General features: G+C 42.8%; 1 protein-coding gene across 1 annotated transcript; it reads right to left on the reverse strand.

Annotated features, from left to right (window-relative positions):
* Positions 1-13,702: 13,702 nt before the first annotated feature.
* Positions 13,703-42,148, reverse strand: SRSF10 (serine and arginine rich splicing factor 10). The gene is made up of 6 exons (XM_078681251.1): positions 41,981-42,148; positions 39,790-39,894; positions 30,124-30,227; positions 28,132-28,300; positions 15,934-15,984; positions 13,703-15,507 (listed from the first exon to the last, which is right to left on the reverse strand). The coding sequence occupies exons 1-6, from the start codon at positions 42,043-42,045 to the stop codon at positions 15,282-15,284; spliced, it is 720 nt and encodes a 239-aa protein (XP_078537377.1). The 5' UTR covers positions 42,046-42,148; the 3' UTR covers positions 13,703-15,281.
* Positions 42,149-72,089: the final 29,941 nt, after the last annotated feature.

The raw sequence follows: 72,089 nt of genomic DNA on the forward strand, positions 1-72,089 counted from the left end.
ACCCCTGATTGTACAGAACTTTACCCTGTATTACATATTTTTCAGAGGAAAAGGAACATTGCTAATGGGCACGAATGCCAACTGCAGCATGATATTGCACATTCTGGATATGCAATGGGGTACCGCATTGCTTCTGGATTTCTACTGGCAGTGCAGTGAACACACCTACACCAAACTGGTTCCAGGTTAGAGGGGACTGTACTCCCTGGTCACCATGCATAGCCCGACCCTGGTCACTCCCAGAGAATGAATAACAGAGTACCAGCTTTAAAAGAAAAGACCACCTTGCTGCACCAAGCACAAGAAAAGAGAGCTGCGGACCATTTTGGCTGGGCAGGTTGAAGACATCCCAGAAGAGTTAAGATTGTTCACAGAGGCACAGCTGGGGGGAGGGGAGTCGATTCACTTCTTCACCCAACAGACAAAAGCCAATGCCCACTGGTTGCAGATAACCAGGTGGGAATTGCTCAGGATGATGAACAGCACTGAGCTTGGCCTCAATTCAATCAAGGAAAAAATGTGAGGCATCCGCCTCATGGTAATGCAGCATCAGTGTGTGCTGGACTTATTGGCTACGATGGAGGGAGGTGTCTGTGCCAAGATCGGCGCTGCCTGCTGTTCTTTCACCCAAGGAATGACATGAACAATTGAACTTTGACACTGGCCATCCAAGCACTTTACTCTTGTTGAGAACATTAGCTATGAGAGGGAGGGGGAGAGGGAAGCATATACGTAGATCCCGGACCATCCGATTAACAAGCATTTACAATGCAATGGTTTTGCCTTTGTTAAAGTTAGAGCTATTGGCATTGCTCTTGACATTTTTATTTATGTTTTTTTTAACATAAATAAATGGCATTGTCATTTACAATGCCACTAGCTTTATCTCTCGCAAATGACACACACAAACACACACAGAGCCCCCCCACACACACACACACAGAGCCCCCCACACACACAGCCACACAAAGCCCCCCACACACACAGCCACACAAAGCTTCCTACACACACAGCCACACACACACACCCACACAGCACAAGCGGGCAACAGGGGCACACGGAGGCACAAGCAAACCACTTCATAAAGATATACTGAACTCTAGCTACAAACTTTAATAGAGCCACCCGCGACCAACTGCATCAAAGAGATTAAATACAACCCAGCGTCCAAGGCAACCAATTTCTACGTACTGCAGATTTAATCCACAGCATCAAATAAAGCAGGTTCTCTCCCATGTCCAAGTTGAAAACCTTATTACAAGCCAGCAATGAGACAGTACAATTTAAGAGAACACTGAAATTTACCTGCAACCAAATTTCAGGAAACCATAGCTAAATAGTTTAATTCGGTAGCAGCAGATACAAAATAGCATGGCCAGTCTAGCGCTGTACCTCAGGATACATGTAGGTCTCACACTATAAATTTGAGGGATTCTGTCCCCCTTGGACACGGCCGGCATGGTGCTGGTGGGGAACGACGGATACGGCAGTGGGGCTAGGGCTGTGGAACGGGGCCGGGAAGCAGCGGAGGAAGATGAGGGAGGCAGGGGGCGGGGTTACAGCAGAACGCGCAGAGCTTCTGAGAACTGTGACAGGAACTACACAAACCAGATTGCACATATGGACGTGGATACGCGCCACCGCTATAACCATGTTAGAGTCAGGCAAATGCTTTCTAGTTTGTCATTTTCTCCGTTAGTATAAGGGCGTGACCAATTAAACTGACAACCCGGCACACAAGTTGGAGGAAGTTCACAGACAACATATAACCAAGAGGCAGATACAGACAACATTCAAATTAGTCAACTGTGGCAGAGAAAGCCCTTCTTGCGAAAGGGGTAGCGGAGTGGGGTTATAAAGCAGAGGGACCTGGAGCATAGTAATCGCCAGGGGTGCTTGCGCTCCTTAATGAAACCACTGCCACCAATACATGTACAGCATGGGCTTCTTCGCACAGGTACTGGCTCAGTCCCTGTCTATGGTGACGCATTAGGGTAGCCCCCTCCTATCTACAGCGGAGCTGCTCATATAAAGGTGGAAACTGAGATGTGCAAGTTCAATGATGCTGTCTCGATCACTTTCATTTAGTCACAAAAAAATATCACAGTTGCATCACAATTCATCTAGTTTGGTTATTCTGTAAACAGCATAGTTAGGTAGTATTTTATTTACAAAACGCAAAATTGCTTACATTTCCCAGGAAATTTAAACCAAAGAGGTTATTTACGAGATTAAACAGGACAAACATTTTATTATAATTAGAAAGGGATTCGGCTGCTCGAGCAACATTTAATAAAGGAGGGACAGGGTAGGCTAAGATAGAGTCATTATATTGGTTTAAGGGCCATGCTTGAAAACAACAAAGGCACACCGGTGCCAATGGCCAGCAGAGGGGCCCTCGACAGCACCACGTCGGGGGGCACCGACAGAACAACCCAAGGAGGTGGAGTGGTGTGGTGCAGCGGCCAGGGAAGCTGACTTCGGAGCACAGTGTTCATGGTTCGATCCCCGGCTCCAGCGGCAGCTCAGCTCAGCACCATGTGATTCTGGGCACTAGCTCACTTGATTTCCACGACGCCCGCCCCCCCCCCCCCCTCCCCAGCGCCTAGAGACCCTTAAAGGTGTGTAGTTCGCGCTTTACAAATACAGATTTACAAGGAGTTGTGAGCCCAGACCAGTGGCAGCGACGTGAGCCAGTTACTATCACACAGCTCGGGAATCCTGTGAGCTGCTCCAGTTGTGACGCATTTTTGTTAAACATAGGAATAATGGGGCAGCCACATAAGGGACGAAAAAAGAGAAGGGGAGAGGAATAAAGTCCGCCAAGGAAAGAATGTGGTAATGTTTTGTCTGTCACTACTGAGAAAGATGGTTCCAGCAGTATAATTACGAGCCACTCGCCTTTCACCAGCATTGGAAAACAAACAAAACACCGAGTACGCAAGCAGAGGAAACAACTTGCGAACAGACAGAAGAGCACATAATGGGGGAAATGCGTGATCTAACCTGCAGGAACTAAAGATTTGAGGTGGATGGAAAAATAAACTGGAATAAAGAGCAGTCGACACATTTTGTTAAAATCCTAGTAGCCTTCAGGCTCTGAAAAGGTGCCTTTGGGAATGGCCTGCCTGTGGGAGTCTTGTCCAGGCCTGCCGCCCAGACTGACATCACTGCACGTCAGAGATTCCACAAGGATGAAGGCTGAGAGACTCTGAGGCGAAGGTAAATAAAGACATTTCTGAACACTGTCTCTGTGTGCCCAATAGATTTTAAGGACAGATAGGGATGTTCTGTAATGGGTAGATGACTGATGGGCCGGAATATTCGCAATGCCCGCACAACATTTAATATAATCAGCAGAAGGCTGAAGAGTTTCCTTTGTCTGAAAATGATACCAGAAGGAGGGGCAGGCTGTGCCAGCGGAAGTAGGTGCTGCACAGTAATGTGCCTTACGACACTAGCTGCTCATGCTCCCTTCCCATCTACCGGTTTCTTTCAACCTCTCTCTGACCTGTGTCACGAGGAAGCACCACAAAAGCCTGGATCATGTGCCCACAAGTCCTCTAACGGTACCCAGTGCTCAAATGTGGGAGTTTTCGTGGCAGCAGTACACCCCGTGGAAGCCATGGATGCTAAAACACGCTGTGGCAGTGTGGCAAGAGGAAGTAACCAGGGGTGGCTGGCACCCTCAAAGCCCTACTTACTGTGCGCAGCGGATCAGGCGGCTTCTCGCGGTCCAGCGCTCCTGCCGATCTCCGTTGCAACTGATCCCGAGCCACTCGGTGCCGCGGCCTGGAGGAGCATAGCAGGCCGCTTCTCCTCCCTTCTCGGCTCCCAGAGTACTCTGGCGTCCAGCGGTTTGAAAATGCCGCGGCAGGAAGGCGGGAAACAGAGCCGGGGCAGCGGCACAGCTTCCAGCGGGAAAGGGGGCGGGAAAGGCACGCCATTGCGAGGCCAGCATCAGGAAACAAGCGGGAGGGGGCAGGAAAGGGGGGTGGAGAGACGCAGAAGTGCCGGCAATGCCGGACCAGATTCGGGGGCGTTCCCGGCTTTCGGCTGACGTCGCGTGATGTCGGCAAAAGCCAAAGAATCTCGGGAACGCACCCGAATCTGGTCCGGCATTGACGGACAGGCCCCTCGTCCAATGGCTAGGCTCCATTTATGGAGCCAGCCAATGAATGACGAGGGCCGACCCAAAGCCACACTACAGTTCTCATCAGGTTTTCGCCTGCGCGAAAAAGATGCGCAGAGCGCATCTTTTCGCCAGGCAAAACCTAAAAAGGCACCCACCCAGGACGACCAGGGGAGCGGGCACCGACTGGCATAGAACTAGCATTTGCTGGTCTAGTTTGTCGCGAAGACATCCAATGCTGGTTTGCCCCAACCTAAGAATATTCTTTTCACCATCCAGTACCAGCTCTTGGCTCTGCTGAGTGTCTCTGCCAAGATGTTGTTTATTCCGGATATGTGCTCGGCCCTCAGAGAGATCCTGTGAAGGGTAAGCCAGCTCCAAAGCACTTGGGCTTCTTTGGAGAGCGTTAGCATTCGTACATCCCCTTGCTTGTTGACATAGTGCATGCTGGTTGTATTGTCTGTGTGCACCAGCCCCAAAGATCCCAGTATCTTTGGTAGGAAAGCTAATAGGGTGAGAAAAATGGCTTTTAGTTCCAGGTGTTTGATATGTATGGTTTCCTGGAGCGTAGACCACTTCCTTTGAGTTAGCAGACCCAGCGGGTGGCCTCCCCGAGCCACCAATGAGGCATCTGTCGTTATGACGAAGTCTGTTATTAGAGATAAAAACATGAAGCCCTTCAAGAGATCTGAGACCACTATGCTAATGTTTCCACCATCCTTGGGTGATGCTCATCAGGCCAGCAACCACCTTAGAAACATTATCCTCCGATATGGAATAGTTGGGGACTTCTGATGATTCACAGCTAGACCCAGTTTGTGAAACAGTGAGGCAAGCTTTTGTAGCTCTGGACACTGCAATAGTGTTGGCGCTTCAGCAGCCAGTCCGCAGTTTAGGTGGAGAAGGATACCAGAGAGTGACCATACAAGATCTGCAAAAATGTGTTTAACTTCCTGTGGTCTAGGAAAGGTCTCTTTTCCGGTTTTCTTTTGGATAAGGAAAAAAACAGGAGTATAAACCTATGCCTTACTAGGAAAACTGAACTTTTCCGACAGCACCCATGGCAAGCATGAGGGCTTCTTTTTATGAGCAAGTGAAGACGGGGTGGGGGGTGCACTCCCCTTGGTGGATTGTTTAGTAGTCTCTTGATAAAATTCAGGGTATGGCCACAGGCAACAAGATACAATACCCATCTGCCTGAAGTTATATGTCATCATTGATTGAGGTAGTTGGTAATGTTCACACCCACTGGGTCAGAAGTGGAGGTAGCCAGCATCTGATTGAGGTCACCATTTACAACCGGGTTACTTCCGTCAAGGCCTTGCTTTGTATATGCCGCCATGGGCAGTTGACTGTAGGGGTGTTTATTGGTAAGCAGTTTTGTACTAAGTGGAAGGGCTGATACTGTTGGGAGCACTGGTATCCTCAACTGTAGGTCGAAAAACCTCTTCCATGTAGCCCTCAAAAGAGCATCTTTCTGAATTGCAGAGTGCCAAGGGATCTGGCCATGTATGTCTGTATTGATTGCCAACAGAAATTCATCTTTGTGTTTGCCAAATAGGGTTTCCCCATTGTAGGCCACATCCAGGATTTTGGACTGCACTTCCAAGGCTGCTGCCCCTTCCAGTTGGCAAGCCAAAAGAGGGAATGTCCATTGCACAGGTTACTATTTCGGATGACATTTGTGCACCTTCCTGTAAGATCTTTCTTGACTCAGATTACTTGTCTTCAGGCACTAGGTCAATGAGGGTGCCAATGTCAGACCATATCTGCCTTTCATAGCAACATAGAATTGTCCACATGAGCCATGATGGCAGACATGGTTTTGCCTGTGTTGTCCAGGCACCTGCCCTCTTTGGAGGTGTAGAGATGGAGTGGAAAGATTTTTAAAGCAACACTGTGCCACTTGCAAAATAAACAAATCTGGTTTGGGCTGTCCTTCGGGAGAATCTTCTGGGGTCGTGTATTTGTTGCCAATGCGAGGCAAAACAGCCACCACCGTTGTTGGGTTCCTCATGATGTTAATTATCTCCTACTATACATATTCTAGGACTGATTTCATTGTCTGCTCCTTAGAAAATATAGGGAGCAGTCGGGCTGATTGGCCAAAATTGGTAGGCAAAACCTTCTCACAGCTCAGTCCATTAAATTATGAAGTCCTCCTGAGGAAAGTCTACGAGTTGTGGTGTTGGATGTGACTGAGTGGGGGATGAGGCATTTAATATTGTACTGGGGGACTCCCACTTTGGTGACTGGGAATGATTCAAGCATGTGAATCTATGAAAGATCCAATACTAGAGAATCTATAGTTAGAAGTATCGACCACAAATGTCTCCAGACACCTCACCCTTTGCTCCCCCTCTCCTTCCAGCCTTAGCTCATATGAATGTGTCCTGCTACCTTATCCTTTGACCCCCAGCCTTAGCTCATAGGAATGTTTCCAGCACTTTGTCCTTTGACCCTTCTCAGCATTAGCTCATATGAATATATTTGGCCACCTTTCACTTTGCCCCAAGCCTCTTAGATAGATTTCTTAAGGAGAATGTCAAAAATGATAAAAACATTAAATAAACAAGCAAAACAAAAAAAATTATATGTTGTGACACCATATGCCAGAAAACTAATTTATTCTAAGACAAAGAACTGAATAGGATTCTGAAAGGATTAGCCAGCTGAATGCGCGGCGCAGCCTGCATCTATTGACTATTGACCAGTGATCTCTGCGGGCCTTAGATTGCGGTTGACTTGGGCCAGATTTACAGTCTTTGGAACTGGGGAATCGGGTTAGAGTCTGAGCATCGGCTCAACATCCTGGGATCCTGTGTAGTTCAGTGTGTAAAATAAACTAAAATGAGCTTGTGTAATGTAGCTGGGGCTCATGTAAAGCAATACAACGCCTGTGTAGAGTTTTTGCTATATAAAACTGCAAAAATAATGATTTGACAGTGAGGGCTGATTTGGCCCGTGGACTATATGGGAAACTGGAATAATCTTGGTTGGCAAGATGAAAAAACAATTACATTCTATAGGGAAGTCTAGTTTGGGACCTACTTTTTAGGTTTGAAGATTCGTTTTGCTGTAAAATGATTCATCAGGGGAGAACAATGTGTATTATTTTTTTTGGGGGGGGGAGGGGGCGGACAAGCTGGGAAGGACTACTTGGGTTCGTGAAAATACATTGATGACATTTTTCGAAGCACGACTTTGCTAAGACCTGCACCGTGTGGAGGACCGAAGGGGATTTGGGAGGGAAGATGAAAGCCCTGCTTGTGGGAATTTGCAGCAGTGGCTAGCACTTTAGACAGGATTGTTTAGGTTAAGGGTTGGGCTTGCATTGTTTACATTTATGAAGGGGGCTATACTGAGGACTTCTGCACTGCAGTCGCTGGCTCACAGCAGTTGGATGTTGGCTAAAAGAGGTGTCGATATTTTGTGAAACATACGTGATTTATGATTAAAGCAGAAAGCTAATAATGAGCTTTGCTTACGCTGCATGCCAAATAGGGAATTCATAGTAGTTCCATATACAGGATCTGTAAGAAAGAAATCCAGTTTGTCTCGGTGGCATGGAATGCGCACTCGTCGACTTGCAGGATGTTCTCCATGCATGAGTAAGCCTCGGGTGAAGTGTTCCCACTGGTGAATCCCTCATGCGTCATAATGACGTGCAGATAAATTCATGAGGTAGTAACCATGCTTTTGGTAAATGTCCAAACGAAAATGCTCAAGACTCTACAAGGAGCATCATTTTGTGACACTTTTTTAAAAGCGCTTCAAGTCATCACTTTATTCAGTTTGAAAACAAGCCCTTGGGAGACCAGATAAAAGCCATTATGGACCTGCGGGAAACCTCCCCCAACATCCCTGACAAAATGGTCAATTAAGCTAAGCAAGTAAGCACGTGTTAAAGGAGAATATAAATGCAACAACCTACGCGTTCCAGAAAATTAAATATCTCTTACTTTTTTCCTTCGAAATTCATTTGTTATAAAATATTTGAAAGAATGCAGTGCTGCGATGTTGTGTTCTGCTAAGGGGGTGCCACTAAACAAATTACAGCGCACTGCTACGCGCTGTCGACCGACATACAAAAGATCCCGTCTGCAGTTACAGTACCTGTGGGGGGTTGTGGGCACAGATCATACTCGCCGACTACGAACTGTCGGAGACCCAGAGCAGTGGGGGACATGGAGGAGCAGGGGCGCTATCCCAGGATCTAATAAGCTGCTGGGAGAGGAAAAGGGAGTGGGAGGGAGGAGGGTGCAACAAGCAGATTGTCTGGAAGCTGCAGGCAGAAAGCTGTGACTGAAGCAAGCTCTTCACAAAATCAATGGCCACCTTCAGAGGACTTATAGAAACAAAGCTGAACAAAACATTGCACATAAGCTTTATGAAAACCGGGGCGAGCTTCCCAAAACATATTAAAACAACGCCGTACAAAACATCATGTACAAGGGTCACGCAATAAACAAGCATTTTAATTGGCATGAAAGGGCTTTTCTTAAATTGTTATTTGTACCAGGTGTTTGAAAAGGCCTTTCCGCAACAATCACTCTCTCTCCCTTGATGTGTAGCATTTTACTTAGCTAAAAAACAGAAAAGATGGGTAATTTTTTTCTTCGATAAAGAAAATGTTTTTTTCTAAATAACTTCTTTCGTTCTAAGAAATGACATGGTTGTTTTTTCTCTCTATTTTGCCGCTCGACATGATTTATGAAGCAAAGCACATTTACAATCTTTTCGCAGTGCAAGTTGTCTGTCTGAGCAGCTGCAACTTGCTGGAGGTGGTGTGGGATTGCCCCCCCTCCGCCCCCCCGGGGAGATAAGGTGATTTATGGCAACCATAAAGCGCAGAGCTGCCCCTCTAGTTAGAGGGTAATCCCACAAAGGAGAGTCTCCAGTTAGCAGACGCAGGGGGTGATCTCCAAAATAAATAAACCAACTCGGCACACTGCAGGCCATTAAAACAAGTGCCAGCAGAGTGGAGAAGAACTGTAGTTAGGCACCGCTGCTTTGGGACTAGACGTAAGTTAGCATAGGATCAACAGCCAACAGAAAGCAAGATAACAAAAGCAATGCCACAGATGAACCAATCGCAATGCCACAGATGAACCAATCGCAAGAGGAAAAACAAATTACATGGAGGTTAAGCCAACATAGAGATTACTTTAAGTCTCGCTGAGACAGCGCATGCGCTGCCTTACACGAGACCTAAAAACAAAGAAAAAGTCTGAACAAGTATGCATCACAAGCTAGAAATTGAGATGTGGATAAAATGACGTGAACTTACTTCTTGCTTAAATACATTAAAGCATCTTGTTTAAAGTTTTAACTACTATTCGCACCTACTTGAAATATCATGTATATTAATGAATAGATGCAAGTCTTTTAATTGTTTCTGTTTGAAAACATTTCGTTCTTTTCATACTGAAAAAGTTGCATGGTGGACAAAATAAATATATAATTTAATTAGTAAGAAACAAAATAATTTATATATGCCAGTCTGCTCTTCACTTTTCAGTGAATTTTAAAAGCGTGCAACTCATCTCAACAGCTCGCACAAGCCCTACACTAAGATGGCGCATTCATACCGTATGATTTTCCATATTAAAAACTTCTCCTATGTGTATCTAATATCATGGGAAAATTGGGGGTTCGTTATATATAGTCTACTCCTAAAGCAAAACAAGGCCTCATCAAGATTTGTATTTTTGGACATTAAGCTGCAATGTTGCATACCACAGCACTCTCGGTAATGTGAGGCCAAACCAGCCACACATTTATCACAATATACCACACATTGTTGTGCGCTAACATGTGGCAGTGCTGCAGTTTAAGTTGGACGGGGAGGCAGCATAAGCCCAGCAGTCGCGCAGGAACGAGGTGACACTGCCTGCGTTTCACACCTGTGACACACAACACTGAGCTCTGTACACAAATGTAAACACACAGGGAGCGAGGGGTACCTACTGCGCAAGCGCATACCCTCCCCTGCTTCCATCGCCACATATAGTATACACATTGGCCTGGATACCTCACATTTGTGTCTCAACACCGCTGCTTAACTCCTGAAAGACATCTTTTTGGCTTCTTCAACTGGTGGTACACCCTGGCAGCGGGGGCGTGCATGGTAGCTGCCGCCTTCGCCTCTTTCCGTATCTATGAAGTCTGCCTCCAAGCAGTGGGCAGGGAGACTGCAACGGAGCTCAACTGCAACCCTTAACAAGAAAGTTTGGGATGGAGACGATCTCCTGTGCCCCATCTTCTTGTTGACGTCGGGGTTACTGATGACGAGGTTACTTCATACTCGTCAATCCGACAGATTTGTGAGGTAGGATATTGCTTTTTTGTCAAACCCAGAGATTCCGCTGATTTGAATGCCTTTGGGAAGCTGCCGGTTGAGTTGAAAGCGAGCTCCCCCAAGGAAGAGTGTCCCGGAATGCCGGGTAGTATTGAATACTTTTCTGATGCTTTTGAAGTTACGAACTGACGTCACTACAGCACAAAGGAATGCTTGATGAGGAGATATGCAAACAAAGAAAACTGGCTACAGAGCATTAACGTCAGGTCACTCAGTCATGGGACTGTTAAGAAACGGTTGTCATTACGCTACCGCTCCGTCTCCTTTTCGGACAGCCCATCCGGACTGGATCCTTTATTGCTTCACGGCTTATTTAATTGCTTCATGACAGTCGTGAAGCAGACGATCTAGTCGGGATGAAAAGGGCGGCAACAGAAAAAACATCCTTTTCAACAGAAAGCCAGCATTTAGCTTAAACGCTGACGCGACCCAATGTAAAGGATGGGCGGGGCTTCAAGTCCCCATTTGAAATCTAGTCATCTACAATAAGTCTCGCCGAGCGAGTAGCGCATATGCTGCAACACTAGGCAAGACCTAAAAAAGCACCTCATGTGTAGATATGGGGTGGGCGGGATTTAATCTCCGCAAAACGGTAAAAAATTCAGCGAACCCGCAGAAATTCCGCAAAATTGCTTGTCCGCGATCGCTGTTTGAGTGCTCGCGGGGAAATATCTTGCGAACACGCATTTTGAGAACGCGATCGAGCCAAATATTTCACGAAGACGCTGAACACAGAATTTTGGGCAATTTCGTGTTCTCCGCGGAACGCCAAATTACCCAATTTCCTCGAGCGGAACTTACCGCCCAGGCCTAGTGTAGATGGCCTTTGATCGGTATGATGTGAGTGTAGTATCAATGTCTTCACGAGGCTAAAATTATGGTTAGTCATGTTCATACAAAGAGCAAGGGACCCACATCTTGGCATACCTACAGGAAATAACTCACTGACTAGCGCAAAAACATTCGGAGATTGCTTGTCTGGAGTGGAATACATACAGCAGTTTGGGCTGGACTGCTCCCATTGCAGCAGACCCAAGATTGATATGCATGTGGCTGGTCTGTCCAGAGGCACAGCGAGCCAAAACCAATGGTCCAGAATGAAGCTCAAGCTATTACCATTAGCGGAGTTTAAGTCAAGCATTATTCCCATCACTTTCTTACTGTTCATGAAATCTTTGTTTTAATATGCCTAGCATTGGTAGTCGTCCTGGGTGAGGAAAAACCACAAATAATGCAATTATCTCTATGGAAGCCCCCCTCAAAAAATTTCCTTCCATCTTTGTTGATCCCTACTCTCATCCAAAGAACACCCATACAAGTGTAGTACCCCATCAAATATTTACTGGGACCAGGGGTCGGATTACATAAGGTGCCTCTGGGGCACTTTGGTATATTAGAAGGTGATGCAGATGCGTGTGCGTCCCAGTCTATAATGCCGGTAGCGCTGGTGCACTCAAAGCGCTATCAACAGAGGGTGTTCCCTCATTTGCATAGGAGCGTGCCCTATGCAAATGAGGGAATTACTTTGACTGCGCCCAGGCCATATTACAGACTCGAGCGCAGAGTCAAAGAAGCCCTCAGGAGGAGCACCGACAATGTGCCATTTAAAAGGTGGCACACTGTCAGTGCACCACCTGGCAGCAGCCCTCTACAGGGGTCCAGTCACTGACTGCACCCGACTGCAAGGGGATCTCTACACCCCTTTGAATGTGCTGGTGGGTGCCACCTGCACTGTGAAAACACGAATCGACTGCTGTTTTTCACATGAATGTGCTGCTTCCAGGGCAGCATGTGTTTGCGGCTACCCTCGGGGAAGCGCTTTAACTATAATGGGGGGCATTGTTTGCGCCCAGCGTACCTTTTCAAAGGTGCCCTGGGTGCAAACGACATCTGGGGCCGTATTGCATGTTGGCATGATTTGCACCCGGCGCACCTTTGAGGGGGGGGGGGGGGGTTGCTGTATACCAGACACTTGATATTCAGGTACTTTCTCAAGACGAGACCTAGCATATTGAAGCCTTTAAGATGTCAAAAATATATGGTTGTGGTAGGTCTCCATTAAGTCAAGGTGTGACACCTGTGGTCAAAATAAAGCAGCATTTTGCTTTCAGCTGCTATCCAACATTCTTAAACGAGCACCCAGTTTATCACCTGTTGGCAAAACAAACCTGCAGAAAACCCATTTATGACCCCCCCCACCTCCTCCTCCCGAGACGCGGGACTCAGATAGGGTAAAGCTTTGGAAACAATATGGTCCTCTAAGATAGCCTTAAAGGAATTGACAGGAACACCAATTACAAAATATATTTGTTTAATCTTTCTATAGCCCTTAGCATGGAGCCATCAAATAAAATGGTGCAGCAAAGAAGTTCTTCTACAAGTGTAGTGATCTGAGCAGATATCACAACTTATTATGCAGACTGGAAATCCATGTAAAACACAAATTGTATCTGGCCGTACGGTCTACATTCAGAGCAACATTTTTGCAGTTCGAATTGCAGAATCTTTGTCCATCTGAGAAACGCACCAGAAAAATTGTGTTATACTTGTGAGACTTTATAACCACGTAATGCTGTGTTGTTCAACTATGACTCTTATGAATCCCCTCATGTACTGCTTGTCTTATCACAACATATAAAGCGCTCGGATACCTTCAGGTCTAGCTAGCACTATATAAAACAACATAATGTATGCTTTGGGGGATGGGGTACATTTACCTTTCTAAGCCCATTGTAATGAACATTGGTAAAAAAGTATACACTGGTGTGGGGGTAATATGCAACATTACATGGAGAAGCTGCTGTACATCGTTCCGGCTGGTAACACCGTGATTTAGAGGCAGTTAATTTCACATTGAGCGGCAGGGTTTTTAAATGCCAAGGCACTGTGGCTTTTGTGATGTTTGCTGTATAAATTGTAAGTATTTTAAAGAATATTTCTATATTATACTTATCTATGTTGTGAACATTTACTGGGGTAAAGCGGGTCTAGCTAGCACCATATAGAACTCAAATATTAAACCCCAAATAGGTTCCATGGAGGTAAAACCTCAGTATTTAATATTATGTTGATTCTAGGCATACATTAATTGCCATTTGAACAATTGGTCCTCTCACTGAATTATTAATTGCGAAATAATCAGCATACTTGTAAGCTGTGCTTAAAGTAATCAGTATGTGTAAATGTTTTTGCACACCATCAAGACAAAGGTGGATCTTTTGTTTCTTTATTACAGATGGTTTGCTAAATTACAGCTGGCAGAAAATTAGATCAGTGGGGCTAGTTCTTTTTTTAATAAAAATGCTGTTCTTAAAGATAAGTACACAAGATGATTACACACGTTTGTTAAAAAGAACATATAAAAATATTTTTATACAAGCTTTTCTAAGAAAAAAAGGATTTCTCCCACAACTTTGATAGATCCGCATACTACTGCCATTTTTAAATACAGCACATTAAACCATTCATCAATACAGCAAGAAACATACTAAATGAAAGAAACGTGTTGATAAATTGCTTCCAACAAGAAATATAACATTAACAGACAACAGAAAAGGCTCAAATGTGCAAGATTGTTACCCGTGAAAACTCCTTCACACTCATTTAAAAACCTTTACATTGTTGTAGGCGAGGTCATTTAAAAAAACAAAAACTAGGTTTTAGGGCAGGGTTTCAAATTGTGACGTGGACTACTAGAAAGGGTAAAGCATACACTAAAATACAATAGATGAAAGACAAGCTCTCGTATGTAACCAGTTTAAACTAAATTTGAAGGGAACGTATGAAGGAAAATGTTTACAAAGCCACTAAAACAAAACATAAAACCTGTGTAACAAGAAACTTGGACATTCTGCATTTTCCTTCAAACCTTTTTCCAGGGATAACAAATTACCCATTTTCCTTCTACAAATATGCACCTTTTCACTATTCCTATTCTCAGCATATGGTCAACAAATTTAAAGGTTATAAAACACTGTGGAGAGGCATTTTTCTTTGCCTCCAATTAAAACGGAAAGGAACCAAATGTTTGAGATCACTAACAGGTAAGCGTTCAGCCTATATTGCTAGACAGAAACTACAGTGAAACATCAAGCTATATAGGACAATTTGCCTTACAAAATATGATTTTATGAAAGTCCCTCTACATTTTAATTGAACAAAAAAACCACAAAGGTTTTAACAAACAAATATTTAAACAAAGCAGATTTTCTACTTTCAGTCACGTGGACTAGTGGATCGCCACTCCCCCCCCCCCCTTTCCCACACGCTCAATTGTCAACAGCACAAGTTACATTTCCAAGGTTTTTTTTTTTTCAACAGTATAACACTTCAGAAAAACATTCTTGCTAAATATACCCATTTATGGCACCAATAATATACAGCTGAGTATCAAACCATAATATACAGCTGAGTATCAAACCATTAACACTGTTTCAGTAACCAGTCTTCACTGAAGAGTGATCATGTGGACAGGACATGGGGAATACATCATAATGTGTAAACAAAGTTATTATCCTATGGATTTGCAGATGTTTTAACGCAGCGTTTAACACATACAAATTGGATTATTCCACGATGTCATACCTACAACTAGTTGAAGCAAATATATGTGAAAAGACCGATTTAAAAAGAAAAAATGTGCCACTTTACTGGATGCCCACTGCATTAAATGAACAAATGTAATTTTTAGTGGCCTGCCATTTGGTTACTGTGTGGACAGGACAGCGTAATGGGATGTGAAAAGGTTATGCATGAAAACACTCACTGGCCTCAAAATCTGAGCTTGGTCTAGGACCTAGATCTGGACTGTGACCGAGAACGCGATTTAGATCTGTGTGGTCCTTTTTTTCTTCCATCTCTCTCGTATCGTGAGCTTGGCTTGTGACTTCTTGTACCAGTTTTAGACTTTGAGTGAGACCGAGAACGTGATTTAATTTTCATTGCCTTTTTTGATGGGGATCTGGACTGAGACCTTGAATTAGACCTGGAAAAAGATCGGTTTCGACGGTTGAATCTGCAAGTTAAGCAATAACAAATTAAGCTTTGATAAGCATGGTTGTGAACATAATACCACTCCTTAAAGCAATAAATGTACATATAAAGTTAGTGACTAACCAGCTCCGAACTAAGGAATAATTTTAGCACTTCAATTTCAGTGGTCACTTTATCCCTTCCTCTTTCAGCACTTAAGAGAGGTGTGTTTAGTTAGATTTAAGAGAATCCCAATATCAGGCGTTACATTACTCAATGTGAGTAAACACACTCCATCTGCCCCTCCAACCATTCAATAAGTATTGCCAATAAATGTTCTGCAATGTTCTCCCACACTTCCAACTCTGCCTGCTTTTCCTTAAAATAGTACAAAGTACAACCTCGGACCCTTACTAATCTAAATTTTCAAATGGATACTTGTAGTACCTTTACCAAGGACAGAACCTACCTGCCATGGTCTGAATGTGTTCTGCTACGCCTTGATGGTCTTTCAGGACGGCTGGAGGGGGAAAAACGAGAAATCAGTCATAAAAACAACCTGCTTGCTATTTTTCCACTGACGGCAACACTAAAAACTGCAGTGAATAAATAACTGGTTACTGCAATGCCCTTTGTAACACATTCAATTAATACCAAACATTGTTTTATCGATCTAAAACACTGAATAGAAAAAAACTCTGATTTTACTGGGGTGCAGCAATTTTATATGGCACTGGAATGATTAGGTAGAAATAACTAAAACATTTTGATGCAACCTCCAGTATCAAAAACTTTTTTTATTTTGACTATAACATGGCCACCTTGAACACGCTACTACTCCACAACTGGGTGCTACAAATTAATATCACAACCCACTCATGACTTGCTTTAGCACTTTACCAACACGTTGGGAAGATGAACACCTGCACTAGATAGTAGAAGAATCAAATTGGGAGTAAAGGCAGCAAACTCAAAAACAATAAAAAAATTAGGTGCTGGAAATTGAGGGGGGGGGGCAACATCAAAAGCTTTCAAAACAAGCACTGGCAAAGCCAATAGGTCTCACCTATGTAATGGCTATTAACGTAGGCAATGTTTTTAGCCATGTTGTACATCAGTGTAGCTGCTGTCCAGCATGCCTAAAAGTTAGCAGCGTGGACTGTGGTAGGGAGAGGAGGTGGGATTTGAGGAAAAGGGAACGAAAAACTCACATAAAACATTAAGCCAGAGTAAACAAAACAAGCATTTGCAATCAATTGGTATCACATTTGTGAAACTTTGCCCCTATTGGCATTGTAAATAAAAATGCCTTTTATTTATGTGCATTATGTACTTCTAGTAGCTGCTTGCAAGTTTGCAAAATGAATACAAGGCATTGTTATTTACAAAGCAGATAGCTAAAAATGTCACAAATGAAGACCTATTACATTGCAAATGCATGTTAGAACTTTTGCCCCTTTGTGACTGAAGCGTTATCCTGCAGATGTGAGGGGACTGTTGGATCTTGGCCTACTGTTCTCCTTAAGTTTTATTGATCTGTTCTGGATCTTCTAAGGTGGTGTTCTGCAAGGGGGTGCGAGACCTACAGTGAGCGACAGCATGCCGTTACAGCTCATTACATTCAGTTAGGACGTAACGATCTAGAAATAACTTCGGTGTGCATGGACTCAGTGACAGAAAAGTTAGTTTATCACAGCGCTGATGTTTGATTAGATGATTGCAGCCCTCTGCTGCCATCCAGTGACCAACCTTACAAATGCTTGCTTATACAAAAAAACAAGCATTTGCAATGCAATAGGTCTCGCATTAGGAACGTTTGAGCTATTGGTATTGTAAATGACTTTTTTATTTATGTGTTGGCTTTGAAAATAGCGAAATTAGTAACTGTTGTTTACAATGCCAATAGTTTTAACTTTCGCAAATGTGACGCATATTGCATTTGTAATGCAATATGTGTAGTATTTACGTGACTTAGATGTATTGATATTACAAATAATGGCTTTTAATTTTTTTAAAATAATTAATACTTAAATAAAAGTTATTGTAATTTATAATGGCAATAGCTTAAACTTTTGTAAATAATTTTTGTGAAGATTATGTTCAGTGTATTTTGTGACGAAAATCCAAGAACAGAAGTGAAATATTAACATCTTTTTGTGACATTTGTAATAAAGCTTGAAACATTGAGAGAACATATTTGAACCTGTTGTTGAATGGTTGCACAGATTGATGTTGTGGTGCCCCTGAGTGATGCTGTGGTGATGCAAGCTTGATTACGTTTGGAAGTTAAATTACTTTCTGAGGGCCGAAGTATCTCCGTCGGTTTCAAATGCCAGAAATAAAATGAATATTTTTTGAAGGCCAGTGGTAACTCGTTTACTTCTGGGCGGCTCGGCGAGTTAAGCAATAAATTAGGGCATTTGGTGCGAACTGCAGGCCCGGGACCGAGCTCTGCACGGCATGTCGGCCTTTCATCCAGACGAGGTGATAAATGACGTCTCAACAAATTGGGTAATGGCAGGAACATCTCTTTGTTACAGCGGAAGAAACCACAGCCACAGGCTCGATGTGAAACGCGATACTGTTATGAAATTGTTCATGTCGGTGCGTTTTTCGTATTTATGAAATGGCAAAGGATAAAGAGGCGGAGAAAAGAGAAGGAGAGAGAAGAGGGCCAGAGAAAAGGAAAGAAAGACAATGAGATGAAAGCAAGAAATTCGAGTGAAGTCAAAAGGGGAGTGAAATACCAAAAGTGAGAAAGATAAAAAAAAAGTAGAAAAGGCACAATAAACCTACCCCCCATTCTCATGTGCTTGGCTGGATGCTCGTGTGTTTCACACTGTCATTCCCTGTGCAGTGACCTCTCTTCTTAGCACTCTAGAAACCCTCATTACCACATTTTAACGATAGCTATAATATGCATGTCTTGGCGAGCCGCTGTGCAAGGGTTACACACTTCACGAGACAGAGAGAAACACGTTGCTCTGAAGCCTGAGTAGTGTTATAGCTTCGGAGCCCTTTCCAAAGGCTGTAGTTATCTTCTTGTTAAAAAGCACGAGAGAGACACGTCATCTTATTAACACTGCACTGCTCCGGTGAATTTATCCACACCACCAGCTGGAGATCAAGTAATGAACACAACTTCATCCTCACAGAGGATGTGATAAGAGTGTGATGTCACAATATTGCTTCTGGTCTCGGATTTGCCAACACACCCATATCATTCGAGTGGAAATGGTTAATAAAAATATAGTAACACGAACATAACTTCTCAGAAGAACATCACAACTCCAGCGTGGCAACGGGTCTTCGTTATAGTTAGTTTGACAAAACAAAACGTAAAGTTAAAAAAAAATAATAGTTAACCGGAAACTGTCAGCGAGGAAAGTAAATACTTTGAATTAGGCAGACAAAAACATTTTCCGCCCACAGGACAGAAGTAAATAAAATAAAAAAGTCTGAAATAACTTGAGTGCTGGTAAAGACCAGACGGAGTTTGATTACGTTTGGAAGTTAAATTACTTTTTGATGGCTGAAGTAGCTCCGTCGGTTTCAAATGCAAGAAATAAAATGAATATTTTTTGAAGGCCAGTGGTAACTCGTTTACTTCTGGGCGGCTCGGCGAGTTAAGCAATAGATTAGGGCATTTGGTGCGACCTGCAGGCTCGGGTCCGAGCTCTGCACGGCATGTCGGCCTTTCATCCAGACGAGGTGATAAATGACGTCTCATTAAATTGGGTAATGGCAGGAACATCTCTTTGTTACAGCGGAAGAAACCACAGCCTCGATGTGAAACGCGATAGTTATGAAATTGTTCATGTCGGTGCGTTTTTCGTATTTATGAAATGGCAAAGGATAAAGAGGCAGAAAAAAGAGAAGGAGAGAGAAGAGGGCTAGAGGAAAGGAAAGAGATGATGAGATGAAAGCGAGAAATTTGAGTGAAGTTAAAAGGGGAGTGAAATACCAAGAGTGAGAAAGATAAACAAGCATTGGCTGCACGGCCGGGCCGCAAAAAACAACAAACAAGTCGGGTGGGGGAGAAGGGGAGTAAGCGAGTGGGAGGGAAGCGCTGGTGAAGCGTCGCGCTTCAAGTGCCTGGTGGGGCGAGGGGAGCCAGGGAGTGGGAGGGAGGAAAGGAGCGGATGGGGTGTGAGTGAGGGGGAGCAGAAGCCTTTGATGGTGGTGTGCGAGGCCAAGCGCGCGCCTGGGGAAGCTTCATGCTCCAGTGCACAACATGCATTGTAGGAAATCCGGCTTGTTCAGAGAGTTTGTTCTAACACAATAGGTTTCGAGTAATGAATTACTCGACCTAAAAAACAATGTTCTGACAGGCAAATATCCCTAGAGTATAAGCCAGATTACAACCCTGGTACCCAGTTCGGCCAAATACTTGCGTAGACCAGTCTCATGGCTATGATGCTTCATACTTAAAATAGTGTGACGTTACATTTCAAAACTTGCAGATGTAAACAGGGAGGTTAGTTTGGACCTTGGGTAAAGAACTGCAGTACAAACATCTGACGGCAGCACTAGCATTAAGCTTATAGTAGGGGATTTAAAAATGGGTATGGACGGTCTAGTTGCTAAAATGGAGTCACTTATATGTAAAGGCAACCATGTTTAGTCCAGACTTAGCAAATAGACTGCTAGACTGAATGATGCAGAATATTTCAAATGTAGACAAAGATAAAGCAGAAGCAGTGCTATCTACAGACTACAGTACACGGAAGTGGTTGTGTACTGTGAAGGAGCACAAAGAAAAAAGTGAGGACCCTGAGGCCTTTCCTAAAGTAAGGGCACTTGGAGGTAACTACACCTCCTACTGTGGGGAGAGAATTTGTGAGGCCCCGATTTGACTAAGGGCCTGAGGTTAAAATGGTTTTGCGTCATCAATGCCCACGGTGCACAAAATACAAGCTTTACTGGTGTAAACATACATTGTAAGACTGTACTGAAGGAACATTAAGCGCCATAAATGGATTTGCAAGTCCTGGCCCACATTGTGATTTTGAGGGGGCCATCACTTCTTGAGCCTCATAAGGATATAGTACTGCAGTTGCAAACTATTGATTTCTTTAGTACCTCTGACTGGACACTGGCCTGACCAGACACTTTGGGTCACTTACAGCAAAATTCCCAGCAGACCTTGACATGAACATCAATAACGTAAGGCCGAGCAATAGAGACATGATGGCACGCTGTCTGACAAAATAAATGGATGCCGAACACATTTAAACTAAGAGCAGTAACACTTGTAAATGAGCAGCGTTTAAAGGAAGGGGTGGGGCCAACATTAAGGTGAAAGCGCGGTATGGGGCGCTTTCACTTTAAAATAAACAGAAAGCGCGTTTCTGAAGCGCAGCTGCTAAAGTGAAAGCGGACCACGTTGCAAATTAATTAAATAAAGAAGCATAGCCACCCAGATGAAAGCAGATCGCAGAGTAAGATGAATAAATAAAGCAGTGCTGCCGCTAAAGTGAAAGCAGACCGTGCTGCAAGTTACAAAATAAATATGTAACAATGTAAAAGCGGGCTGTGGCGCTGCCAATTAAATAAAGCAGCGCTGCGGCGTTGTGTGGGTGGAATAGGGTAGGACCATTAAAAAAAAAAAATAGAAAATAGTGCTCTCCCATAAAGCAGATCGAGTAACTAGCCAATTAAAAAGGGCCTGTCGTTATGGGCGGTAACAAATGCAGACAAGGAGGGACTAACAAGCCTATGTACGAATCAGAAGCCAGCATTTACGAAGGACAATGCCATGCCAATAACAAATATGGGCTGGGCTTCCAGTGCATACCCTAATATAGCATGCCTTGCAGAGCAAGAAGCGCATGCGCGCTGCCGCTAGGGTCTACCTAAAAAACAAAGAAATGGGGAAGGTGAAAAGGAAATCTAACAAGCATTTACAATGCAATGGTCTCGGCATCATTAAAGGTAGAGCTATTGGCATTGCTCATGACATTTCTTTTTTTTCTCTTTAAATCATAAATAAATGGCATTGTCATTTACATTGTCAATACACAGCACTCTGCACTCAACAGCACACACCACTCTGCACTCAACAGCACACACCACTCTGCACCTGCACTCCCTACTCTGCCCTCACTACTCTGCCCTCGGCCCTCACTACTCTGCCCTCGGCCCTCACCACTCTGCACTCACTACACACACGATGATAACGGCAAGTTACCCGGGCTGTGCCCAGAGGCATTAAAGTCTTTGACAGGTGCTGGGCACACTCACTTGCCTGCGCTCGTGGTTATCTTCCACTGCAGGCTGCACACTGCACCACTGTGCCAAGAATGCCCACTGCTACCTTTTACCAGCACCCGCTGCTTATTGGGGGCATTACACTGGCCCTGTACTTATAACTAGTTCGGGGCTAGTAGGCAAAACGCACTTTTCCAAAGCTGCTTCATGTTCATAGTCAAAGGCGACCAAAGCGCTGCGAGGCACAGTGGACTACCCTTACAAACTAATACATTTTAAGAATGTAAAGCTCTTGCACCAAAAGGCGTATGCCTACCAGGTGGCATTCACTACATAAACGCTCATAAATTCACTACTAAATAAATAAAAAAGTATTTAGGTGGACTGTTTAATCCCCTCTGGACAATCCAGTGCCTTGACATGTTTGAATGGCTATACTTTCATGCAAAAACATTCTCAAGTAAATTGCTTCTACACGCTAAACTGAATGGTCTGATTTTGTTACATATAGCAATTAACAGTCTACCCAACTTTGTTTCTAAAAAACACCTCTTTATTGCAGCAGATCGTAATGCTCGGCACATGAAAGCAATTTGCCCAGGAACGCACTTTCAAATGCATTTTGTTTGAATGAATGCAGTTGTGAAATAAGTAGACTGTTATAATTGATGTCGTGATGCTCAAGCAGTAGTTTATTTTTGATTCTGGCTGCTTCCGAGTTGTCAGTGTAGACAGTGGCCATAACAATGGTACAATTGGGTGGCGTAGTAATTTAACCAGGTGAATAACTGAGAAGTTGCGGCCGCCGCTTAAGAAAGATTTTGAGCACCGGGACTTATTTTTCTACAAATTAAGCACTGCTTACACTGTGGCATGGAGTCATCCTTCTCGGCCTCGCGCGTGCCACTCCAGGCATATGTTTTCAATTATCTCCGCCGTGATGGCGAGATAATTGAAGATATATGGCCTTCTGCTCTTAAGATAATGTCTTTCACGTCTGCCCTACACGGAAAGAAAACAAGAAAAGCACGAACGCGCGCCATTCACTGCAGACTGGTGAACGCGTCCACAACATCTGCATTACATTATCGCGGCACCCTGACAGCTCCTAATTGAAATTAATGCACTGCTGTGCGCGTAACCACACAGAAAATGCCAACATGGCGAAGGACAAATTACATTAAGCCTATCGCGTCAAGGCTACTAAAAACACAGCACAGCGAAGACTAATCACTATGCAGATGCCATACAAAACGTGCGCGCACTAAGGAATGTTGCAGCCCGGACCCCTAAAGAAACTTTTTTTTTTTTATAACATAAGAGCTCGGAGCTCCGCCTCCCCAGCTGACGCAGGGTTGACGTAGGCAGAGCCCTAAAAAGGGTACAGGATCATGCCTGGAAGGTATCCAAAATGAGCTATACATAAAAGCGTGGTTATGTCATTCCAATTTGGAAGGAATTATTTCTCATTCCTCTACTATAAGTATTATTCTATAGCCAAACAAATCTGCCACAAGGCGCAAGTCGTATAGTCCCATTTCATTAGGTCTCGCCTAGCAGCGCACATGCACTGCATGGAAAAAGACCTTTAGCCATCGATGCAGTTTGTGTCCAAAAACGTGCACGTTTGGCGATTCCCTTGCGGGAGCGAGCTTTGACAAAACATATGTTTGTAATTAACAAACACATGGTGGCCCTGGCTCGCTCCCGCAAGGGAAACGCTTTGTGTGCTCCCCTCAACCATCCCACTTTTAGCACGAAGCGTGCGCTTGTTTGTGCAGGTAATCATTTTGATGTGCATGCTCGATGGGGCTCAACAAGTTCCTAGCTATCCCTTTCTGGACCAAGTGAGTTCCCTGTCTTCTCAGCAGCGCCCAGACAAAGTCCTGGTCATTCCTGGGAGCTAGAGCCTGCTTTGACTTTTAAAAGATTGCAAGTTAAACAGGACGGAGCAATAAGTAGAGTTGGGCAGGCTTATAGGGCCCTGCTCAAAATAATGCGGGACTCTGGTTGCCTGTGAAAGGATGAAAATTCAAAAGTGCCACTGAAGCCGATTGTAAAAACCACCTGTTTCCACACTCTTTATGCTAATGAGGCATTAGCGTGGAAAAGAATACGGCAACCACACATTTGGCCTAGAATTCGGCACAATCGCTTCACTGTTCAGAAACAAGCCAGCTCGTAAAGGGCCTTCTTTCCTGTTTCTCTCTGTGTGTGTTTTGTTTTATCTCCAGGGCTTTTGTGGCAGTGGTTTTTCACAGCCTGATATGGTGTTTCCCTCTCAAGCTTGTTCGGCCCAGATCACAGTGCTTCTCCAGGCCACACATGCTGGCTAAAGCACCGTTACTACATTGAGCTGTGAAAACAGGCAAGAATTTCCACTTTTGAAAAAAAAAGAAAAAAACACGAAGCCCGAGGATGCGAGGCTAAACAGAAATAGGCCGCGGTCAGCAAGCAAAGATACCGGAGGCTGGGGCAGGTAATGTAAGCATGTGACTCAGTGATGGACGAGGTCAAAGTATTCGGCATATCACCTGGCCTCGCTTCCGGCAACCTAGCAAGTATTCCTCATGTCTGTGTGCGCTATCCCAGTTAGAAATGGTAGGGGAGCGTGGAAGGGCGGCATTGTTGGAAAAACAAGTGCAAATGAATCGCTGGCCTCGTCACACTATCAGCGCAATCTCAAAACATGTACTTTGTGTCTCCTGTGGGGACAGTTGGAGGGGCCTGATAGCCCGGGCAGAGTTTATAAAACTACTTCATCGTTGTCGATTGGTTTGAGACAGGACTTACAATATGGAATTTTGGATTTTACTCTGGCTTCTTCATGTATGGAAATGTATCCTGCGGTACCAACAGCTCCTGGTTAAAATTAATAATAGACTGGAAAGTCCCTGATTTAAAGGGACACGGCGAGGGGGCAATGTCAGCACATCTGCCAAACAAACACAGGCAAAGCCAATACTAATGCAAGATCTATTGACGTAAGTGTTTCTGGGACATGTTGCACAGCCGCACAAGATGCTGTGCAACATGGCTTAAAGTGAAGAGAAACAAGCATTGGCATAGCCAATAGATCTCGCTTTTGGGACCTTATACGTATTTAGTTATGCAGCCTAATATCCTTGGTGCAACAACATCAACTGTTGCATGGCTAAACACTTATTAGGGCCCAAAGGCGAGACTTATTGGCTATGGCAATGCTTGTTTTCAAATTGAGGCAACAAAAGGTTTTCCTGCATCCTAGTGAATATGCGGATTGAGGTGGTGGATACTTTGATTCAAGCTACTGAGTATTTTGACCTAGTCCATGGAGATTAATACACGTAGTGGATTGTGTTTTCTACAACATATTGCCTGTGGTTTGCATTCAAAATATTTCAAAAGAGTAATTTAAGTTTCACAAAAGATTTCAAAAAACAGATTAAAGTAGAAGACATCTGCTCTATTTAGCTATTTATTCATTGCAGATTGAAATTGTCTAGCATTTTCCCATCTTTTATTCGGGAACATCCCTTAAACTGCATTTTCACTTTATTACCTCGTGATTTGTTTGGACCCAAGCAAGTGCAAATTCTGTTTGTTCAATTGGTAGCAGACAAAATGTTCTTTCAATTTTACTGTAAACACTCAAGCATGCAAATTCTGGCCAGCAATTCTAATTCCAGCTTTTAAAAAAGGGTTTGCCATGAAACATGGTCCGGCCATGGGAAACGTCCTACGCCCTTGGATCTCATGCACCCTGTACAACAGTTCACATACAGAATTACGATCCCTTTAACTACAGGTTGTTTTGTATTTCCAATACTGGCACATTTTTCCTTTATTGTTGAAAACAGTAAATGTTCAACAACTGGACACATCAAGGATTCCGACTTAAACCTCTAAAACGGAGGGCTGCTTGATTTTCACATCGGAGTAAGTTAAATAAACAAAGCAGCGCAGCCGCTAAAGTGAAAGCGCACAGTGCTGCCAATGCTTTTACAAAACTGCCCGTGAAATATGGAAAATGTGATTTTGGGGATGGGGGGAGGTGGGGTGTCAGGGGGCAAAGGGCTGTGAAAACAATAGATATTTTCACCAATCAATTACCAACTTTTTGGAAACCAGGACCTCTTGTGGCCATCATACGATGTACACAATATTATTACAACATTAAGAAGCATTAACAGGGGAAACTTTCTGCATCTCTCAATATACTAGTCTCCTCTTCAGTTTACACTGTTGCCCGACTGTAAACTCGCACACCTCAGGCTGATGGTCTGGCTCTTGAGAGACTAGGTCTAGAGGAAATGGAAATGGGCTGTTCATAACTAACTGCCCTAGATATTCAGGCATCTAGGAAGCCATCAAACTTGCACTCTTATTAAAAAATAAAAACATTGGAAATCATTTTATAGGCGGCAAATTTCTATAAATTTGGATAAATCCGCTGTGGATCCATTTAAGATTCTACAAATGGGTAGCTATTAATACTTCTAGATTAAAAGCGGACTTGTTTGAAAAAGTTGCTGGTTCAAAACCAGCACCAACTTGGGATCTTTCTGTTGTTCTAAGGAGCCTACAGCAACATTCTTTTTGAACAAGCAGAATGAGCACGGCTTCCTGCTAAATAAACAGTTTGGGTAGGAATCTCCGCAGCTAAAAATAAAAGGGAGTGAGGAGCACTGGTAACTTCCTTTCCATATTTTAAAGTTTGCTCAGGTTGTGTCATCATAAGACTTGACTCGAAATTTGTCCCCAACGTACAATCTTGTTTTCATTTGACACAAGAAATTGTTCTTTGTGTATTTTCTGACTTGCCTTCAGGTATTCCTCTTCTTTAGATGTAAAGACAGCTCTGACCATTGATCTAACTCATACAAAGGAATTTAGGTGTTCTACCTCACTCCTCTCCTTTGGGTCAATCAATAAGTGTAAAAAGGCGACATCACAAACCATACGTAGGCGGGTCAGGCAGGCAGGCAATTTCTCAATCCTACAAATAAGATGGGGAGGCGGTTCCTTCTCAAATTCAAAGCAGCTGCAACAATTGGTTTCCTACAATCATTATCTGTGCGGACTTTGTCGATATTCCACTTTAATGAGAGCCAAGCACTGCATTCCTATCACGGATCTTCAAATTTTGATAGTATGCACTGAATTCTTGAGCTAGTTCTTCGTCACATATCAGGCAGAGGACAATGCATGTCAAAGGTATATCCCTAGGCAATCTTACAAATACACATATGTCGTAGATCCTTCTATTTCAATGCATGTCATTAATGCAAATGAGAATGAACAAACAACTGAAGTATAACAATTAAAACTAAATATATCAAGTTAAAAACATGATTTTATTGAAATACAAACAATTAAAAAAACACATAAAAAAATTACCAATAAGTGCATACATCAATAAACTCTATTACATTTCATAAAAACAATTCAAATTACAGCATTTCTTGAGGTAAGAAAATGTAGTTGTCTTCGACGCAAACTGCGCCTTCGGCAGGAAGGCCACATTAGAGGACAACAATGCATCCATAAAAGTTCAAATATAAAACATTACGCAAACACAGCTTTTTTGAGCTGCAGGTATTTTTTGTCTATGTCGATTCACAAATTGCAGTTAATAATAAAAATAATAATCCACATTTGTAAAGCGCACAATCACCCGTAAGGGTCTCTAGGCGCTGGGGGCCGTCAGGAAGATTAAGCAAGCTATTGCCCAGAGTCACATGGTGCTGGGCTAACCTGCCGCCGGAGATCGAACCCTGATCCCCAGATTCCAGCGTCAGTCGCCCTGGCCGCGGCGCCACACCTCTCCCAGTTCATTCTTAAAAGGTGAATTTCTTGCCACATTGCAAATGAGCATTTTCACAATCCTAGATTCAAATGAGGTGTAAAGTTTTGAAATTGTAGTATTTAATGCAAGAATGAGGGTCGAGGCATGTGAGTTTCAAATGGCAGTGGAGGTTGGTGAACTTTCAGACTAGATAAAGGACTTTAATGATCATCAACTAACAGCAAATTACTGGTAGATGGCCCTATGACCATGGCACCAGTGAACTGCTTCAGCTTTTATTTGCTGGTATGAAAAGGTCGGGCCAACGTGCATCAACATTGCTGTGTGTACTCAGGAGATGTTCGATTTGCCCTGGGATTTGACCTGGGATTAACATACATTGTTAATATAGTGTGCACCAGCCTATAAAAGTGGGACTATCAAAAAAGAATATGAACACGAGTTAATAGAACAAAGTGGCATACGATTTATCCCTGGATGAATTATAGCATGCAAAGTCAAGAAGAAGAAAAAAAAGTACAGTGTAGACGTACACAAGATGAATCTGTGTACAAGCATTAAAATGTGGTAGCAAAACGTTATAGACTAGTGATATGAAAAAAAGCACTTACCTGAGCCAGCTATTAATCAATGTCAACATCAAATTCAAGGGTAAGCAAATTCACTTACTATTTAGGACTGTAAGATCTTCTGTAGTTTTGCTCAAATGAGCGACTTCTGGAACGCCTCCTCTCATAACTTCTGCTCCTGGACCTCCGACTGTGTCTATCATAATCCTCATCGTAATTTGAACCACCATATTCACTTCTTCCTTCCTTTGTTTTCATTTGATTTGGAGCTGAAGAAAAAACAAAATCCATGAAGGGCCAAAAGTCACCCCATTTTACATATCTGAGGGACAACACTAGCTACTTAGGATGTACATAGGCTACATCAACAACATCACAGTATTTACACATAATACACCCACACCTTCCTTCCTGTTTGGCCTAGCAGGACAGCTCTGCATACTGTGTGCATTGTTCTTTCCCAGCACTAGTCTATGTTTATACTAATGCAGCATGAATGTATTATACACAATTTATATTGCACATACTTTGTTGATGACTGTTTGCCGTATGATGCTATATACGGTCTTATGTTTATTAGCCAGTGAATTTTGACACCATTTTGTGCAGCTATATTCCCATGACTGGTTGTCGCTACATACATGAACATTTATTATAATTATTGGCTCTCAAACTGCATTACGAGCAGGAAAGAACCAATGGCCTAAAGACTGCTCTTGGGTTTGTCACAACATGAGCCAATTTTGTGCTCTTTTGTAAGAAAACGGTTTAGTCTATGCCAATGAAATATAGGTTTTAGAGGTGTTGCTTCTTAGAGTTTAGTTCTTTTTTTGGTGGGCTATAAGGTTTTTTTTAATATGCGTTAACATTCGTATTTACTATTGGTATAAAGTTAATATCTTTATGAATACTTTATAACCAATTAATTTCTACATTGCGGTACGATCATATTTGGGATACATTTAAAGAAATAGTTTAAAAATATATATATATTCTAGAAGGTAATGAATGATTATTTCTTCATTCTTGTTTGGTGATGGTCAATCTTTTTAATTTAATATTTTTCTTTCCCCCCCTTTTGTATTTTCATATTATTGGGACAGTTTATTATCCAATTTTTTTTGGCTATGTGGACAAAAGTCACTTTTAATATTATCTTTATGCACATATTGGGGTTTGTTTCTTTTGAGGGTCCGTTTGGTCTGCACAATTCGGGCTATTTCCATTGCTGTATGCTTTTTCATTCTCTCGCCTTCATTACATGTTTCTTTATACTTCTACAGCCCTGAGGAAGTCTTGGATAAGACGAAACATATGTTGGCTATGCTTGGACTGAATTGCAGATTGACATCCATTTCTTACTAATATACTCACCCAAAAATTATTTGTATGAGTTTTGCAAAAATGTGTATGTTAAATAAAAGAGTGCTTCGAACACAACGCCTGGCCATAGAATGTGATCATTTCAATATTACTTGGCTCATGCTGTGCTCCAGGTTTGTGTTTGTTCCTTCCTGTTCGAGTTTGCAGATGTCACAGCCTAATGAAGTACAAGTTGCTATTAAACTAAAAAACGGACCCATTCTCCTGAATCAATGGAGGCTGAATATGTAGATTTCGAAAAGGTTTCCACTGAATGGGTCCCATGCAACAAGTCACCCACTTACCCCAAACAAACATGTTATAACATGCATGTCAACTGCATAAGATTATAGCTCAACGTGCTGACTCAGATTTGGACACAAATAAAAAAAGCAGCACGTTCCGTTTTAGAACAATATTATACAAAGAATTATGAAGTCCAAAGATGTAGGAGTTGTGACATGAAGCCATTTTCTCATGCCATAAAATCCAAATAATTGATGTCTAACTAGGGCTACACCACATCGTAAAGGAAGATTCCTTGATGTGATCAGCGACGATAAACACTGCAGAGAAGATCAGGTAGTATCAGTTTGGTCTACGACCTCCAGGAAACCTCAAGTATGGGCCAGTTAGAAAAAACACCATGTGATGGTATGAAGAAAAAAAACTTGTTCCTCTCAAATTAGTAACTAAAAAAAGATAAGAAAGATTTCACTCATTCACTTACTTTTTCGATCACCCTGGGCAAACTGGATTTCGATTTGGCGACCACAAACCCACTTCTTGTCCAAATTATGTAGCGCATCCTCTGCATCACGGACATCTTCAAATGTGCCAACTGTTAAGGTACTTGTTGATTTTGGGAGTTGCACAAAAAGGCAAACAGTGTAGACTTTTTACCCCAAAAATAGTGCAGAGGACTGATGTGAAGCAGGATATATATATACACACACACAATGGCAACAGCACAAACCTGGTGTTTAGTCTCAAAAATACACATCACTACGCAAGACTTTGTATGGCAACTAACAGGTGCATCAATACCTCAGAATATTGAAACATAATAGCTAACTGAAGTATACTGGTTTCTATCTATCTACAATATGCGTCGCAATTCTGTAGAGTTCCGGCATACTTCGAGCATCAATTATAGCTATATTAAATTGGAACATAACCTGTAGTGTCTTGTGTATTCTATTAGTTTACGGTTGATTAAAAAAACACAGTAACTAGGCATGTCTTTATCATAACATATGTTCCCACGTTGCTACGGCTATATGTGCATAATAGCACTTGTGTGCTTTCTTATACTTTCAAAATTGACAATTTTGCAGTGCTCTTAGAACAAAGTAGTCACAAAGAACAGATGTAAGGGGGTGATGGTGTGCCTGAAAACTGCTCCTCTACAGTTCACATAATTTGGCACAGTAGCTTCACATTTTATTCCTTTCACGATCACTATACAGGACTACCGTATTTTCTGGTGTATAAGACGACTTTTTAACCCATGAAAATCTGCTCAGAAGTCAGGGGTCGTCTTATACGCGGGGGTCATCTTACATCAAGGCAGGTATAGCCCCTATATTTAACAGGAAAAGTAGGGGGTCGTCTTATACGCCCAGTCGTCTTATACGCCGGAAATTACGGTAGTTAATAAAGTAGAGGACCTAGTAGGTTCTCGTACACATAAAACGAACCCACCACTTTGTTTAATGGGAGAAAAAAAGTTTTAAGATGCAAGAATAAATGGCAAATGCTTTGCGCTCTTGGTCACCATCAAAGAACGTGTCCTTAATATCTACGCATTCTGCATATCTCAATGAACACGGTGCGGGTGGGTCAGCACTCTTCTAGGTTCTAGTACCTGTGCCACACAGTAGATTCAAATTTTAGCAGCTGATGATGTTCTGGTATTAAAATAATTATACTCTGGCTCGGAAAATGGCTTGCACTGGAAATTCTTAAAAGAGTGGCACAGAAGGCAATTAGCTCAAATGGGACACATGGGCACCATATGTACTGATCATGCAAAAAGAGTAATACCAAGAACTCTTCCAAATGACAAAAAAATATGAGTTTCATATGGATGCTTGCAAAACATACTGAAGACCTTTAGACAAAGCCCAATACAATGCCTCATTCACTGTTAACTAATAGGTCTTGCCTATGCAAGATCTATTGGTTTTGGCATTGTTTTAGCATTGTTGGGACAGCTTTGCTGCGGTTGTACAACATGGCTGAAAAAAAAGGGGGAGGGGGGGGAGATGCTGATATGGTCAACACTAGCCAAGTCATCGCAGGATTAGGTTTTACTTTTAAAAAAATGCTGTACAGGAGTGATGCTGCTAAACATTAGGACTTAAAATCTGACAAAACCTACAGCTATTTCGCCTGGTCTGTTATTTGCAATGTCGTACAGCAGCATAGCTGACGTGTAGCATTATAAAAAGTAAAAATAAAATCAAAACAACAATTTGCTACGACGTGGTAACTTGACTGCGGCATAGCTTGTTTTTTTCCCCTCATCTTTCAACCTGGCTGCTGAACTACACAACTAATAAAACACTGACCAAGCAATCAATTCTTGTATAGGCCAGACCAGATGGCTTTGCAAATGCATGTTAAATAAGGTGTCAAACTCACGTCCATGCAGTTGGTAGTAGGGTTGTTGTGAAAAAGATGACCGGGCAGGGACGAGGGAGTCAAAGGACAATGTACATTCCACAGTTCCCAACCCTCTTAACAAGATGAGTGCGTTACCTGAAAACCCTGTACAGAACCCAGCCAGCTGTGTTTGCATAGAACAGACCTATATTGGCTTTGTTGATTTTTGTTCATGCTGATGTGGTCTCTCAGCTGGTTATTCTCACCAGAGCCAGTAGAGCTTGCTGGTGTGCGTGTTTTGGATTTTATGGCAAGGCACGGAGGTCAATATTATGCATTACATTTCTTATTGCCAACTCACAGCAGCAACACACAATGTAAAAGAACTTTAGAACATTAGATAAAACATTCCAATGGCTATATATTCCCGAGAGAGGGGGCCATCTTCCTTCTTTTTTGCTGCTCACAGCGGAGATAAGTTTGCTCTCTGTTGATTCAACTGTTTTGATGGAGTATAATGTAATATACAATCTGTGCGAGAGAATTGATTTAAGAATGTTTGGATCAGTTGTTCAGTATAAAGTGTTTATATTGTGTTTCATTTTATATTTGATATGATTAATAGAAAATAATTTCCTGTAGAAAAAATAAAATTTATGATCAAATTAGTATTTAATATATTAGATATATAACGTTCTACGTTTCTTATCAGCTCATTTCGTATTTTTATTAACTTGTATGCAAATTTAACATTCCTAGCGCGAGCGTTGCTCAGTGCACGGAGAAAAGGTGTTTTAAATAACAGGGATTGTTCATAATGGGTGAACTTTAACAGAAATAGTGTTTGTATTGTTTTGAGTAGAGCGTATAGTGTATATTGGGTAAATGTATCCTACCTTGTTGGCTCAGCAATTGTTTTTAAAAGACTAGCAGGATGGGATTCATCCTCCATTCGCGTGCTTTTCAGAGAGTGTTTATTTAAATGCAAGTGCAAAGGACCCCCCCCCGCTGCGCGCTCTGCAAAAGTATATTAAACGTGAGCGCCTGGCTCCCCCTACCGCGCGTTAAACTGTTCAATTCTATGGTTATAAGAATTAAGGGGGAAAAGCGGTACATAAAAAATAATATTACCGCGTATATTGAGGGAATATTTAAAGGTTATTTAGGAATAAAATGTATTATTTCAAGGATCAGTACAGTTAAGATTTGATGCTTCTGGGCCACCGTAAATGCAGGTAATTATGCGGCGGCCATTTTAGATTTGATTTAGTTGTATTAATATTTTGCGGCAGCCATCTTTTGGAGATGCAAAAGAGGCATAAGTCCGTTTTGTCATGTAATTCTGAGGTAAAGCTTTGTGTAACAGTCATCTGGCGTTCGAGTGGAAGTTTTTTGAGTAAGGTGGTTTAATAGTTTGGTTTTGAAGGGATTCTTCATTGGTGTGGCGTTTATATAGGTGCAGTGTATTAAATTAAATTTAAGTTAAGTTTGATTGTAAGGAGATTTAAGTGAAATGGCGGAATCAGAAGGAAATGGTGATTCTTTGGACAATACGGTTAAAGAGTGTTTGGATAAGGCAGTATCTGCTCTAGCTTCACAACCTGGAAAAAAGCTGGATGACTGCATGGACAAATTAGAGGGCAGAGTTCCTAAGAAAAATATTAACGAGGAACAATACTGGTCTGTGGAGGAGGTTAGTGATGGTTCCACTGCTAGTGGAAGTAGGATGAAAGTTGGCCAGAAAAGAAAAAACATGGCATCTGGAAAAGCGGGGAAAAGAAAAAGGAGCATTTATTAAGAAGGGCACAGCGACGAAAACTCAGGAGTGAAAGGAACAGGCTATAAAGGTCACAAAGAGGGATCACAGAGCTATAGTCTGCGATGAATCATCTAGCAGCGGAGACATTGTAATATGTTTTTCGGACTTTGATTCCTCAGAGGAGGAAGTTAAAATCAAAAGATTTAAAAAGGAGGATGATGATGGTTTGTTGGTTAAAGTAAAGAATCCTTTGGATGAACGCAAGTTCGATCCACACACTATCCAGCACCCCTTTTCTCCTCAGTGGGTTCCCGCAAAAAATGTTGCACAGTACGTGGAGTCCTGGATCAGGAAAGAGATGCAGAAGGGGATTAGAACGAGGCTGAGGTCAGTGCCCTAGACCTTTGTTAGCTAATAAGATTGCGTTCACCCCTGAATTGGAGGCAAAGACGCTAACTTTTTAAAATGGGATGGGAAATAGAAGGGGTCTTGATGAAGGTTTCAAGGGGTGTCAAGATCGCCTCCTTGATGCATTTGGACCTTTAACAAAGATTACTGATTTGTGCGACAAAGCATATCTTCAAGAGTGTTGTTAATACAGAATAATTGCGGCAATGAGTCCAAACGGCGATGTGTCTGTGGGGCAATGCCAATGCCTCTGTGCGTTGAAAGGAGGAAGAGTTTACTGATGAAGATAGCGGAATTGGCTGGTAAAGAGTTGAGTCAATTAGCCAATGGTTCTCTCTTCGGAGAGGAGTTTATTAGAGAGATGGCTAGTTATGCAGCGACTTTGAATTCATTACAGAAAGTCCAACAGGATATGAGGAAGGTTTTTGGATCGGCCTGGAGGAAGAGTCGATTCCCCAGCCGAGGAATTGGAATTTCTCTAGACTCCTTCTTAAGAGGTACCTACAAGTCTGGAGGTTTTCAGTCAGGGTACTATTCGCCAGGATTATTTTACCCGCAGAGACAGAGGTAGTTATAGAGGCGAGAGAACAAGGTTCCAAGGTATGTTTGGGAAAAGACCCTTCATCTATTCAGGTGGGTAGCAGACTCGCTTTATTTTTAGACAGATGGATGGAAATCACCTCAGATCCTTGGGTTTTACAGACTGTTTCCGGATACAGGATAGACTTTGTTGCAATTCCAGTTCAGGTAAAAAGACACCTCGTTTAAGATTCAGGAAAGAACAAGAGGAATTGGTAAGTCAAGAGGTTGTAGAATTAGTGAAATAAGAGGAAATAGAAAAAGCAGAAAGTTCACACATTGGCTTTGTAATCAATCTTTTTTGTGTGGAGAAGAAGGACAAGAGTTTGAGGCCAGTGATAAATCTAAGGGATTTGAACGAATTGGTAGAATACAACCATTTCAAGATTGAAGGTATTCATATGCTGAGACATTTTGAGGAAGGGAGATTGGTTGACATGCCTGGATCCGAAAAAAAGCTTACTTGATGGTTCCAGTATGTATGGAACAAAGATCTTTTGAAGTTTCAATGGAAAGGGACCATGTGGAGGTTCAAATGCCTTCCCTTCGGTTTGACATCTGCCCTGTGGTGTTTCATGAAGGTAATGTGTTCAATAGTGGCTTGGTTACGTTCAAGAGGGATAAGGTTGATCATTTATTTGGACTTCAGGGTTGGAAGCTAGGTGTGGCCATTAACTACTGGAGGAAAGTGGACAGGTCTGGGGAGAAAGATGCATATCAATTAGCGGGAACTACTGGCAGGTTCTTTTGCGGTAAAGAGTTTTGTAAGGGATCAGGTAAAATGTGTTCTCTTAAAGATGGACAACATTTCGGCAGTAAGGTATGTAAACAAATTAGGGGGTCCTCGTTCAAGAGCATTAGCGGATTTAGCAAGGGAATTTTAGCATTTCTGTCTGAGCAGAAACATTATGGTTCTGGCTCAATACTTGCCGGGGGTAAACAATTCAATTGCGGATTGGAACTCAGGTGAACTGGTGGACTTCAGCTATTGGAGACTAAAGAGGAACATTTTCTCGAGTCTGAACAGGAGACGGGGTCCTCTCTTGCTGGATCTTTTTGCGAACAGAGTGAACATTCAAGTTTGAAGATTTTTCAGCTGGAGGCTGGACCCATTTCTGCAGGTTTGGAACAGGACTCGTTATGCGTTTCCCTCATTTGCTCTGATTGAGGGTTATTTTGAAGGCGAGGAAGAGCAGATTGTCTTATTAACTCCGTTTTGGATGTCTTAAGTTGGTACCCAGATGTGATGGAGATGTTGATTGCAGACCCGGTACTTCTTCAGAGTGTTCCGGATTTGTTAACCAACGCTTCAGGAGATTTTCACGAGTTGGTTCTTCAGGGTCATTTGAGGCTAATGGCTTGGTTGATTTTGGGAGAGCATGGCAAATGTCAGGCTTATCTTCGGAGGCTCCAAAGCTCATTAGGGAGGCATACAGGCTGGCTTGGGGGAGATGGTTTCGTTGGTGTGCTTTGAGGAGTCTGGATCCAGTTATCAGCTCCTGTAGTTGAGGTAGTTAACTACTTGTCTGATATTTTTCAAGATGGTAAATCTTATAGTACTGTTAATATTGGAAGGTCAGCTATTTCTGCAGGAAATTATTTAGTGGACAGCCTGCCTATCGGTTAGCATGAGGTTATAAGGAGACTATTGAGGAGTGTGAGACTTAAGGCTCCATCGGGAGCAAGGCACTCTTCCCTTTGGGATGTAGATGTTATTTTGAGAGTTGATGAGTTGGAGTGAAAACGAGTTTGAGTCTCAGGAATCATTCTTTGCAATCGGTCATGTTACTGTGTTTTATTTCTTTTAGGAGAGTTTCGGAGGGTAAGGCTTTAGAGATTTCTGGGAGTAAGTTTGTTCCTGAAGGTGTTTGTTTCTATATCACCAAAACTATATCTTAAACAATTTTCTACCCAGGTTTTGATGAATGTAGAAAACTTTGTGTTGTGAGATATATATATGTGAGCATGAGAGGAGGACTGAACATCTAAGACATGGTGCTGATTTACAACTGATAATTTCTTTCAAACCTCCACACAAGGCAGTCTCCACTCCTACCATGGCTTTTTGGATTAAGGAGGTGATGGGTAAAGCAGGAATGGATTTAAATAAATTTGGCGCTCACTCCGCTAGAGGGGTGATGGCTTCAAAGGCATACATTTTGGGTGGGGGTTTAGTAGCTGCAGATTGGTCTTCTGATTCGGGTTTTAATAAATTTTACTTTAAACATGTGGATTGTCCAGTAGTGATTATGGCAATGAACATGCATAATATTGGCCTCCGTTCCTTGCCATAAAATTCAGTTCTTCCACAGTCAGGGTGGGTAGAAAAACATGATTTAATTAAAGAAAGAGGCAGATATTATCCCTCCCTGTTTTTTCCCCCACCCTCTGATTGTTTTATTCTTTCAGGAGGAGAGAACAAGAAGTAATGTTGGAAGAAGAAGGTTCTTTGGATCATTGGTTTTGAGTTTATGGTTTCGAGTTTTATGGTCTTAGTTCGAATTGTGGATCGTGTTTGCAGCTTAAAGGAAGATGGCTGCCTCTCTCTGGAATATATAGACATTGGAAGCTATTATCTAATGATCCAAGTTCTTTTACATTGTGTGTTGCTGCTGCGAGTTGGCAATAAAGAATGTGATGCATAATATCTGCCTCCATGTATTTAATAAAAACATGATTTTCTACCCACCCCGACTGTGGAAAATCCGAATTACCATATACCCACACAAGCCCCCTGGATGCCTGTTCCTTTCGTGGGAACCTGGGCTTCTTGTGTTCTTTGTCAGCATCTTGGGTGCATCCCGCTAGTGCCTCTGCACTTACAACTCTCAGAATCTCTTTAGGGTACTTGTCTTCTGGTGTGGCAAGACCTTAGTGATCCATCTATAACTTGATTACTCTGCTCACAAAGTATCATAGATAAAAGCCGACGTCACAGCCTAAAACACACAGTCACTTCACTTCTACAGCTCTTTGGGAGGAGTTTGTAGCTGACAGAGGGTATTTTTTGATCTGTAATCCTTTAAACGAATGAATTGTCTCTTGATATGCCTAGGTCTATAATTACTATAATTGTACACAAAGGAACATGGCCCAGAGAGAAAAGAGTGCTTTAAATAAAAAAAAAAATTTCCTCAGTTGGCACACAATTCATCGAGAGATCTTCCTTTGAACTGTATCGCAATCATTTGCAAAGCCAAATGGTCTTGTCTGTCAGAGCTATTGCCTTTGACAAGGTATTTCAGCCATGTTGTATGGCTGTACATTTGCTGTGCAGCAATACTACAAGTTATGAAAAAAGCAATATGATGCAGCCAGTGCTGGCTGCATCATACTGTTTTTTTCTGGCAGAAGGGACAAGCAATGTGGGGGGAGGTGGTGGTCATGGGGAAAGAAACAACAGCGGTGTGAGAAACAACAAGGGAGGGACAGCCCAAGCAACAGCACAGATGGGAGAGAGGATGGGGAAACAATGTGGGAGGGACAACAAACACAGGCACGCTTACTGAGCGTTGGAAGTAGAAGGAAAAAATGGCGCATGCAGGTAAAGAACACTCAAAGAGGAAGCAGTACTTGGGCCATGCACCAGGGGAGGTAGAACCACAAGAAGTAGTAAAGCCAGTACAGGTATATCAAACAAAGGGCAGTGAATTAAAGTAACGATATAGGCAACCAATGGTAGACAATGGCTAGACTGTAAGGCAATCCCCTCACCCTTTAAGCTAACAATAAGTCTCGCAAGAGACAGCCCATTTGCTGTCTCAGACAAGATCTATAAGAAACACTGGAGTTCTTAAAAAGAAAAAAAAGCTTAAAACCCTGGGTCTGATGTTTTGAAAATATCAATGGTAATCATTTTGGTGAGCCAAAATAAAAAAGGAGTCCATGGGGATGCTGTGGTGGAGTTTGTATGTGGGTGGGTGAAAAATCAGAGGAGTTGCACATAAAAATGTAACATTCATGCCCTGCAGTGAAGTACTGATGAACTTGGAAAGAGGGCTACTCTCCAGACTAACATTCCAAACTAACAGATTCTGACATTTCAAGAAACAGATTTTAATCTTTCCTCAAATTAAATGAAATTAAAAGCACAATACCAAATTGCTTTCAAAAGACTTTGTATAAAGTACTTTTTGCATCATGAAGATGAGGCCAATCATCAAATGACACAAATATACTGAACAAACAACTGCTCACAAGTTTTTTTGCTACATCAACCCCAATCAAACGGAGTACTTACAAAAGATAGATCAATGATCTTGGCAATGTAGGATACATCTGGCATGAGTTCTTTGTCTTGGCTATTCAACTCCATCTTGACCTTTAATTCTAAGTGCTTGTCAGAAGGACTTTTCATGATGTGCTTGCCCAATGGTTTACTCTTTTACTTTGACCAAAATCTTTTCCCCCTTGTGTAGATAAACCGAAGCTTTGTCTCCTATTACCGCTTGTCCTTCTTCCAGCTTTTCTTTACTTGTCTTTTCCCAATCTTTCCCTTCTCTTCCAGCCTGATCATTAAGAGGCCTTTGGCTTGTCTACTTGTGTTAATTGTTGAACTCTACTCTAAAGGTTCTTTCATGCTTTCTCTTTGGGATTCGCCTTTACTGTACAGCTTTAGAATCTCTGAGGTAACAACAGAGGACAGTAAAATTAGGGGACAGTTTAAAAACATGACTACAATTTGATTTCCAGCAAGTGATTGAAATTCTTTTTGATTTTTAAGCAGAAAGCAAAATCAACCACACGTATTTAAATAAGGTTGCGTAATTAAATCCACAATGTATGTGATTAAACATTTAGCTTCAATCACCCAATTGTTAAATTTAAAAATATTCAGATATTAAGATTTAATTATTAAATATGCATTTTTGAATTGTAAAGATGAAATTAACAGAATGGCAAATATCACAATTCAACCTGAGACAAAAAGACAATAAACATGCATATGCACATTAAACGTGTTAGGTTGGTTACCTCTTACTCATACTTGTATTTCAAATTCGAAAAACCTCTCACCAATCAGCCATCTTGAAGAAAGGATATTGTACATACGCAAACCCTCTTGGGCGACGAGTGTAGAAATCAAGCGGAACATACACATCAACTATTGGCCCATAGCGGCCAAATTCACGACGCAAGTCTTCAGATCTGAAAAAGAACATTAAAGAACTATAATTTACCAGTGTTCTTTCACAGCAGCTCAACCTAGATGCAATAATGAAGTCCCATCTAAAAATGTTGGTTCACTAAAAAAACCAATACAAAGCAACTGCTTCACAAATCTTGCCTTACAAGATATTACGTGAAGCATGGGTATTGTACACTGTCAATGTTTTGGATGGTAAAAGGACCACAAAACACTGATGTCAGAACGTGCCCATTTCTAGGGTGCCTAAAAACTGGAGCCTCCGCAAAAAGTAGTACATAGGGCAGTGAGATACAATTTTGCTGTACCACAGATTTATTTAATGTTCCGCCAACTTCCATTCATGGCATTTTAAAATGAAGAAAAAAACTTTTTTTTAAATAATGAGACATAGTATACTAATGTTATCTTAATGTGTTTATTATCACCGTACCCTTTTAAAATGCAAGCAAGAATCGAGGGTATTAAACATGCAAAAAGGCAAATATTCCAGAGATTAGTGTAAAATTGTCAGAATTGTCCTAATTTATTTAAGACTGCAAAAGATCTGCAAAACCAGCGGAAGTAAGCAGTCGGGCCCCGAACAAACACCGAGGCTCTTGCACCCCCTCATTCGCCCCAGTAAGACTGTGCTAGCACATGGACTCGAATTGAAGTGCCCAGGCGGCCTGTTTTTATATATTTTTTTTTTAAGCAGACTATTTTTATGGAACATTTGGGGCTTCACAAGCTTGCGCAAGGGCACCCGATTATGACGACAAATCTAGGTCCCGGCCGTACGAGTGGAGGGGGGGGGGGGAGAGAGGAGGTGGCACTTTTACCAAATACAAACTGACGTTTTTACTCTTGTATCTCTCTACATGCATATAGTTGTTACTGTTATTTTAATTAAAATTGTTCAGTTAATAAAATAAAATTAACTAATCCTAATTTATTCAGCACGCCGAAATAATTAAAACACTGCTTTATTTTCATTATGTGCTGATTAAGTTGGCTTTACAGTCAGATGCCAACGTAATGGCATTACAACACAATACTCAATCCTTTGCTAGTCGAAAATGGCAGAATACAATAATTTGCCAAACAATTCACATAAAAAAACAGCACACACTAACGTATAAGAAAGGAGTAGAGATTGATTTAAAGCTGGGAGAGGGCATCTTGACCTGCAGTTCATCAGCCCACCCAGGCAGTGGGGTGCTGGTTTAAAAAAAGGGCGATAGCATAATTTCTTGGGAAGTGGAGGTTCACAGTACCCCCAATTAATAAATTCTAGGGGGAAATACGTTAAGCTTCATATAATTGTCAATTGCTGCAACTAGGTTTTTGATTACATCTGTCTACCTACCATTATACATTTGTCTAACGGTCACAGTTACTGTTCCAGACCAGACATCGGTTTGAAGCCAAATCGCAAAAGAAACAGATAAAGCACTTCTCAACACAACACCCTAAGCTTCACTATGGAACCCAACACACCAAGGGCAAAGGAGGAGGTACAAGGAAGTTACTGCAAAGTGTGCAGTGGCAAGGACGTGATCAGAATAACGCTGATGTTCCAGTGCAAGCTAACCAATGCTGGGCACCAACATTAATATATGAACTACAAACAAATGCTGTTAAGTGGACTTTATGATGCACAGTAACTTAACAGCTATCGGCCGCCCTGGGTGACTTGCAAGCACTACATGGAATAGTAAATGTAATCGGATCAATCTCCCCAAGACAGGCTACCCGAGTAACTGTGCAAACTACAGATGGATGACTATTCTATTAACCCAAGCTTGGTTACTTACAGTGAATATAGCAACAGCAAAAAAGGGGCGGGCTCATTGTGTGCCCAGTCGGCGCCGGCCTCGTGGCTGCGGTTTAGCCCGAATTCCTACAGAGGCGACCTAGTCCGGGACCCAGATTGGTTTCCACTTCGGAAAAAATAAGAGCCTTGCGCACTTATTCGCTATGGGAGTAAACAATTCCTGCTGCCCGCTTTCCAGAGGCATCATTGAACGCGACCACCACTCGCCGCGCGAAAAACTTAAACAGAGAATAAAAACAATGGAATAAATCTGTGGTTCCTATGGAACAAACCTGGTGTCGTCCGCTACGTTCCTGACGAACAAAGAAGTGTTGGGGGGCCGTAGGTAGCGGGACATAGCGGCGAAAAACGGACAGCGGCCTCAGAAGCGTCTGTAAGAGCGAAAACCAAACCGTCGGCGCGCGAGGTGCAGAAAAGGAGGACAGCTCTGCAGCTGCGCGAGACCACAGAAGCAGAGGCTGCTGTACACGCACGACGGGTATGCGTCACAATCGCGCGACTACCTAAACCTCGCGGGGACAAGTATTCAATAGCGGGCATTTCAAGATAGTTCAATGTTTCTGTAGATGTCGTTGTTCTGTCTGTGTTTATTTTATTTATTTTACTTTATTTAATGCATTTTTATAAAGCGCGGACTTTACCCGAAGGTGTCAGAGCACTGTACAATAGAACCCGTTACGTTACATGAGAGAACTGTTGCAGGAATAGAGCAAACAAATATAGCATGAAGACTGTATAAGCAAAAGTAAGAATAAATATGGCACATTTTACAATGACTAAAGAACTTCCTGGCGAATAATAGCAGGCCATAGAATCAAAACAACGCACGCAAAAGGAACACAATTTCAAACAGCAAGCACAGGATGTATAGGCAAAAATATAAACATGTGACAAATTTACAACGACTAAAGAACTTCCTGGCAGGCTCTGAGAAGGAGGGAATTAGTTCTGAAAGTGTATTTGGAATAAAAGAGATTTGAGGTCCGCTTTGAAGATCTGGATGGAGGTAATGGCACGGAGCGAAAGAGGAAGCGAGTTCCAGGTTCTCACCGCATTACCTGAGAACGATTGTGCCAACAGTTTTTCTCTTTTGTAGGAGGGGGGTTCAAGAAGGAACTTTTCCGCATGCCGAGAAGGTCTTGACCCTCCAGACAGTTTGAGTTTATTCGCCAGATAGCGAGGGGAGGAAGAGTGCAAAGCTTTGTGGGTGAAGCACGCTGTTTTGTAGATAGCTCTAGCCTCAATGGGAAGCCATCGGAGAAAAGACAGGGTAGGAGTGATGTGGTCACTTCGTTTGGACCCTGAAATGAAGCGAGCTGCTGAATGGAGGACGGATTTGAGGGGGGAAAGGTGAGATTTGGGACCTTTAACGCCTGCGTTCCAAGCGAGGACCAATGCAAGAAACGGTGTTGGGGGCTGGTATTGAGAGAGCAAACTACCATGCAAAATAGAAAAAATCGAATTTCTTAACAGGCTCTTCTCTAAGATTCTGGTCATAGGAGGAATATATACGAAGAAGCTTAGGTAGGCCACGAAGATTCGTTGAGGAAGCCTACAAAAAATTCTGGAGATCGATTATTTAGACTTGGACAACATCCGCCCAATGTTGGCATGTTTAATTAGTGAAAGGAACATGTCTTTAGTGATGTTGAATCTGTTGGGTACAAACTTAGACCTTGTCCAACGTCCACTTTTCTGTCTTTGTCTTAAAAATACATCCTAATGGAAATATGCATGCGCTATCTTTTGTGGTAGTGGAGTGTCCAGGCATACTCTGCTGTTCAGATGCAGATGATGGTTGTAATAACATCCGATTTCCTCCTCACTGGACTCACATTTATCCACACAGCAGGCTAGTCAAAAGGTATGGTGGGGTCTTGGTGAAAAACTACTTGCAGGATCCCTAAAGTAGATTGTTGTGTAACTGGTCTAAAGTTGAGATGACTTAAAAGGGTTTGTTCTCTGTGGGACGTTCACAAACTAGAATGAGAAATTGAACTTTTTAAAACGGAGCGAGTAACATTGATCAAAATAAAATATGTTTAATAGTTATGGGGAGATGGAGTACAATTATGGAATTTAGGGTATACTAGTGAATGGTGCATTTCTGATAGGCATTTCTAACCGCAGATTTCTCACCTTTTACATATTCCCCTTATGTTAGACTGGACCCAGAATTTTTCCAGCAAGACCTCTGTGTGTCGGTAGGTGGTGTTGTGCAGCTCAGCGCCAACTTTGCTCTACTACGCAAGTGATGCTCGGAACCTTACATAGGTGCCTCTCGTGCTCACTGGTGTCGTTTGCCCCCTTTGTCAACCGGCCATACACTACTATCTTAACAGACAAGCTTGTCTTGAGAACCTGAATATTCTTTCTTCCGAAAGAGGTGACTCCTTCTCATGATGAGCAAAGCATCTCCATATTGGTGTTCACCATTCTAAGGAGGAGGAGAGACTTCATCGGATGCATTAAAAAAAAAAGCTATAATCTTTGACATCGATTGTGGCAGGGAACATCTTGCGGCTGATCAGCTTTTAGCAGGTTTCACTGGAGCAAAGAAGTGCAAGGCTGTGCAGAATAGGACCATCACTCGGTGGATCATGCTCTGCATTAAAATATGCTATGCACTGGCCAAGCAGCAGCGCCCAGTAGGTTTACAGACTCATTCTACCAGAACCAAGGCTTTTACCACTGAATTGACTTCCAGAGTGCCTGTTCTAGGCATTTGACAAGCCTGACTGACCCAGCAAAATCAGCATTTTGGAGACACCACTTATAATGAGTCATTGTCTTCATTAAATCATAAAAATGTTATAGTGCTTTCTGTCCCTCTTTGTGAGGCCTCAAAGTGCTCTCCAGTAAGATTAGGTGGGGCCCAATCTTACAGCCCATGGTTGTTGAAGGGTGCTGGTTGTTGTATCATGTAAAGTGCAGAGTTTCCATGTTGTGCGTGAGTAACCTTAGAGTGTGCTCCAAACTTGCCATAGCAGCATTTAACTGCGCTACACATAAAGCAGTATACAAAGGTGAGTGCCATTTGGGGGCCATCTGTGTTGATTTTTAGGATAGCCCAAGTCTTTCTTGGTTAAGTGAATACTAGTGGCTCTGAAGTGAAATATTCTTTATGGGGGTGGAATCCTATGTTTGACAGGACATGGGAAGTTGCCCCTCATCAATCTATGGTTGACATTGTTCCTGGTGTAAAAATACTCTGAGACCTTGAGGTACTCTTACTCTACCCGTTAATCACTTTATTGAGTCTATTCAGGAGCAATAGAAGCATGACCACTGAAGGCACTTTTATACTGTTGGTAGACCATTTTATTAAGTCTACTCATGAGCAGTAGAAAGCCCAAGACCATCTGGGCACATTTTTTCCAAGGTAGGCTACTTACTACATATCATGATGAAATCCTGCTTAGTTGTGTGTGCTCTAATTTTAGAATTAGACTGAATAACTAGGTGGGAGGAGCACAAAGAGAATAATGGTAATAATTCTGGGGTGAGCTGGAGGATTTCTGTTCCTAAGCCATAGCTGCCAATAACAGATACAAAAAATGCTACATAAAGACACCCAGTCAGGAGGACGTAAGTACAAGTGGTGTAGTTTTGAAGTGGGTTAGTGGGAATCCCTGTGATGTTGCCTAGAACCAATTAAAACAAAGCCCATTCCAGCAAACTGAGTAGAGATAGAAGGGAAGGAATGAATAGTCTGTACACAAATCATCCTGCTAGATTTCAACTTTAAAATGGTCAAAATACTAACCTCTTGCATTTGAGCTCTACTTGTTTTTACATACATTAGTGTCCATTTTAGTTTGCCAGTTCATCACTTGTCCAGTACTTTCATAGATGATACAGCCAACAGTATAGAGCTTATTCCTTGACTTAGGGATCTTGGATACAAAGACTTTAGGGCAGGCATAGGCTCAATAACACTCTGGAGCTGTGCTTGTTAACTTGAAAGGTTACATAACTATGAAGTGCTGCACTGAAAGAGGTGCATAAGCAGCAAAGGTAGCACTGACAGGAGGTTATTAGGAGATAGGAGCAGGAAGTTGATGGGAGAACCAGTGGCCTGTAGATTGTGAGGGAGGAAAGAAGAACAAGGTTGAAGCTTTAGACCCTAGATATGTTCAGCATGCATGGAGTGGCTGTATCTATAACACAACGTGTATTTGTAAAGCGCAAGTTCACCCAGAAGGGTATCATGGCGTTGAATAACAGGTGTTTATTCTTACCCAACTCCATGGTACTCATTTTATTGACCTCAGAAGGATGAACAGCTGAATGGACCTGCCAGGATTTTAATTTGTGAACCTGAAGTTGAACACAGGCCCCTACAGTGGGCGCATTAGTCCACTGAGCCATCAGACCCACCTTGTGGGACTAATCAGTACGCCCTGTGTACTTAGAAAATACCATGTTCTAGACTTCCAGTTCTCTGAAAACCTGATAAGCAGTCAAAAACAAAATGCATTTGTCTGCCACATCCATATAATAGGTTGACTTGCTATGGTGATGATGTCCATTTTGAGTGCCACAGTGGACCAACTGATGCTTTCTGAACAAGCTGAGACAATCGTACTAAGAATGTTATAAATTGGCATATCTAGCCATATTGTTTAGATTATGGTCAGATCATACAGCACCGGTATACCAACATTCCTACAGGCATTGAGAAACCATATGGCCAAATATGTACTTTTTTAACATAAATATTTGACATATGCATAAACAGTCATGAAGGATCTATAGTGGGGGGGCGGGGTGGAGAGAGCCAAGCTGGGCTGCCAGGTGGCTTCTCCTTGAGAGGGCTTTACCAGCCGAAGCATATACCATCACTTATCTGTTGTTCTGCGCACTCCCCACGGCCGCTTCTCAGGGTGGTGGCCTCCCTGATGGGCAGTGCTTCCCCTGATTGATTTTGAGGGATCCAGGGGCCGTCTGCTACGCAGCGAGCCGAGATGAACGTGGTGCAGCCTTCCAGCTTAGCTCAGTGGTGCCGGGTGTTCTCCCGGGCCTCCTGCTTATCAATTGCTGTTGCCAAGACTGCTGTACTAGAAGCAGGGTGCTGGGACGTCTATAGTCCCCTTGCCGGCTTCCTATATCGACCTGCTATGATACATGCACGCCATCCCGGGTGGGGCAGGGTTGCGTAGCCTTGGCACTGGTGTGAGGATGCTACGCCTGCTCTTAGCCATAAGCGGGGGTCCACTATGGTGGTTGGGCAGCTGCCCATGATACCGTTGACCCCTGCTGGATCCTGAGGCTGTGCATCGCTTGGAACCAGCTAACATGCCTAATTTGGACTGCCTCAAGCCCCCTACAGCTGCGGGAATCTACTCAGTGCACACCTCCGCCTGAGCCTACAATGTAGGGTGAGTGCAATCCCTCTGAACTTCTGCCTCGTATTGTATCTGCCAGCCGTGCGGCATATGCAGCCCCAGCTACCTTCCGCCCATGCTGTTTAGGGGGTGGAGCCCTGACTGACACCTCACCTTCCACTTGTGACAGGCGCTCCCCCACCCTGCCCTAAAGGAATATTTAGAGCCTTGCCATGGAGCCTTGCCATGGGAGCCCTTTGGTGCATGCAATATGGCGTCCACGCTTTGGGTGTCTCAGCATCATAATTGTGAACGAAGACTGCTTCTCCTCCCCATGGCAGCTACAGAGGTTCCAGAGCCTGCTCGTGCAACCCAGGATCGAAGGCAATCCAGGGTGTGGTGGGGCTCGAGGGAGGTTGTTGGGACATCAACATCTTTTCCCTGCAGTGCACCCCACACAGCTGAACTCACACCTCTGCGGCCATGCCGCTCACAGCTGAAGGTCTCGCCATTGCGACTGGGGTCGACAGAACCGCTGGCCCTGGTCGGGCGTCTCTCTTGTGGCCAACATGAGCAGGCACGACGCTCGTCAGCAGAAGCTCTCCTTTGAGAGTAACTGCTTAACTCACCTCGCTGAGCAAGATCCCCCTCAAGACGAATCTTCCAATTTCTCTGGAGGTGACACATCACCAGATATAGACCTCAGGGAAATTCTGATTGAGGTGAAGTCCGGCCTTGAATCTTTTGATGCCAAGCAGGATATCCTCACTTCCCACTTGGCCCATATGAAACAACACGTAAATAAGCATGAGCACAGACTCGACCATTCAGAAATGCGCGTCTTGAATTCAGACTGCCCAAGCCGAGTCCAATGAACACTTGCTGAGAATGGATTAGGTCCTGGATGTTATTAAGACTAAAAATGAAGATTTAGAGGCGAGATTGCGTTGGAGCAACCTTCAATTATTGGATGTACCATCGTTTATCAAGAAAGTGAGCTTTCATTTTACCCAGACTTTACCCTATCAGTAGAGAGTTTTTTCCAGCCAAAAGGATTCTTCAAAAGGCAGGCATCTCCTATGCTCTCATGTGCCAGGTGAAATTATGCGCTTCGTTTTCTGGAAAGCCACACAGTTTCACCGATGCCAAGTCTGCCCTGAAATTCGCTAAGCACATTAATACGGCCGGTCCTTTCCCAAGGGATCTCCAATTGGACATAGGACAATCCCTTTAGTGACAGTGGCTCAGAATCGATATCTGAGGTCCCAAGAGAACTTACCTGGATGACAAATTTAGAGGCAGGCCACTTGCGGGTATTCTCTTTGCACCCGAGTAGCCAGACTGTGTCTCAATGCTATTGCTCCTCGAGAAGTTGCCGCAACTCTCCGCTCATCCATCTGCCACACCAAGTCTGCTTTTTCTACTTAGGAAGTTGCAATGTAGGGTGGGAATGTTTTACTTAACCTCGTTTCTGGGTTAGAGTTAGTGGTGGGAGGGTTTTGGCTGTCGATTCTTTTTGTTGTCTGAAGTTCTATTGTACTCCTCTCTGTTGCACGGTCGGGCACTTTACTTATCTTCTTTCACAGAGGATGCTCCTCAGGATACTGCTATGCCCGACCCAAACGCCCCCTCCATCTAGTGCCATTAACTCCTCCAAGTGCCTTACGTGGAATATCTGTGGCCTGAACGACCGTAGGAAAGCCCGCTTAGTACATGTGTACCTCAAAAGACATCAAGTTGACATCTGTTTCTTTCAGGAACTACAGCTAACGCAGCCCCTGGCACAGATACTATGCACACACTGGTGTGGGGAGACACACACACTTCTGTATTATTATTATTATTTTGAGTTTTAAATTGCGCTAGCTAGACCCGAACGTATCAGAGCAATTTACATGTTATGTAAAAATACAAGAGGTACATGAGGGGATTATAAGAGTCATAATTGATCAATACAACATTAAGTGGTTATAAAGTCAGACAAGTATAACACCAGGATGCATTGAGGAATGGCATCGGGAACTTCATAGGCGACTAAAAGATTATATTGCTCAGCTTAAAAATATCTGCAGTGCTTCATCCTGTAGAATATTGCTTAGAAGGAGAAAGGATGCGTCAGGAACAAGCAGCAAAGATACCATGCTACAGGGAAGAAGTGCATATAGCTATTTATAACCCGACCTCTTGAACGCAGCTTCTAGGCTGTGCCAGGGCAGCAGCCCATCATTGGCCCAAAGTACAAAGAGATAAGTGGCAAAAACGAACAGCAAATTGTGCTGCTGTGATTTTTTGCATCACAAAATCTCTATTCGCAGTGGCATGCAGAATGATCTGCCTAATGAATATTAGTTAGGTCGCTATTTGCAAACCCCTCTGATTGGCTACATACACAGGGATGGTGCATGCAAGGAACTTCAGTGGCCTGCAAGGAACAGCAGACTACCTTCTCCTTGTTTGCACTACCAAACTGATTTTGTTTGTTTGTTTGTTTAAAGCAGTGAATGTTGATTACATGAACTGGTGATGCTTAAACAAGGCGATACAGTGACATCCCTAATTGGGAGAACTTTTATGGACTTAGCAAACTCTCAATCCATCTGTAATATTGCCAAAGAACTGCTCTACACATGTTTCTGTAATGGACTATACTAGTCAAGCTCTTCCTCACCCAGAGAGTGATTCCACACTTCCTCAACCATGGACAAGTCTGACTTAAAAAAAAAAAACTTTCTGCAGATGTGAGCAATCTCAACAACGTTCGTCCTATCTAGTCTCCCAATTCTTGAAGAAGTTATTAAAAGCTCTGCAGCAAGTCAGCTTTCCCGACGCATCGATGGCAACAACCGCTTAGATGAATATCAGTTGGGAGTCAATCAAGGCACCATCCGTAAAACTGCACTGCTGCAGTCTGTGAATGATACACTTTGTATCTTGGAGTCAGGCCTCTCCAGCCTCCTGATCCTTCCTGACCAATCTGTGGCCTTCAACGCAATGAATCACTGCATGCTTCTTAACACATTCAAAATTCGAATGGGCGTGGATGAAGTGGCATATACATCAAACCCCTTGGAGTTTTACTAATGAACCCAGGTATCTTTTATCACCAATATGCTGATGAAACCTGACTATATCTAAGGTTCTCCTTTTCATATGACATTTCGCACCTTGCCAATTCTATAAACACAGTTCAAGAATGGATGACTGTGCAGAATTTAAAACCAAATCCATCCAACATTGAATTTCTCTTTATTTCCTCATTCCATTCACCTTTGCTGGTTCAGTCTCGGGTGGGCTTAGTTGACATCCTTAATTACAAAGCTACCATTGTCGACAGTGCCAAATCATTAGGAATCATCCTAGACAAAAGACTCAAGCTACAGTCACAAGTCAAGACGGTATACAACGGTTAGCACGCATTTTTTACAACGCAATACTGTTACCACGCTACTTTTACCACGCAAGTCGTTACCACGACTTGCGCTGGGGGGCGCTCCAGGATAGTAAATAGTTTAATTTACTATCCAACTCCTTCCCTAGAGTCCACGGGGACTGGAGTTGGAATAGTAAATTAAAAAATTTACTATCCAGCGCCCCTCCACGCAAGTCGTGGTAACGACTTGCGTGGTAAAAGTAGCGTTGTAACGGTACGCGTTGTAAAAGTACGCGTGGTACCGTCATACATCCGTCAAGACCATGACTAGAACTTCTTGCCTTCAGTTGCTCCTGAGGAGGGGAATTTGTTACTTCGTTCCACAATTCAAAACTCGGACTCATTCACCGGTCCTGTCAAGAATCGACTATTGCAATTCTCTCCTGACCAGTCTTTAAAACAGTCCTGCGTTGTGCCAGTGCCCTGCCCGGCAGCTCTCGTCCTGAGCAGGTGGGATGCGCAGCTTCCGAACAGTAGGGGAAAGGCTGGTGGGCCGCCGTATCTGTCCTCCTGCACACTTACCTCACGGCAGCCTGCCAGTCGGTACCATCTCCAGTGAGTCCATTCCTTTCCTTGGGGAAGTTGGTTGGGAGAACGCGGTAAGCGTCTCCATATTGTTCCAAGTTCTTCATCCCAGAATCCTGAGTATTTACATGACCCAAATCAAGATTGTGGTTCTTCCTGCTCTTAGTGTTCTTTCCCAGTCCATCATGGCAGCTGTACCTTCCTGTGATGCAACTCCTGTTTCACCGGTTTAAAAGGCAACTTTTCCTTTTAGCTTCCTGTGTCGCAACACTTCTTCTTCCTTTGAATGTGTTCTTTGCTCCTGTTTCTTTGAATTTTGTGCAGTGCTCCTGCAGTTCTCTGATTTTCCTGTCTTTCTCTGTGCCATGGGTTGTTATTCTGGTACCATTGCTGGGATGTTTGTCTGCCATTAGAAGATTTTTGCCTGTGGGCTTTTTCCACCTCAGGGGCTCCTTCTGAGAGGCATCCTCTACTTGGGTGCTTTTTGTAGTTTCAACGGTATCGTGGCTACCGGAGGGGTTGCACTTACCTCTGGCAGACCAAGATTGTTAAAGACTAGGTATCTAGGCTGGCCGAAGTCAGACGCTGTTCTTGGAGCGTTTGCCAGCTAAAAGGTTTGACAGTCCTGTATGCAGCCACACGTTTGTTCTCTTGGGCCAAAAGAAATGACCATATCCCAACTGTACTTTTTTTTAACACGAACTTTATTGCATTTTGGAGTTATACACATTGCCATGAATTGGTGCATATCAATAAACCATAGTAGTTTACGCTAGCAGAGTAAGCGAAAAGCCAATGTACAGGTTTAAGCATACAGGATTACAAGGTTTAATAGCAATTGAGAAAGCAGTTGAGATAATTCCCATTGACTGTCGAAAAATAGAAGAAAAAGAGAATGTAATAAACTATCCAACATGAACAGACTTCCAAACTCCCCCAAGCTAATCATAGTCACTTTTGAATCAAGCACATTGAAAACTATACCTGTATCAAATTAGTGTTACACAGCTGGCATGAATTCAAGGAAAGAGGCTGTGACTCAAGGAAGGAGCTCTGTCAGAAGCTGCATTGCACAATAAGGATCTCAGTATGGCCTAGGCAGCATATTCCATTTATGTGTTTATGCGAGGCTGAGGTATTTTTGTAATATATGACATGAAATGTATCCACAGAGGAGTTGGATAAGCCAACTTTAGAGTCAAAGGTATCCAACGTTTTAAAGGACTCCAACAGGATCCCAAACTGTACTGTCAACACTGTTGGCTTCTGATTTACACCAGAGATACATAGAAAAAACTATCACTTACAAGGCAGTTCACACCTCCACTCCACATAACCTAGCTGCCCAGCAAAAGATTATTGTGGTGCTGGACCATCACAGACTGCTGAAACTCTACCTTCAGATCCCCCGACCTTTAAAAAGGAACCTTTTTAGATTAAATTCTTTTCAGTGAGTGTGACCAGAGCTTGGAACTCTTTCCCTAAGGGGCTTAAGCATGACAATCTCACTGATAATCTTTCAATGCAAACTGAAAGCCCTTGTATTAAAAAGGCATTTTAGTTCATTTCTATTATCCCTAAAACTCTTTGTTCACTTAGTTATAGCACTGATCCTTGCATAGAGGCTTACTTTTCTATGTTAATATTGTGTGAGACTTTCTTCCTGAGCTTTACATCTATTTACACCCTGTTACATCTTTTACTAGATATTTATGACTTTTGTAATATCTGCTTGTTATGCAATGTTCTATTTTTAATATAAAGTGCTGTAACACCTACTTGTGGGTAATGTAAACACTATATACAACTGGATAAATACACTCATTAATGAATTCCAAGGTCTGCAATGCCATCTACTGAGGTAAACGTCTGGTAGAGCTGAGTATCATTAACATAGAGATGAACAAAGATTCTGTAAATCCATAGGAGAGAACAAAGGGGTTCCATTTACGAATTACTGCATGATTTTTTTGATGGGATCTAGAACCAAGTCTATCATTTTGTGGAGCAGAAAGAGAAGACAAAGTAAGATTCAAAGCTTCATTTGAAGATTGCTACCCCTCTTCCTTTGGGGATGTGGCCAAACTAGAAATGAAAAGAAAATGTTTGCTGGCTAGATGCTGTCAGTAAATTTGTAACTTAGGTTAGCGAGTGATTGTCAAATGGTTATAATACCCATTTACAATACACAGACCCACTCTATTGAAAAGTGTAACGCTAGAGTACAAATGTTATCATAGTAAGTTACAAAATACTTGGGTCTGATCCAAGCAGCTCTTGTGGCTGACTATTCAAAGGCATGCTTAGGGCTCACCTCAGTGTGTTGTATGAATTAATTCTAGTGCCAGCAAAAGGTGTGAAGCAAGGTAATGATGGCAGCAAAGGTCATTCACTGTGTTATGTGCTGACTGTTGCTGGCATCACAGTAGAAGATCATACAAATATTACTAGACCTGCAGGTCTATTGACTTAAATAATCTACCTAACCTAATTCTAATGCTCTTGACACATAAACTGACTTCAAATGTAGATTTTCCTAGTAATTTATGAAAGAAAGTCTTAATTTTATTAAAAACACGGAGGTGAGTATTATGCTTTTCTTATTTTTCTTTATTTTCCATAGCAGCCAAGATAAGTAAACACGCATTGGCATAGCCAATAGGTCTCGCTTTGGGGACCTTATAAGTATTTAGTTATGCAGCACAATATCATTGGTGCAACAACATCAGCTGTTGCATGGCTAAACACTTATAAGGTCCCAAAGGCGAGACCTATTGGCTATGCCAATGCTTGTCTTCACTGTCCTTAAATCCCTTGACAAGTCCATCATGTTGTACTTGACATGTTATGAGGAATTGGCAACGTGCATGTTTCATTTGTAAGCTTGCGAGCTAACTCACGTTTTCAAAACTGTTTACTGAATTGATTTATTTCAAACAACACTGTTTACTGAATTCATTTATTAAAATCCGTTGGAGATGCTGGTGATTGAACCCGGGGCCTCATACATGAAAAGCATGCGTTCTACCACTGAGCTACATCCCCTTCCGTAGTGACGTGCTCAAATCAGAAGTATTGAGGAAACAAAAGCGGCTGTGATCTTTCACACTCCATGAGAGCTAACTGACGCTTTTAACACAGTTTACTGAATTAATTTATATTAAGCAGCACAGTGGTTTAACAGAAATCAATTTTTGGGAAATACAGATATTTAAAAATAAATAACAAAACGTGGAGATGCTGGGGATTGTACCCGGGGCCTCATACTTGCAAAGCATGCGTTCTACCACTGAGCTACATCCTCTTTCGTAGTGACGTGCTCAAATCAGACGTATTGAGGAAACAAAAGTTACAGTGCTGTTATTTCTGAATGGTAGTGAAAGAGACACAGAAAAGCGAGATAGCGTGCCTGGACAATAAAATAATAGCAATCAAGAGAGCGCTCTCTCCCGTCTGCTTAAGAATATGACATAATACTTGGTATCGAGATTTGTTTATCGCATCTCCTTTGCCCGTCTTTTGAACATAAAGTTATATGAAGAAACACAGCAGCAGATCTCAGGGTTACGTTTCTTTATGAAATGTTTTTCAGTTTGTAGCTTTTACTTAAATTTGAAGAAACGTTAACATATTTTCCTTCAGCGCTTTGCCCGTTTCAGGAGCGCTGCGCTTTATCTACTTGTTCAGAGCGCTTCGAACCAATATTCTTCAAGCACGCTGAAACAGAGTGCACCTTCGAGAAATTGTAAACAAACGGCGCTGTTATTTAATAAAGGCCTATGGGCATGTTGTGTCAGAGGTGTGAGGTGTCTGGAAGCGGCACTGTTACTAAATAAATCAAGGAGCACAGGCATGCTGTGACGGAGGTGTGAGAGGTCTGGCAGGGAACAGATGGCCTGGCCGTGAAGCAGGGGGCGGGGCAGCGCTGGGGAAGCCTGTGGGAGGGTGATTGATGCCTTTGATGTGGGGAGGGAGGAGAGCCTTTTGCGAGCCTTGTGCAGGAGAAATGAACAGATGTCCGTGAGGTGTGGGAGGAGTGCCTGATGCGCGTGCTTGCTGCTGTCACGTGGTTCACGTGAACTTAAAGGAAACCGCAGGGCAAGAAGCCCTTAGTTTCACGAGGATTTTGGCTACTTGAATTCTCGCTCCGCTCGATGCGCTTGCGCGCATCGATAGGTCGCGAGACCTAAAAACTACAGTTCCCAGAGGGCCCAGGGAAACAACCCGGCCAATGGGAACATAAAAAGAAAATACATCACAACCAATCATGGAGCAACAGTCAGGATAACGTCACCATCTGACTGCGAACATTCCTCTTTTCGCTGACGAGCAGCTCAGATAGAGTCAACAAACAAAGGAGCAATTGAAAACACGATAGCAAGGGCTAAAATCCAGGAGCAAAACTCTTGACCAACGTCCAACCAGGGTCGAAGAACTGTGAGAGAACCAGCAGAAGACTAGCAACCAGAAGGAGAGGCGTCCAGGCGAAGCTGCAGGCAATCTGTAGAAGGATCCGATCCATCATGAGGATGCAGGAGGCAATGCTTGAGACGCAAAAGGGAGGGAGAACACAGGTTAACAGTGTTGCGGCGGGATAATACTCGCCTCCGTGTCTTTAATAAAATTAAGACTTTCCGTCATAAATTACTAGGAAAATCTACATTTTATGACAAGACCGGTGGCTCCTATTATGCTTGTTTAAAGCATATCAATTACTAAAGAAGTAGCAGTAACAACAGGTTTGCAGTAAAACATACGGAAAATATTGTCATTAGACCAAACTCCTGACCTCAGAATGTCCTCCAGGCTGGAGCCCGCCCAAAAAGCTTTGGAAGCCATGGCTCCCCTGGTGGAATGAGCTCCGAAAACGGAGAAATCAATGCCAGCAAGGGACACGACCCAGCGAACCCAGCGGGCAAGGGTAGCAGAGGAAACTGGGGGATGGGGTTTACGAAAAGAAATGAGTAGCTGGGAATGCGAGGACGTTCTGAGTTCAGAAGTTCTTTGTTCTTACACTTTAAGGCATCGACCAACACATAGCTGTGGGTGAGAAGGGAAGTAGGGATAAAACACAGAATTCAGATTTGTCTTAGTTCTCCTATGAATGCGGAACATAACACCTGTAGGGGAGAATTGTCTGGAAGAAATGTCCAGGGCTTTAACATCTGAAACACGTTTTATAGAGACAAGGCAAAGTAACATTATCAGTTTAGCGGATAACATTTTGAGAGACAAAGCAGAGTTATCTGGCCAATCAGAAAACAACTTAAGTACAACATTAACATCCCATAAATTAGAATACTTAGCCAACGGAGGTTTGGGAAACCAAACTCCTCTCAGTAGCCGGCAAATCAATGGATGGACGCCCACGGGTTTGCCCTCAATCGGGGAATGATTGAGAGAAATGGCAGATGTATGCAAATTGACCGCCCTGTAAGACTTACCTGCACTGGCCTCAGAGGCCAGTAAATTCACCACAAAATTCAAATGGGCTGAAAAGGGATCAATATGTTTCTCCATACACTAGCTTGCCCATAAAGACCAAGCAAATCTATAGGCCTTGGAGGTCCCAGCTGCCCAGGCTTTGCTGATAAAGAGAGAAGCCTCTTGTGAAAGGAGGATGTCAGGAGGGATAGGCTGGAAACCTTCCAGGCCGACAGGACTAGGGAATTGTCCAGAATGAGACTGTGAGGGAGACCTAAATGGCTCAGTAGTAAATCCTCGCGGGACAGAAAAAGCACCGGAAAATCCGCAGCCATCTCCAGGAGTGACGGGAACCAAATCTGAGATTGCCAGAAGGTAACCACAATGACCAAGGACGTCGACTGTCGACGTACCTGGGAAAGACCTCTGTTGATCATGAGCAAAGGAGGGAAGGCGTATTTGAGATGAAGGGACCAATCCTGTAGGAAAGCATCTGTGGCCAGTGTTGAAGGGTCCGGACGCCAACTGAAAAAACGAGGTAATTGAGTGTTGAGGCGAGAAGCAAAGAGATCGATAGAAAAGGGACCCCATTTTCGAGAAAGGGATTGGAAGACGGATGGCAGAAGCTTCCAATCGCTGGAATCTCGCAGAAAGCGAGAATGCCAATCTGCCACCGAATTGAGATTCCCCGGGAGTTATTCTGCTTTCAGGGAAAGTTGGTTTGCCAGGCAATATTCCCACAGGCTCTTCGCCAACTCGGCGAGCGGTTTGGATTTTGTGCCACCGAGATGGTTTATGTAGCAAACCGCAGAAACATTGTCCATCCACAGAAGAATAGAACATCGAATTCTGTTTGTGGAAAAACTTTGAATTGCAAAGGAGCCTGCCAGCATCTCTAAACAATTGATGTGCAATCTCAACTCCTCGCAAGACCATGTACTGTCAGTCGATATTGGACCACATCGGGCGCCCAAACCAGACATGCTGGCATCTGATTCTAACACAAGATCTGGGGCCGAAGCGAAGATAGTTTGCCTGTTCCAGGCATCTAAATGGTCGATCCACCACTGGAGTTCGTCGCTGGATTCCTGATCCAGTGCGATAAGGTTGCCTTAGGCCAAACCTTGATGCAGATGCCTTATTTTTAAGCGTTGTAGAGCCCGATAATGGAGAGGGCCAGGAAAGATGGCCTGAATGGAAGCGGAAACAAGACCGATGATCTGAGCCAGAGACCTGAGGGAAAAACGGGAGGTCCGAAGCACCTGAGAAATCTCTAATTTGATGGCCGAGACCTTTGACTAGGGGAGTAACAGGGAAGCCGAGGGGGAATCCACTAGGAAGCCCAAGAAATCTATTTGCTGGGTAGGATAAGCATCAACTTCTTGTGATTGAGAAGAAAACCCAGGTCCAGCAACAGGGACTGAGTGGTGTCCATATCAGACAGAAGGAGCTGTTTGTCCGAATTCATGAGCAGGATGTTGTCCAAGTAGATGATGAGTCTGATCCCGAGGAAATGAAGGAAAGCCACAACCGGTCTCATGATTTTTGTGAAGCACCAGGGTGCTGAAGAGAGACCAAAAGGAAGAGAGGTGAAGCGATGGGTCACGTCTAGCCACTGGAACTGCAGAAACTTGGTATGAGCCGAGTGAATAGGGACGCTAAGATATGCATCCTGCAAGTCCAGGCGTATCATCCAATCGTGGGGACGCAGGGTATCTCTCAGATGTAGAATGGTCTCCATTTTGAAGTGACGATAGACCATGAACTGGTTGAATTGATAGAGATCGCAGGTCACCCGGCCAATAATTTTTACCACACACGTACCAGGCCCATATTCTTCCAATTTATCACATACATTAATCGGGTGACCTAACAATTTTTACTACCAGTAACCCTGGTTCCTTCCTATTTATTTCTATTGTACCCGATTTACCAATTCACCGTCACGGGTACCTAAGATCCACAATGGATCAGGATGCTAGCTGTAAAAGAAAAGCAGGCAAAATACAAAACCCAACTTATTTCTATTTTGCATTGAATGATCACAGACAACTGGGAAGTTTTAAAAGTTTTTCTGAAATTAGATTCGGAAATCATCAAGTTTACAGTTAAAAGGCAGTCAATAATCAAGATAACGAAAAGAACATAACCATAGAGGAACAGTGTCAGGGCAACCATTTATGAGTCTATAAGAAAGTTATAACAATGCGATCTATTAAATAGATTTTTAGAAAAATGGATCACGAACTAGACTTTACTGTTGGGAAAAATACTGCAAGGTAAGGATTGGAAATCCTATACATCTATAGGAGGGGGAAAAAAATGGAACACGCTATAGTTCTAGCATCTTTATGTAAAATCAGATTTCAGGAGAAATTTATATACTACAGTTATGTTTCATAAACAGAATGGAGAGAATTTTTTCTAAAAGGTAGGGAAACATAGGAACATGCTAAGGAAAATATGCTGTATGACTTTTATAGTAGGTTGCGGAAAGCATGGAAAATTAACATGTGCAAAGAAATGTCTTTATTAAAGCAAAGACAGAAAATAGAAGATGCAATGAAGAGTTTTCGCACTATTTTACCTAGAAAGGTGTGCAGACCAACCCTGGCCACGGATCAGTCAAGGACAGGAAATACCCCAAGGAAGGACAGTCATCTATAGGACAGCAGGTGCAGAATGGACACCCCAGGACAGGATAGGAAAACCAGATTAGGATCAGGACAGGACCACCAAGGCACGACCAGCACCCGCAGTTTGGAAGCAGCGCCTGCGCTCCACCCTCTCTGCAGCTATCAGTCAGAACCCCGATTGGGTTAGCGAACTCCCCAGGAAAGTGCTCCGCCAGCACTTAAGGTTTAGTAAAACCTTAGAGTCTATGGTCAAATTCGGACAGAGTGCTCCGCAGCGCTCTGTATTCAGTCACCTATTGAGTGCGTTGGGTCAGTGACAGGTCAGCTATTCAGACAAGTCGGACAATTTCTCCAGCTAAAACTAGGCTAGTTATACTGTTTTTGGGTCAGTGTACCACCCCCCAAATGTTGCAAGTGTCAGAATCCCCAATTTCGATTGGTCCCCATGTAGGAAAGGTCAACACACCAATCAGAACAAACTTCTACAAGCTCGTATTTGCATTTTATGGAACCGCCTAGTGAATTTGGGGTTCCCATGACCTATTCTACAGAATACAATAGCAGAGTATACAATTGTTGCAAATGCAGTACAAATTCTGTTTCTCCGGCTGGGTGAAGGTGCATCTTCCCAGGTACATCTTGGCAGGGACCTTCAGTTGGCATCTTGTCAATGCCACAGCCAGAGTTTGGACATGCGCAGACTATCCTCTTAATATGGAGTCTTGAGCCGTGCATCAGACTCTCAATACCGCGGTACATGAAAAGTAAGCGAAAACAAATTAAACATAGGAAATAAATGTTTTTACTACATATCATGAGTAGCTACTTTATATTTCTTACTATAAAAATATACTATGCTATTATGAATTAGTGCAACAGACAATAACACGAGAGCATCTGCGCAAGCTTCACCATGTGAGTTTTCAGACAGCCATTTTAGAGGCGAATACGCATGCGCACATTTTCCCACCAGAACTGCAACTACATCACGTCACGTGAGTGTGACTAACGCATGCGCAGTAGAAAATTCCCAAGCGGCGGCCATATTAAGACAAGGGTTATTCGTATTAGTAAAACACATAGGCAAGCATCACTAAGATACATGCATATCCAAAATAAAGGAAATTAGTAAAACATACGAGTTGTATTACTGGATTATAAATTATTCGAGGTTCTTGACTCAAGCAAGTCGCGCAATATGCGAAAACTTGCTTCATCAATCCCCTCTTTGATGATATTTACTATCATCACAACTATTGGAACCAGATGCCAACTTTTCTCACACTTTGTGCATTTCTATTTCTTCCAACATCCTATTCAATTTCTCTTTCACATCTTTGTTAGGGTGAGAATTTTTCACCCTTTTGTAAATCTGATTATTCAAGTCTTCTAATTCAAGTTCATCCACACTCCGTTTAACAACTCTCTTATTCACAGCGTATTTCTTTGTGTGTTTGCGGCATTTGTAACAGACAAATATGAGAAAGATGATGAAACCTATCACTCCAATTGGCATCAGAACCTTAAACAATAAACCTTTACCTAAATTAGCAAACCAGTGACCTACAGCGGAGAGACCATCAGTAAGTCTCTTCCAGGCACTATCAACCTCCAGTGGTTTGAGTTCTTTTTCCAAATTAGTAATGTTCTTCACATACCTTTTGATTTGTACACTTTTGTCCGGTATGTAAGTGCAACAATGTTGCGCTTTCAATATCCGGCAGACTCCGCCCTCTTTTGCTAATAAGGTGTCAAGCGCAAGTCTGTTCTGCAAAACCATTGATCTGATCGCAACCATTTCGGTATTGACCAGCAGCAGCAGGAATCCATGAGCTGTGTCAGTAGACAACACATCCACTATGGTGGATAATTTACAAATTCTGTGTGTGTTCAGAACCACTCCCACTCCAGGTATCAGTGCACTAAAAAATACTACCCATTATTTCACCTACGCTTTCTCTTTTACTACGCACTAAGCCATTAGTGTTTTCATTGCTTCCAGCAATTTCCTTCACATGGTATATTTTCGGAAAAACAATGCCAAAGTAGCAGCTTCCATACCAGTGATCCGGCAATTTGAAATAAGCCTTGTTTCCACATATATAATAAATTCCGGGAAACACAGGTTCTGACCCATTTTTGAAACCCCAACCTCCAATTACCTTGTAATTGTGCTCACATTGACTGGAACCAATGAAAATGTTATTATAATAACTAGTCTTCTCGCGATGAAGACAGAGTTTCCCTTTTCTTTCGAAATCCAGCAACAAAGCAGGACCACTCCCACCATTTGAGGTGCTTTCCATGTTTTCAGCCCATTTAGGAGTTTTCTGTCTTTTATCATTTGCCTTTCTTTGGAAACTCTCCCTTCTTTTCTCTGCCATGTTTAAAAACATTTTTTCTTGTTCATGTAATGAACAGGTCAAGTTATCTCTGTGTGCTTCATTCAAGTCTATGGTACCTATAGTCAGAAAATATTCTCCCATATAACGTGTAACGTCACTTTTAGTATGTACAGGATTCAGATTTCCTCGTATGGGAAGTTCAGAAAATATCACGTCTGAGTTAGAATAGTAGTACTGTAATGGTCCTCTTTTGTAAAATAAACTAGCTAAAATGCTACAGGAAATTCCATAGGTCAAAGGTAGGTGATGATAAGTCACGCCTTCAGCTACAGAAGTAGGTAGCTTCATGCAGACATAACAGTCTTCTATTTCCATAGTTTCTACATAGTGCACTAAAAGATTAGCGAAAACATTTAACTGTGTCTGGTTTTTAACTCCATGATAGTGTAGTCCTTCTTCATCTGATGCTTCTAAGTCTCGTTTTGTTTGTCTGAGTGCTTTTTCACGTCTTTCTACACTTCGTGTTGTCAGTTCTTCAGTGTCAGTGGTCACAGTCTGAGTAGGGTCAATATTAGTATTTTTGCTCACCATATAAGGAATGAAAACTGTTAGTCCTATCCAAATTATTAATACTATAGCTATGCTACATATACATACTCTGCAGCATGTTTTACAACAACTGCGTCTAGGCCTTCCATTCACATTTGAATCAGTTATTCTCGTTCAGAAGAAGATTTCTCAACCCCTCTTTGTAACTCTGCACAGGTAGCTTACCCTGCACAACTTCAGGTTGGTTCGTCTTCCTCAGCAGAATAATCAGCTGTCTGTTCTTTGTCACTTTCGTCAGTAATATCAAGATCTTCGAATTCTTCTAACACTAAATATGTCCATTCAGGATCTTGGTATTTTTCGTTCAGTCTTTTTATTCGGTCACTCTTCCTTTGTGAACTTTCTCCAACTTGCTCTGCAATACGAGGACTTTTCCTTCTTTCTGCAAGTTTCTCCTCTACTGTTTTTATTCTCAGTCTCTTAATATATCTTGGTTCGATATGTTTCTTTTTCTTGAGTCTTTTAGTTGGCACTGTGATTTGGCTTCCTTCTAATGCTCTTTTTTTTTCATTTGTTTGTGGCACTTCTGATTCTTCCCTTCCTGTCTGACTAGTTCCAGGTCTTTCTTCTATTTCTTCTGCCTGGTTACTAAGCTGGCCTTGTTCAGGTGTATTCTGAATTTGACTTTCGAGCGTCTCTGTTTCTGTGTCCTGAACACGTTCTTCTAGTTCTATCTGATCCTGTTCAAGCACTTCGATCCCTTGATTTTCTTCTGCTTGAACCTTTTTACTAATTCTGGTCTGTCCCTTTTCGATTTCAGGAGTTTGTGGAGATGTATCGATCACTTGTTCTGTCCCTGTCTGTCCTTCTTCCTCCTCAGACTTGACGTGAATCTCAATAATCTGAGGATCTTCGCCTGTGTCTATCTCTTCCTCTCTATCCCACTCTCTATCTGCATAGGTTTGACTTCTTGTTCAGATTGGGTCATTAGTCAGGTCGATTATGGGTATCCAATCATCTTGACTGGTGCTCGGTTGTTCGTCATCAGCTACTTCAGGACCAACTTCTGCAGACCCCTCAGCTGGACAACCTTCAGCGTTAGTTTTCTCGTATGGAATCACCTTCTGTGTATGGCTGGCATGGATCCACTTTGGAACGCCGGCACACTTCACCGCTGTCGTGGTCACCAGTATTATTTGGCGTTGTTTTCCCCACCTCGGTGCAAGGCAACTCGAACGAGTATGTTTCTTGAGTCTAACCCAGTCGCCAGGAACCAATTTGTAGACTGGAGTTGTTGGATTGGCGACGGCGTCTTCCCCAATCTGGCGAGAGATAGAACGCACTTGGTCACCCAGTTGCTTGCAGTACTCAAGTACCAAATCATCAAAAATGTTTAGCAGTTTATGTCCTGGTACCCATGCTTGTCTCATCACTCTTCCCATCAGGATCTCATGAGGGCTCAGGCCTGTTTTCCGATCTGGAATACTTCTAAGTCCCATCAGAACAAGAGGTAAAGCATTTATCCAGTTCATGCCTGTAGAGTCACACATTTTCCCTAACCTTGACTTTATAGTGCCATTTATTTGCTCCACCACTCCAGAAGCCTCTGGACGATATGCACAGTGCAGCACCTGTGTGATATTGAATGCTTTACAGAGTTGCTCAATTATCTCATTCTGAAAATGTCCGCCTCTATCTGATTCAATAGTGACTGGAACCCCGAACCTAGGTATTAATTCTCGGAGTAACAATTTAGCTACCATTATGGTGTCACTCTTTTTAGCAGGGTAGGCCTCCACCCATTTTGAAAACAGGCAGACAATGACAAGGACATATCTCATTCCCTCACAGCGAGGCATGGTGATAAAATCAATCTGTATTCTTACAAAGGGACCTCCTGATTTTCCAATTTTTCCCAATTTGACTACCGTCCTTTTCCCAGCGTTAAACTCCTGACATGTTAAGCACCTCTGGCAGAGTGACTCTGCTACCTTCCTGAACTTCGGATTGTACCATGTTTGTTGGAAAACCAGAACCATGGCGTCCCTACCAGTGTGTGAATCTCCATGTATCAGTCTGGCCATAGAAGCAAGCAGATGTCTAGGCAACACAGGCATACCATTTGGGCCCACAATGACACCATCCTCACTTCTCGGTCGACAACCAAGTTTCTTCCATTTTTCTTTCTCTTTCTCTGGCACTGCATGCTGCCAGTCTCTCAACTCTTCCCAGGTAGGCACCTCTTCAAACACCATAAGTCGGCAGCTGTTTCCAGGTCCCCCCAGTTTAATATTTACAGACATGCGATTTCTGGCACAATGTTTGGCCACTTCATCAGCAAAGTTATTTCCCAAAGTTACATGGTCAATGCCAGATTTATGAGCAGCGCATTTGACCACTGCCAATTCTTTTGGTAATTGGATTGCTTCCAGTAAATCTTGTACAACTTTCCCGTTTCTGATGGGAGTACCTGAAGAAGTCAGAAACTCCCTCTGTAGCCACAATTGGCCGAAGTCATGCACAACTCCATAACAGTACTGACTGTCAGTATATACTGTTATTCTTTTGTTTTTCCCAATTTTACAGGCTCTTATCAATGCAATCAATTCGGCTACTTGTGCAGACTTTACTCCATATAAACAGGAAGCTTCTTTAATGGTGTCTATAGTGACTACAGCATAAGCAGCACTTAGGCCTACAAGTTCGTGTCTCATACATGAGCCATCCATGAACAGCTCCTCATCTTCTACAGGCAAAGGTACTTCTTTAATGTCTGGGCGTGGTTTAGTACTGAATTCTGTCAGATCTATGCAGTCATGTTCGTCCTCTCCCTCGGCTTCCATTATCATTGAGTCAGGGAGCAGGGTAGCTGGGTTCAGGATATTACATCGAGTAATGACCACATTTGCAGCACCCACGAGAATCCTCTCGTATTTAGTCAGCCGACTAGGGGTGAGATACTGGGTCTTAGTTCGGGTCAGTAAAATTACAACTGCATGGGGAACATACACAGTTACAGGATGTCCCATTACAATAGATTCACTCTGTTCTAGACTCGTGCAGGTTGCAGCTACTGTTTTCAGACATCCGGGTAATCCAGCAGCCACTGGATCCAAAGTGGCAGAAAAATATACCACTGGACGTCTAGTCAGACCATGCTCTTGTGTTAAGACTGACAGTGCACAATTATCTCGTGTGTCACAAAATAGTGCAAATTCTTTAGAATAGTCAGGCATCCCTAAAGCAGTTGCTGTACACAGACATTCTCGTAATTTAGTGAGTGCTGTCATGCCCTCATCATCCCATTCCACTGGGTCCTTTGCTCCTTTCTTTGTCATTTTTATCAAAGGTTTTGCCAGGACTGCAAATCCCACAATCCATTGCCTGCAGTAACCTACCACTCCAAGGAACATTCTGATTTCTTTCTGAGTACGGGGTAACTGCATGTTCCGAATTATTCTGACTCTCTCAGAAGTGACTTTTCTGATGCCTTTTTCTATCTGGTGTCCCAGATATTTCACTGATTTTGTACAGAACTGTAATTTGTCAGGGGACACTTTATGTCCTTTTTCACCTAGGTGATTCAGTAAAGCAATGGTGTCAACAACACAATCTCTATGACTTTTAGATGCCACCAAAAGGTCGTCTATATATTGCACCAAGACAGAATTTCCAGGTAACACTAAAGATTCAAGGCACTTTTTCAAAATCTGATTAAAAATGGAGGGACTTTCGGTGTACCCTTGGGGGACCCTATTCCAAACGTACACGTGACTGTCGAAAGCAAATGAGAAAAGAAATTTGCTATCTGGATGCAATGGGATCGAAAAGAATGCATGACATAGGTCTATCACGGTAAACCACTCAGCATCCCAGGAATCTGATATAGGATCACTGCTGGGTTTGGAACAATAGGACAACAAGGAACCACTATTTTGTTTACCTTTCTCAGTTGCTGCATTTCTATTCTCATTGCCTCCCCAGATCTCTATGTCATCACCCTGTGGTGATTTTCCCTTATAATTTGGTTTTGGCGCTCGGGGCAATTGACTTGCCTTTACCTGATGCTGAGTCTTTCTTGGTTTTTCATTCTGCGTCTGTGGAGTTAAATCAGGGGTTTGGGTATTATCATGCTGTAAATATGGACACTCGTCTCTCCAGTGCCCGATTTCTCCGCACTGGTGGCAGGGAAATTTCTTTTTAGCATCTTCTCTGCTCATTTTTACCTTGGGCTTCCCTCCACCCCCAGAGCCTTGATTTTGGGTATTCTTATTCATCTTATTCAACTGCTTTTCCTGTTGTTCTGCTAGCTTCACTTGGGCCCACATGACCTTCTCCTTAAGTGCCTTTTTCTTATCTGCCATCTCGTCCTCACAGTACTTTGCATACCGTAGGACCTCATCCATTTTCTTAGACTGCCAACAAATCTTATTGTCTTTGATCCACTGGCAAATTTCGGGTCTTAAACCGTTTACAAACCTGTAAATGAAGTGGGTCATGTCCTTCATCTCGATGTTATCTATTCCACTGTAAGTTTTGAACACCTGTAACAGTCTCTCATAAAAGGAGTGCACAGACTCATCCCTTTCCTGCGTAGTTCTATCTATTTTGGTCCAATCTGTTTCCTTTGCAGGCACCTTCATTTTCAGATGTAACATGACCTGGTCATATTTTCTCATTACCTCATCAGAGGGAGCACCGGTTACAGGGTCCCTATCATATTCCTTGTTGGGCCAATCAATGGCAACCTTGCATTCGGTCCATAAATCCACAGGAACCACAATGTCGAAAAACCCATCCAGGTCTTTCCACAAGCACTTTTGCACCTTTACAAACCTTTCCACCTGCCTGTACCAGTCCACAGGCTTTTCTCGTAATTTTGGAAAATCATTGGTAAAGGACACAATATCCTGTCTGGACCATGGAACGTGCACGTATTTTCCACCTGGCACTTCACGCATAGGGTATAACTGCTCAGGTTTGTCAGCTTCCTTTAGAACGAACTCAGAAGTCATCTGTTTAGATCTGGCCTCATCTTTCTTCTTTGCCCATCTGGCTTTCCACTTTTCTACGTCTCCCCATTTTTGCAACACTGTCAATAATTCTTTAACCTGCGCCTTTTTTCCTGACACCTTCATATTTTCCAGATCTTTGTCTGAAAAATCAGCTCTATAGGGTTTCTGCAGTGGCTTTGATTTTGAAATATCGATTCCCATACTAGCTGCAGTGTCTGTTAATTTTTCATGGAGCACTCTGGTGTTTCGGGTAAAACTCTTGCCAATAAACAGCAACTCTTCTTCAGAATAGGTATTTAATCTGTCTAAACCTACATTTCCTGCCATTAGCTCTTCCATTTCTATTCTAAGCTTGAAAATATCTAAAGGTTTCGACTGAGGAGTTTGTTTTTCTAACTCTCGACTCCACCTTTCAATTTCTTCAGGAGTCACCAACGTGACACTCTTGGTACCCGAAGTCGATTCCATTTGAATCTACCTCGTGTTAAAAGGATTATGTCTTTTCTGTAACCTTTTTCCTGCACCCCTAATGGGCAGATCCATTAGCGAGACCTCGGACTCACATTCACTGGTCTGGTCATCCACAATTAAGGGCTCCGGTCCTGGCTGTGCTACAACTGGAGTAATAACTGGAGTCTTCGGACTTCCCTGTCTATCCCCATACAGCGGAACCACTGGTCCAATAGTTACCGGGATTGTCAAGGCTTCAGGACTTGTATTTAACTGGGAAATCTTCTGAATTATCTCGGCTCTCTGTTTAGCTAGGGCCTCTCGTTCCCTGTCCTCCAATATCCTGTCTAAAGAATTATCATGTAATACCTGCGGGGTCAAAGTTGGGGCATAACTCGGGGCAGTGGGATGCATGTGTCTCACTTGGTCCTTCACCGTAATTAGGTTTTGGGAACAGACTTCCTGTACCTAGGGATCTTGGTTCTTCCTCAGACGGGGGTCTTGAGAACGGAATTCCTGACGTTGAAGGCCTTGCCTCACCCTCGTAGGGAGGTCTAGAGCAGAAGTCTCTTTCTCTTGAATATCTTGACTCCCCACACAATGGTGCTCTTTGACAGCTATCTCTAGCACCTAGAGGTCCCAAACCCTCATTATACGGAGGTATTTGACAACTCTCTCCTACACTTACGGATCTGGCCTCTTCCCGGGGAGGAGGTCTCCGAGAATTATCCCCTTCACTAGAGGGTCTGTGTCCTTCATTATAAGGAGGCGGACTTCTCATAAACATGTCATCCAATAATTCATCATCCGACTCCCCCACGGGCACCCAATGTTTGCATTTTTCTGTTCTCTTCTCTCCTGCGGGAGGACCACCCATTGGCATCATGGGAAACAGCTCTTCTACAATCATATTCTGTCTCCACTGTTTCATTTTTTTATCACGGGTCTCTTGTTTTAACTTTGGATAAAATTTGGTTAACCCTTTATCCATTCGGGGCTTGTCTCTCTCAAAAGCTTCGATCTTCCATTCCTCTAAAGCTGCGTACTGCGTTAATCTAGGTCTGGGATGCAAGTCATTCATTCGGGTTCGCAAATTAAATAGAATTTTGCCATTGAATGTACCCTCTAACGGAAAAGCCAAAATTCCGTCATCCTTGGTGTACTCCGCTCAATTTTCCAACCATACACACGAGTGGTACCCTATATCAAACATCATGAAAGATGCGGGAGTATTAGGTGGCGGAATGACAGCACCTTCTCTGGTTTTAATCGGCCTGTCCTTTTTGAAATAATTCTTTACTTTGTTTACAAGGGATAGTTTTCTCTTATTTCCGTACATAATGTTGGTTTTATGCCCTTTCCACTGATCGTTCTCAAACCCTAAATGTCGTGGATCAGGTCTAGTATGCGGTCTATACGAGTGCCACATACGATTTCTGCTAGTGACTCTGTTTACAAATTACTTCCAATCCAAGTGCATTTTTTATTTTTGTGCAACCAATGAAGTGCACGGTTTCAAATAATCTCGACCAATGGGTGCGCGGCCTTTCGCGAGACAGGTTCTCACGCTTCGGCACTCACCCCTCCTTTACAATTCCAGCTCCGCTACACACCCGCTGTGTCTACCAATCCCAGCGCGGCACAGAGTGACGTCAGAGCAGCTCCGCAACTGACTCCCTCCCTCACAAGGTAACGGAAACTTAATTTCTCTCTAAAAGTGCAAGTGCTTTGTTATTTTACAAATGAATACACATTCGCCACTGTACCCAAGTGTCTAGACAGCAAAGCTTTGTTTCACTGCAAGTAACTACTTCCATTTACTTTTCATACACTACGGATAGATCTCTTCTGCCTACCCTTCACGCAAGCCTTAGGGAACCTGCTACTTCTTTTGACTTATCCACTTCTTTCCGGGATATATACTAAGTCTAAAGTTTCACCAGCGAACCCCTTTGCTATCACTTAAGCTCCGATGAACCTGCTACTCCTTCCGGTGTGATCCTTACTAGGTTTTTTTCACAATAGAAGTTTTGCCAGTGATCTCGTCTCTATCATTTATTCAAACATACATTCTGAAAAAACCCTAGTTAGTGCTTCCAGTTCTGCCTAACCTGCACTAACCTTCCTTAGGCCAGTGACCTCAACGCGAAGTGGATTCTCTTCACCACTCACTATTCAATTCCCCGGGGATTCCAAACAAACATATAAACACTTTACTAACGAGTGGGTTAATACATATATCAGTACAATAATAAGAAAAACAATTTAAAACATTTCATAATTTTTCAAAGCAAACATTTCACGTGAGTGATCAATTCACACAAACTGTTTACCCTCGTAGCAGCATTAAAATGTTATCATAAAATTTTAGCAGCATCCAACCTATCTAGCTTAACTAGTCCTACCTAACTTTAACTAGTCCCTAACCATACCTCTGCTACCAGAAAATTACTGATAGAGATCGCAGGTCACCCGGCCAATAATTTTCACCACACACGTACCAGGCCCATATTCTTCCAATTTATCACATACATTAATCGGGTGACCTAACAATTTTTACTACCAGTAACCCTGGTTCCTTCCTATTTATTTCTATTGTACCCGACTTACCAATCCACCGTCACGGGTACCTAAGATCCACAATGGATCAGGGAGCTAGCTGTAAAAGAAAAGCAGGCAAAATACAAAACCCAACTTATTTCTATTTTGCATTGAATGATCATAGACAACTGGGAAGTTTTAAAAGTTTATCTGAAATTAGATTCGGAAATCATCAAGTTTACAGTTAAAAGGCAGTCAATAATCAAGATAACGAAAAGAACATAACCATAGAGGAACAGTGTCAGGGCAACCATTTATGAGTCTATAAGAAAGTTATAACAATGCGATCTATTAAATAGATTTTTAGAAAAATGGATCACGAACTAGACTTTACTGTTGGGAAAAATACTGCATGGTAAGGATTGGAAATCCTATACATCTATAGGAGGGGGAAAAAAATGGAACACGCTATAGTTCTAGCATCTTTACGTAAAATCAGATTTCAGGAGAAATTTATATACCACAGTTATGTTTCATAAACAGAATGGAGAGAATGTTTTCTAAAAGGTAGGGAAACATAGGAACATGCTAAGGAAAATATTGTGATGTATTCCTATAGGTTCTGTATCGATCCCCCTATTCCTGACCCTATTCTGGTTAACAAGTTAACTAGCAGCCATCCCATGATGCAGGAACCGTTATCTGATTACGCCAGACCACGGCACAGGAGCGCGTTATCTGATTAGGTCATAACGCTTGCCATCTAATTAGGCAAAGCAATATTCCTCCAGCCCCTGATAAGGCATACGGAGTTCTCAAAACAAATCAAACCTATGACAACCTGGGAAAAACCCTGCGGCCATTGTTTTGATTTCCCCGAGAACTTCAGTAAAAGAATGTGCTAACGACCAGCTCGTATGACATCCTTATTGACGTATCTATGTCCATCCTTACGTCAATCTCGGCACCTTACAGGTATAAATATTACCGATATTGCCTTAAGCAAACACACGCGGTGGTGACGAGATCGGAGCAGCGAGACTTGCCGAAGCCTAGCAGAGAGCGAAGCCCACTGGCGCTGCCCCGCCTTCCTGACACGCTGAGAACGAGACGCTGTTTTCTCCTGCCGAGAAATCCAGCTCCGGCGCTTCCGAGCAGCCCTCGCAGGCAGCTTGGGATATCGAGACCTCAGACGAGAGATACTATCCCTCAACCATCCTAGATAACAGGTACGGAGCTGAATCACCCCTTGCAGAGAATTCTTGAGTCAGTCACTTGGCAAAACAAACTTAACTTAAACTGCTACTTTCTATCCCCGCCCACGTATTAGGCTTAGGTCAGGTACACTGGGGTAGGCGTAGTTAGAAGCACCAGTTGAGTACTATTAGTCAAATGTATATGTATATATATATATTCTGTCCATTTTAAATAACGTATGGCTTAGAAACCATATCAATGTTTTTACAGTATTATTTTATAATTCTGCTTTTATTGTATGCACTTTACTTAACCATAAGTATTGCAATAATATCGATTCATTTCTCTTGTACGAGAAAAGAGACTGATCAATAAATACCATCTTTTATTGAACACGCCCGTCTCTTCCTTTTCTCTACAATCTGGTGAAACTAAGAATGCACGTACTGACTGAGTAAAATAAGTTGTCTTTTGTTTTCACACGACTCTAGAGATATACTCTTGATTAGGGGAGAGCAAAGTTGTCATGTTCTATGGTTGTCAGAAACTAAATCCCTTCTTGTCTATCCAGGGAGGTTCAACTCCTCCTTGTCTATTCGAGAAAGTTTCTAGTGAACTCTGAGCTAGCTGGCAAACCCAAAACTTTAAGTCTAATATCGACAGTAGAAGACCTAGTTAACGTCTGGTCTAGGTCTATACTATTGGAGGTATTATTCCAATGCGCAGAGCCTATTGGGATAATAGGAACTACACTACATGGCGCCCAACGTGTTTGGATAGGCGATAAAACTAACGCAAGACTTTAGAGTAACTCAGTCGTGCTCTTTCACTCAGACCCCTTTTGCCCATAATACTCCAAAGACGTCTGGAGTGGGTGAGAGGTAAAATCCGCCAAACCTCGCAGGAGGGAACTCCTTTGTATGGTTCTTGGTTCAATCAACG

This window comes from Lissotriton helveticus, chromosome 3_1 (genome assembly GCF_964261635.1).
Source record: "Lissotriton helveticus chromosome 3_1, aLisHel1.1, whole genome shotgun sequence".
Taxonomy (NCBI): domain Eukaryota; kingdom Metazoa; phylum Chordata; class Amphibia; order Caudata; family Salamandridae; genus Lissotriton; species Lissotriton helveticus.

Excerpts from the sequence above, each read along its gene's own strand:
- SRSF10 (XM_078681251.1), bottom strand. The coding sequence starts at position 42,045 with ATGTCCCGCTACCTACGGCCCCCCAACACTTCTTTGTTCGTCAGGAAC. Across the intron at positions 28,301-30,123 it reads TGCCCAGGGTGATCGAAAAA|CTCCAAATCAAATGAAAACA; the intron begins GTAAGTGAATGA and ends TTTTTTCTTCAG. Across the intron at positions 15,508-15,933 it reads ACACATTCAGACCATGGCAG|ATTCAACCGTCGAAACCGAT; the intron begins GTAGGTTCTGTC and ends CTTAACTTGCAG.